The 72,089-nt window shown below is 33.2% G+C and overlaps 1 protein-coding gene and 1 long non-coding RNA gene across 2 annotated transcripts; both read left to right on the forward strand.

Annotated features, from left to right (window-relative positions):
• The first annotated feature begins 17,897 nt into the window (after window positions 1-17,897).
• LOC133200432 (uncharacterized) lies at window positions 17,898-27,529 on the forward strand. Its single transcript, XR_009722937.1, has 3 exons — window positions 17,898-18,120; window positions 22,651-23,212; window positions 27,288-27,529. It is a non-coding gene; the product is annotated as an uncharacterized LOC133200432 (long non-coding RNA).
• Window positions 27,530-27,762: 233 nt separating this feature from the next.
• On the forward strand, window positions 27,763-57,311 carry LOC133200469 (uncharacterized). Its single transcript, XM_061336260.1, has 11 exons — window positions 27,763-27,832; window positions 28,221-28,264; window positions 32,191-32,419; window positions 32,688-32,807; window positions 36,319-36,430; window positions 42,441-42,562; window positions 44,367-44,450; window positions 45,434-45,475; window positions 49,467-49,508; window positions 54,453-54,481; window positions 56,831-57,311. The coding sequence occupies exons 1-11, from the start codon at window positions 27,763-27,765 to the stop codon at window positions 57,092-57,094; spliced, it is 1,158 nt and encodes a 385-aa protein (XP_061192244.1). The 3' UTR covers window positions 57,095-57,311.
• The last annotated feature ends 14,778 nt before the right edge of the window (window positions 57,312-72,089 follow it).

A 72,089-nucleotide genomic window follows, 5' to 3' on the forward strand; every position in this document is an offset into this window, starting at 1 on the left:
CTGGGAGAAAAATGACACAAAGTAAAAGTTCTTAATATAGGTAATGAATAACCCGAATTCACGTCAGAATTTTCTACCAGAGGCTCAATGATGTCAGAATATTTGCCATATGCCTGTTCTTCGACCAGAGTGTTGTGTAAAATGTTTGATTGTCGTTGCATTGTCCAAACCTAGTTGTAATATCAATTATTTTTCAAACGAAGAATCATTAAGTAATGAGAATCAATTTTTAAAAAATTATTTTTGAGTAAAGAAACGATACTAAGAAATATCTCAGATTATTGAAAATAATATATGTATCTCATTTGCAGAATCAATAATGTAATTATTATATTATATTAAAAGCCCCAGATATGTTAGATAAAAAAAAAACATATGGCAGCTCAGGGCGAAGACTGAAGTTTCTGAAATGCAAGTCAGTCTCCAAGGTCATGACTTGACAAACAGACAAACAGAAAAACAGACAAAGAGACGGACGGACAAACCAAAAACTATATGCCCCCAAATCTTCAATTACGGTGGCATAATGAAAATATTAGTATTTGATCTTGGATTTAATTTGGACCAAAATAAAGAGTCTTAATAAATTAGAAATTTATTTGAATGAATTTTTAGAAATCCTAATTATTAGGATTGTAAAATAGAGCTCAGGAAGTTTCAGGTCTTCTCAAGGAAATGGTGTCTTACATAACTTTCCTTTCATCTGACCGATATTTCACAAGATTTTTAAATTTTTCAGACCCTTTAAACAATCCGATTGTAGGCCCTATAGAACAAATCAATGACATATATATCATTCGATTTTTTCCCTAAACTACAGTTTAATAATTATATACATCTTCCTGATCATGTTGGGGGAAAAGAAAGACCTCAGTGTCCAATTTGTGTAAATTTTCACAGTAGCTTCTATAATGTGTTGTCATTTTCCTATTGAGTCCTTAAACCTTTGAGAACACTTAAAATTCGATAAAAGGTCCTAAAATTTGACCTACACATTTTTCTTTTATTTCATAAGAATGTTTGCCATCATCAAAATAAATAAATAAAGAAAATAAAAAAAAAATAATGTTTAGCCATACATGTCGGATATCATACATTTAAAAATTCTCCAACCACACACATTCTTAATTATTTATATTGAAATTAAGATTTAGGTCAAGGAAATTACCAAAAGATGGTATCCTCCCGTGGGTAATTAAAATATGAAATTTAAAACCACTTAATTTAGAGGATTTTTTCTTCAATAATTACTTTTGCTATGTTTTTCTACTTAACAAACTATAAAATTGATTTGAATGTCATTTTTGTATATACTCACGCTTAGAAATATACAAGGAGAGACTGGCTCTAAAGTGAAGTCACAATGAGTCTATACAGTGACCTTGATAAAATATATTGATTTGGGGCAGCGAGAAATTCAAAGTATATTTTTGGTGCTTTTAGATATGTGAAGTATGAATTATTGATGTGTAAGCCACACAGTCTTGCACGTAGGCGTATTTTCATGATGCGCAAGTGCGCTTTATGAAATATGTCTACATAACAAGTTTGTGTTATTTACACACCAATAACTCATATAAAACTAAAAAAAAAAAAACATTCCTTAAATAAAGCATCTTGCTTTACAGAAACTTGTTTACGGATAGATCAGATAACAATGACTTTATTTGTGTTCCAAATGTCATTTAGTTCCATTGTTGCTTGTATTATGTAATGTAATGAATAAAAGATATACCCGATAAATAATAATAATTGTTGATAAATATAAATTCTCTCTTGTCAAAGTGGTACACCATTTGAACATTTCATAACTGCAATGCATTATAGGATAACTATTTTCATTCACATTGAGTCATAATTAATGCGGAACCGCCAACGGCACTTCTTACAGGATAGAGGCGGGGCTAATTGTCAGCAACACTCAAACTCGCAGACAACAGTTATCTATGTATAGTAGTGTTAAGTTACTTGTGAATGGATACAGTATATCTTTATTAATAAGCAGAGACGTGTGTATTCAACTGGACTCAATTAAAAATGGACATGCATAAATTAACAATCTTGTTGTTTTGAGGAAGGAGTGCAGTGTAACATCATGGAAAATCTGGTATGTACTTTTTTAATTTCGTAGTATTTACTTTGCTTAATTTAGACGTTAGTCTATAAATTATACGAATTTCACCTTATTTCTTGGTAAATTGAGGGATTGGTTCGGAACTGGGAAAAGGGTACATAAATGATGCAACAGGTTTTGATAATCTGTGGAAGCACAGAAAGGGAAGAGAAGATAGAAACTAGGAACAGACAGTGAAGAACCATCCACGAAGAAAGGAAATACCGCACACTTTCTCCGTTTAAAATGAACAGAAAGTGCAAAAACTTATTCATGAAGACATGGTGCTCAGGGGCGGATCCAGGAATTGAAGTTAGGGGGAGGCGCAAAAAGTAGGCAGGGGGTCTGGGGGCCGCCTTGAGGCCCCCAGTGGGTCCAGGGCGAAGCCCTGTTGGGGGCTCAGGGGGCGAAGCCCCCGGAAGCTCCTGGATTTTAGAGATCTTGTAAGGTAAAAAAGAGGTTTACCGAGTAGACATTTTTACATTTTCTCGACGAAACTATGATTTATGTTAACTTTGAAAGTTTTAGGGGGGCGTGCGCCGGGTGCGCCCCCCTCCCCTTAAATCCGCCACTGGTGCTGATGCCGTCTATCTGACTAGAAGCGGTTGCTTCTCGAACAATCTGTCTGCTTCTGGCTGAAAGTCGGTCGATAAATTGGATTGCCCAACAAATCTGTCGACTGACCCCCGATTTTCGGCTGTCAATCAGTGTCTGTCAGCCGATCCTCAAAAATCCTACATGTAAAAGTCGTCCGAGAGCTGTCTGTTGTTTGTCATGCGATGATTTATAGTCAGACACTGAGCAATACAACAATTGTCCCAACTGACGAAATCAGATACTGATGGGAGAAAAAATATAACATTGTGACTGACACAAAAAAATTCCATCGACGAAAACACCAGCCAAAATCTGGCAAGACGACTATCTCTAGACAGTCGCCTAAAATGTCCAGTTTTAGCCTCCGAAATCATGGACCGCTAGTCGGTACTGGCAGGAAATGTAACAAAGGCATATTAAGTAGACTGCAGTATATTCACACAATAGTGTTGTGAAAAACTGCAGCTTGATGTAAGTATAGTGTGATGATTTGCTGAATTAAATAGAAAATCAAAATACATATTTAGATCTTTAAATGGATTAAATATGAAGATGTAGAAGTGTGAATAAAAACTTCCTGCTGTAATTTTCTAAATATGTCATTCGCCCTTCCAACGAATTGCATTAACGATTTTTCCCTGTTGGGATTTAAAACAGCATACAGTCCTGATTTATGAACGTACAGCGGAATTTGATACGTGAGATACATGTATATGTATCATCGGAAGTAAAAAATACTTTAATGTTCGTCGCACCTAGTGTAGTCCGATATACAATGTTTTCTGGAACTTAACCCTGAGAAAGTTTATGTAGTATTAAATAATATCTTCTCAATCAAAGTATGTAAATGTATGTGTAATTCGCAGTGTGCAGTGTTCCCCGATGTGGAAAACCTTTTAATTTTCTAAATGTGTGGTTTATCATTGAATTAATTTCATTTTCTTTGTAAGATATACATCTATATTTTTTTTTATTCAAAAGGAAATCAGATCCGCTAATAAAGAAAAATTTCTTATCTCTAGAAATATGTTTTTTTAACGTTTAGCTTTGCCACATATAGCCTTATTGTCTATATGCACTTAGTATGGTGATCGTTAAGTCTTCCTGTATATAAGACTTCCGATAACACCATTTTTTAAAAATAAATTAAAAAATAAAATTAAACACATAAAAGGGTATTTAAACAACTCTCGGAGTTGTAATAAATACACGAAATGCATTACAAAAGAAATGAAGTCATGTAAAGATCGTGAACAGTATTTGTGTCTAAATATTATCACATGTATGTATTAAATTGCAGTGTTCTTCAGTGGAGGATCCAGGAATCTTGAAAAAAAAGGGGGGGGGGCGACCAGTTTGGGGTCGGGGTAGGGACCCACGGCCGGACCAAAATGTATGGGTATGGAGAAAAACAAATAGTAACAATTATAGATTTATGTAATTCCGAGATCGAGGAGCAAGTTTTAGTAATTTTTTTTTAATAAATGTACAGAGTTGTCTTAAAAAGGATTTCTTTTTCATTTATTATTTCTCTATAAATATTATTATTTTTCTAAACTGTCACTGTTTTGAGGATAAACAATTTTTTTCTGTTGCTGTCATGGTTGTGCAATTTAATATGTAGTGGAATTCATCGACTATTTCGTTTTGATATTGTTTTTCATAATATATTTACTCTTGGTCCATTTAGCCAGCGTGAACTTTCAATTAATAAGTGATGATCACAGGTAGGAAATTTACAAATAGTAAATACATCTTTTCTATGCTGAATGTCTAAATAATTTTTGAAATATATTTCATCTTTGTGTAACATTCTATGGTTTATAGTTTTAAAAACTGAGTGATTATCTGATTTAATTGCATGTATAAAAAAGATTGAAAAACATAATTTACAGCAAATGAAAATGAACTCGTGAATAATTCGGCCTTAGTTAATTTGAACAGTACTAGATCACAATCAAATGTAAATCATATATTAATTTTCTGTAAAAGCTTTAAAATTCACTATACTTACATGAAACTGGACATGCTAACGCATACAATAAACTGTTCGATTCGTTCAAGTTTTGGAAAAGAGCTTATGGCTCTATACTGACCTAGTATAAGTGATATTCACAGGTTGTTAATCTGTTATCTATCTACAGTTATCTACCTGTAAAAGTATTATTGTAGGTGAAATTAATAGTTTAACTTTTAAAAATACACAATATGTGTTTTATATCTTATCTTTTTTGACAGTTTGTATTGTATTTCATGGAGAGAGAAAATGTCATCTGATGTAAAAGAAATAGGGTATTGAATTTCCTCAACTTTTATTTAAGATCCCCCCATCAATTGATACTATTTAATTTAGAAAATGTGTCTTGTGCTAAAATGTGTATACATAGATGGGAGTCTTCCTGTTTTAGATGTAAAACTGGGAGCTGGATGTTTAATGTCAAATAATTGTATATTGAAATAAAACATTTGTTAAAAAATCAACATTTTAATCATTGTATTACAATTTGAAGTGGTATAAAGAACAAAGTTTGCTACGTGAATAAAAAAAAACATCGCCATTCGTTCTTACATATAAGATAGACATCATAAGAAATATACAATTTATTTTTTGCATAATGGAAACCTCAACATTTTTCATGGTTCAATATTCGCTGGATAACAAACTGAAACTTTTTTCTGATTTTTCTTATAATTCAAGCTTGATTTTTTTCCCTTCGTATTCTTAATATAAACCCTTTTTTTTTTTTAAACTTTTGCCACTCCCCCCCCCCTCCCGGGCCCCTTCAAATCGACCAGTGTGTTTGATACCTAAAATCCCTATAAACACACAAATACTTAATTATATATATGTATATATTCAAATAAATTTTAGCTCTACTTTGAAGTCTTAAGGTTCATAGTGTAATTTATGAACTGATGTTATATCACTCTATGCCTATAATAACTTTCCACAAATAAGCATGATGCAAGAAAACAGAAAAATGATTCACGTTGAGTTTAGATAGGATAAAAGATTTTTTATCTTCACGCCAGACTTAACTTGACGTTCCTAAATTACAAGTAATAAAGAAAATTATGAGGAAAAAATATGAAAACCGCTTGAAGCATATGTTCGAATTCTGTTCGTGCGTCAACACTTATTTAATTCGTGTTTTACATCTTGTTGATAACCTAGTCTAGGTTCTAAAACTTCGTATTGTACAAGAATTTATTATGATACAATTGTTAAACTTAAAAGCATATATTTCTATTCTTGAAACAAAATCAGGAAAGTAAATAGATATATTGATTCAAGTATATGTGTGATCAAGCTTACTTAGTTGCATTTATCTGAAAATCCTTTCCTAATGTGCAATACACAACAAAATCTTACCTTTTTTAAAAGATGTGCAAAGATATTTTTTTTACTATTATTGAAACAAAATTATCTCAGTCAAAAGATACTATGAATAAATACTTTTAATGGTTATTGTTAATATCTCCCTCTGAATTTAAGCTTATAGAATGTCAAACAGTAGATCATCTGATAAATATTATCCATTAATAAGATATGAAACACCCTATTTACTTCTTTTGAGACAGGGTGTATATCTGTGTGCACGATATTAAATAACTTAGATAATACAGGACAAAGGTAGATAAAGTCAGTATGTAAAAAAAGTGATTTAAACCGCAACGGAATGTGTGAGATGTTTCACTTGCAACGTCTACTTGAAAGCTTCCGTCTCTGATTTCTAGGGGCCCATGCATGATTGTTTGCTGACGTGCTATAATTGATTAGAAATCGTTGGGCTATATCATCATGTGATACGGCTATAAGCTGTGGAAAAAGTATTCCTGGGCACTTAGTAAACAAATGGCTGCAAAAACATATATAAAATATTTGCTGCATTTATTAATGATATGATAATAACATGGTTCTACAAGTGTATTGTCAAGGTGAGTAGACCGATATAATTTACTTTCATTGGAAAAATTATTTAAAGCTCTTATAATTTCTTTATTCAATTCTCATATTAATCGTGATATATCAGATATATCACGGGAGACCTAGATAGAAGTATAATCCGGGTGTTTTCAAATGTGTAGAGAAAGGAAAAAAGACAGCATATTAATGTTGTAAACTCCGTTTATTCAGTATTGATGTTTAGATGTCGTTCAATAATTCACTTGCATGATATGACAATGTATTTTTCTTATTGAGTAGTTGAGCATTGTTAGAAATTGGACATTTCCCTTTAGACACAGACGGATAAACATTCAGTATTGATCACTACAATGTTGTTTACTCCTAAATATCTATTATTCAGTTTACTATATTACTCAAAAAATAATTTACATCTAATTTAATTTTTCTTTATTGTTGTCGTATCTTAGGTTTCTGAAAATGTTAATGCAATCGTTACGCTATCTTAAAGGTGCATAGACACAGATTTGAAGTTTATATTTTCTCAAATTTTCTGTATAATATCACAACTTATATGTTGCTATAGCATTTCACACGAAAATAAAATTAAAAACTTATTTAATCTGGAAATTATTGAAACTACGAAATTCGGGAGGCGTTTGATTAACACATCCTTGCACTTTCACAGTTTATAACTTTATCCTTAATACTTAAGAAAAGTAGCAATTTTGTTGTGTATTAATGAATAATATTACATCTATAATCCAGGAAATTTAGAGTAAAAATGTGCGAAAGCAAAACCCACTCATTTAAGTATTGTCAGCCCGTGGTCAGTGTTGCGCAGTTGTGTACAGAGTTTAGCAAATTGAATACACCCGTGAAACGTAAACTGTTTTTGTAAACAGGGCACGAGCTCTGTTGTTGTTAATGTTTACGTTTCACCGGGTGTGTTCAATTGTTACACTCTGCACACACCACTGAGCACGGACTGACAATACTGGTGAGAGGATTTTGCTTTCTACATTTCTACCCTGAAATTTCTGCATTACAGTTTTAATATTTTTCATTAATAAACAACAAAATTGCTACTTTTCTAAAGTAATAGGGATAAAGTTAAAATTTGTGAAAGTGCAAGGATGTGTCTATTAAATGCGTCCAGAAATTCAAAGTTTCAATAACTTCCAGATAAAATAAGATTTTTATCAAATTTTCGTATGAAATGCTTTAGCAACATATAAGTCATGAAATTATACAGAAGATTTGAGTAAATATTAACTTCAAATCTGTGTCCAAGCACCTTTAAAGAAAGCTCCCAAAACCTTGTAAACACGTAAACATTTAACAAATAAAAGATTCATGATACTCTTTATGAATGTTATATGAAAAAAGCAAGAAGGAAAATAAGTTGAATGACTGAAAAATACAGACTTAAAGAAGTTCACATATGGGGACAATGTACACTGGGAATTATTGACGCAAGAAGAGATACGATTATATAACTTGTGTACCTACACATATATAATGAAACACAGTATAATCATTCCCTTGATCGAGGTATTAAATTACAAATCTACGATCCCTGTCTAGTATCTGTTAGCCACTTTAGAACTCTCTGTTTTTAAAATATATTTTCTTATTCGTGTTTCACACAACTAAAAATATATATGAAGAAAGCTTGTCTTTCTCTTGAAATAAAGGTAATACAAGCTACAAAACATTGAATATCCTACGTATGTTAGCATTTTTAGTATACATGAATATCAAATTACACGTTAACGTGAAACATACGTAACTGTTATCTAACTAGCTCATTTTCCGTGTTAAAAAGAGACTTGATAATTTTTCTATAGATCTATTCTTTAAAAAATCAGTTAATGTTTCAAAGGATAGTCCTACTGTATATTTAGCTTTGATACATATGAGGTGTAACCTAATTAAATAAACAAGAAAACTGAATCTATATTTGAACTCATTATACTGGTCAATAAGTCTTCATGTTTTCATCAGATTTCATAATCAGATAAAAACCATTCAAAATAAAGACTTGGAGACTTAAAAATCGATAAGTATATCAAACAGAATAATTCTAAGAATATGATAGAAAACAAAGGCATCTTTCAAATATATAATCTAATATGCCCTTATACATATTTTTTTAGGTCAACTGAGTCACTCAGGTGACCTATTGCCATCTGTTTCCGTCCGTCGTCGTGCATCGTCCGTCGTGTATTTGAACATTTTCAGCTTCTTCTCTGAAACCGCTGAACCAATTTCAGCCAAATTTAGCATATGGCATCTATGTATGAAGGGGGAACATAATTTTTGAATTTCATGGTCCCTGCCCCCCTGGGGCCCGAGGGGTGGAGCTAAAACCACCAAAATTAATGCAATTTTTAAAAATCTTCTTCTTTACTCCTGGACATCAAGCAGTCAAACTGTTGGTATCATTGTAATAAGGATTGAGCCCTCTACTAAAGTAGTGAAATTCATGGCCCCAGGGTAAGGGGTTCTGGTGCTAGGGCGGGGCTATATAAATCATATAGAGAAAGTGCATTATTTCTAAAATCTTCTTCTCTACTCCTGGGTATTATTGAAACAAATTGAATACATAGTTATGATAAGCAAGGGTGACTCTACCAAAATTGTGAATTTCATGGCCCCTGGATCAGAAGTTCTGGTGTTAGGGCGGGGCTCTATTTATTACATAGTGAAAATGCATTAATGCTTTAAAAAATTCTTCTCTGCTCATGGGTATTATTCAAACAAACTAAGTTCATTGTTATGATAAGCAAGGATGCCTCTTTTAAAATTGTGAAATTCATGGCCCTATATAGGGCGGGGCAATATAGATCTTATAGTGAAGGTGAATTATTTCTTTGAAAATCTTTTTCTCTGCCCCTGGGTATTATTTAAACAAACTAAGCACATTGTTATGATACGCAAGATTTTCTCTTCCAAAATTGTGAATTTCATGGCCCCAGGGTCAAGGGTTCTGGTGAAAAGGGGGGGGGGGCCTCTATTCTATCTATATATAGTGAAAATGCAAAATTTCTTTGAAAATATTCTTTCTGCTTCTGGTCAAAGAGCAATGAAGCTAAGTGTATAGTTATGATGAGCAAGATAGCTTCTTCCAGAGTAGTGAATTGCATGACTCCTGGGTCAGATGTGCTGGTGTAAGGATGGGGCTCTTGATAATATAGTGAAAATGCATTGATTCTGTTAAATAATCCTGTCTGCTCCTTAGTGTTAAGCAGATAAACAAAATGATTACTCACATGTTTGGTGAGCAAACTTCTGGTCCCAGGGTGAGAGGCTCTGGTGTTTCTTGGTGAGGACCAGGTGGGGGGGGGGTGGAGGGGGGCTCTTTTGATAATATAGTGAATCTGTAGTAAAAATGCATTATTTCTTTGAAAATCTTCTCTGCACCTTGGCATTTCAGAGGCAAAAAGAGTAAAAGTTTTGATAAAAATTTTTGAACATCTGGACCATTTGGTCAAGTGTTCTGGTCCTGGCCAGGGCTCTATTAATTTGTATTCTACTGAGAGGAGTTATTCCCCTTTGCCATTTACTTTTGATAATTAATCACCGTAAATAATGTACTTGAAAGGTTAATAGAATAAGAGAATTATGCAAGATTTTTTATTGTATAATACAAAAAGTACTTTCATAGTTTTAATGATCAGGTAGACTTGTAAGTAATAGATAAATAAAAATGAGACAAAAATAACTTGTCTTATTAAATGTTCATCAAAGACAAAGAGAGTCCAATGTAAGCGATTTCAACAAAGAATTAAAATAGTAGAAGCACAAATAGTTTGTTAATATACTGTATGGTGATAGTGATAAATGGGGAACAGATTAGAACCTAATTTATGAACTGTTAATGAACACTAGACTAACTATTTTGTTGATCCTGATCACCCTATTTTTCTTGCTTTTTGGGCAACAAAGCTTCACCTTTCAGTTCATTTTATACTCTATGGATCCTCTAAATTGTTGTATTATACTCAGGTGACCGTTAAGGCCCTTGGGCCTCTTGTTTTTGTTTGTTCTTAAATATTTCCAGTATAAACTCGGTAATGGACCCGTAAACACGAAGAACTAAAACTATGTATATACAGACACTGTGTGGAACGATATTTTTATGACGATGTCTTAAAATAAGTCAAGAAATCTGATGGCAGAATTGCTTTAAAATATATAGGAAATACTAAATGAAAAATATACAAAATATAAAAAAAATTAATTAACTAGATTTTTTCAGATCAAGGCCCTGTTCCTCGTAAGGATAAACCACCTATGATATATAATATTTGATTCAGTCTAATAATCATGCAAGCGTCTTACCGATCAAACAGCAGAAAAGATCAGTAAAGAAACGAACGGTTTTTGTCAATTAGCACTTCGGTCGCCTATTTGTACTGCTATTTACTGTAAATTGTATCTCCCGCAAATAGTTATGCCCTAAGTATAATAAAACAAAACTTGTACGTAAGCCTTAGTTATAAGATTACAGTCCCTGAAACGTTCTACTTTCCCATTTTTCCGTTCGCTCACCGTTCGTTCACCGTTCGCTCAGCGTGCGTTCACCGTTCGTTCACCGTGCGTTCACCGTTCGCTCTCCGTTCACAGTTTTGCGTTTACCGTTCACCGTGCGCTCGCGTTCACCGTTCACAAAGCGTTCAGCGTTCGCTCTTCGTTCCGTTCACTTTGCGTTCACCTTGCGTTCACCTTGCGTTCAGCGTTCACCTATCGTTCAGTTTCCATTGTCATTCGGAACTCCGAAGTGAAAGGACTTATCTTTTTGTAGGTTAGGAGTTACAGGTTTTTTTAATTTAATAACTTACATATCGTGTTTGAAGAATAATTATTTCATGGGGGAAAATATCTACGATATATATTTTTATTATTTTACTTAGCTGTTAGGTTATTTATTAAATTACTCTGGAAAATAAATGTTGTTATAAGCACATTCTGAACCTATGTAGAACGATGCTGAAATATTAAATTTAACTAAGGGCAATGTGCAAATACTTCAGGCACTGCAACATTTTGTTGTTTTGTTAAAGACGACAAATCGTTAATGGAGATATAATTATCCAAGTCAAATAATTACGCAGCAAAATTACGAAAGTATTTATTTATAACACTTTTTTTTCAATTACTACAGAAAATATGATAGAACTAGTTCTGAGAGTTATACACAGTACTGCGGATATCGTATTAATTTATTATCTTTGGAGCGAATTAAATTGATGGTGTGGTTAAAGGAAATATTTATTTAAAATGTAATGCACTACAGAATTTTCTCTACTATAATATGTAAAGTCTTAAAGTCTATAGTTATAGAGAAAAAAAAAATCTTTCTTCACCGTAACTTTATATGTTTGCCATTCGATATTATTAATACCCCCCCCTTTTCCCCCTAAATCGGTTACTTAGTCAGTATTGTATTTCCAGAATATTTTAATTAACATTTAAAAAAAAAAGTTCAGGTCATTTTTAGAACAAAAATTTCAGTCTCAAAACAAACAGGCAACTAAAAAAGTCACAAAACAATAGTAGTTCAAAATGTACACGTGTCGGCAGTGGTACTTGGAATTGGCAGAAAGTATGTTTCAAATTTAAGTGATAATGCCCTATGTATTTTATTCAATTATTATTCAAATGTTGGAATCAAATCTAGAAATGATAAAAATAAATGTTATAACTTGTTGGAAATACTTGCACTTCCTCTTCGATGTGACGAAACTTTCACACCTGCACAGTGTCGAATGATTTTGATTGACAGGACAACCACGTGGACTTTCGTGTGAACTTGAAGCAGGAAAATAAAAAACGAGTATGACTGTCAAACAAATGGATTTGATTTGTTGATTAAAAAAAAGTTACTTTCACTGTCTGATATACTTAGAAAAAAATTTCAGATTTTTGTTTGATATAGGTACAAACATGTATTGAAGCCTGAAATGGGAGGGGGGCTAAAACGGAATATCTCTCTCTCTCTCTCTCTCTCTCATTTGTCTGTTTAATAAAAACTAAAACAGCATATTACTTGAATATAAAGTTCTGAAAATTGAATTTATAACAAATAATATGAATATGTATCTTTGTATTATCTTGTCTGAGTATAATCACGATCATCTACAGAAAAATGTAGAAGTCTGCTCAGTAAACATGGCCGTAGGAACCGGGGGGGGGGCAAGGGGGGGGGGCGTGCCCCCCTCCCCAATAGTTTTGCCGATATATAGATTACTTTAGTAAACATAGATACTATATGCTTGTGCCCCCGCAATAAAAAGTCTGATGACCTTTTCTTTTTTTTTTTTTTTTTTTTTTTTTTTTTGTCAGGAAACTTTTGGTAGTGCCCCCTCAACTATCAACTGAAAATGTATGGCTGTGCCCCCCCCCCCCCCAACCGAATTTGCTTCCTACGGGCCTGATAAATCATCATGTAAAATAGAAATGACACATAATATATTATTGCATTAAAAATTTAAAATACAAGCGTATAAATGCAAAACGTCCACTGACCTTTGTAATTATTTTTTTTTCATTACTCTACACGAAATCGCCTTAACACGGAGATATATGAATGGATGTTACAACCACTTTAATTCATTCTATAAGTCAGAAGTTTTCTCTGCTTTGTTATCAAATAAGAATAAACATTTTTATTTTCCAACTAAAAAAAAAATATCTCTTATACTTCAGCGTTCGGCAACAATTGCAATGTTTAAATGCGATAAAAATCGTGTGATTAAAAACTTAATGTGCATGCATCGTCTTTCTCAGGACTATTTTGGAGAATTTATTTTATTGACTTATTTATTCATTCATTTATTGGTTTACTTCTTTATTATTGATATTTTTTTTTTTTTTTTTTTTTGGCACCTGACATTATAAAACAATAAAATAGTTTCAATGCAAGGAAAAGATCAGAGGCATTCCGAATATATCGTTAATCTTGCGTTCACCGTTCGTTCACCGTTCACTTTGCGTTCGCGTTTGCGCTCCGTTCGCGTTCTGCGTTCGCTCACCGTTCACACATCGTTCACCAAGTTGCGTTCAGCGTTCACACATCGTTCACTCACCGTTCGCTCTGCGTTCGTTCAGCGTTCAAGTGGGAAAGTAGAACGTTTCAGGGACTGTACGTATAAACCCTCCAAAAAACCACATATTTTATCATAGATATGAATGTATCATACTTTCTGTAAATCAAAAAAAAAAAAAAAAAAAAAAAAAAAAAAAATCAAAAACTTTTAATGAACACCTAAACTTCGATTCCGAGTGTTAATGTTTTGTCTGGCAGGTGTTACTGTGATTGGGGTCCTGTATTTTACATTTCCATACAGATTCATTGTTTACATACCTTATGCTAGTTATGTTTGTTTGTTTGTTGCTTAACCCCCCCCCCCCCCTCGATAATTTTTCACTCATATGGAGACGCCAACACTTGCCGGTGGAGAGCTGCAAATTTTGACCTATATTCGTCACTTAGGGCCATTGAGCAATGAGGGATCTTTTTCGTGCACCTACTACAACACGGAACATCAGTTTATTGCTAGCGCTCTCGAGCGCTAGCAACTACGTTAGTCTATATTTCTGGAATACGCATGCTCGACTTCACGGTCGGGCATTCTGGGAAAACTACTTAAGATAGACTGTACGATGATAATTTCGTTTTATCATAAAAAATAGATATGATCCGAATTCTGAATTTCTTAATTGTCTAACCTACGATTAAAAGTACAAGAAAAATTTGGGTCATATAATGCCAAGATTGTAGAGATCAACTGGTAAAACCTAGCTTTCCATACAGCTAACCATGTATACTACCTTAATTCCTAGATAATTTCGGCAAGCTCAGAAACAAACCAAGGAAATCTTTCAGAGTATGTCGGAAAGACACGAGAAGCGATTGATACAATGCAGTAGCACTGATATAATTATAATTCTTTCATTTTTCATTTTTCCTTTTTTGACGGAAAAGCCCAGGTAATTGCTAGCGCTCTCGAGCGCTAGCAACTACGTTAGTCTATATTTCTGAAATACGCATGCTCGACTTCACGGTCGGGGATTCTGGGAAAACTACTGTACATAGACTGTACGATAACAATTTCGTTTTTGTCATACAAAAATAGAAATGATCCGAATTTACACTGGCCTTTCCTGTCTGATATGCGCGATATACATTTCGTAGGTTAGAGACAGTCAATACCAGTCTAGATCCGGATTCTGATTTTTTTTTTTTTAATTTATTGTCTAACCTACACATAAAAGTACAAGAAAAAATTTGGCCATATATATAATGCCAAGATTCTCGACATCTAGCTTCCCTTACAGTTTTACCACCGTAGTGGATAATTCCGACAAGCTCGGAAAAAACAACAACAACAACAACAAAAATCTTTTTCAGAGTATGTCGGAAAGACATGTCAATTTAGTGTTTATCATCTGAAAATACATATGATCTGAAGTTTCGTGTTTTGTTGTCTAACCTGCACGTAAATGAACAAAAACAGTAACTCGGGTCTTATAAAACCAAGACTGTTATTTCTAAAGTTGTAATGAATACATAGCTTTTCTAATCTACCTTCATGGATCTTTCCGGCAAGCTCGGAAAACCGCGGCAACCTCGGATATGTTTTCCGAGCTTGCCGGAAAGGCCCGAAGGTGCTCATTGCTTCTACTGACCTTTTATTTTTCACCTCGAAATTGAAATTACAGTAAAATACAGAATGCTTAAAGCACAGTTAGGAGTTATGCCATTGCCGACCTGAAGCACACTCTTACTCTTAGATTCACCATCCTGAATTGTGACAACCCCCCCCCCCCCAACTCAACCCCCAGTGCATCAATCTGCCTTCCTATTAATAATTAATCGATTCAGCAAATTTAACAAATGGTTCAGATATCTTCTTCTGTATTTTATTATGCTACAGCGCTAGCTCACCAATCTTTTTAAAAGATAAGCTTGTGATCCGATTACGTTAGTCTTTTTTACTGGAATACGTATGCTTGACTTCACGGTAGGGCTGGGAATACTGCTGTAGATAAACTGTACAATGTCAATTTCGTTTTTTAATCTGAAAATACTTATGATCTAAAGTTTCGTGTTTTGTTGTCTAATCTTAAATAAATGTACAAAAGGTAACAGTAAATGCCAAAACTGTACAGATCTGTTATAATTTCTAAAATTATAATTAAAAAACTAGTTATTTTTAACTATCTTCCTGGATCTTTCCGGCAAGCTCGGAAAAACAACCTCGGATATGTTTTCTGAGCTTGCCGGAAAGGTCCGAAAGGATTTGATTGCTACAAAACAGTAAAAACAGTACCACACTGGAATATTTTTAAACTAGGTGTTCATTGGTTCTACTTATCTCTTATTTTTCACTTCAAAATTGAAATAACAGTAAACTACAGAATGCTTAAAGCACAGTTAATGATGCATGCCATTGTCAATGTGAAAACTCTCTCTAGATTCACCATTCTGAATTAAGACACATCCCCCAACACCACCTCCAGTGTACCACTGTGTCTTCCTATTAATAATTAGGGACGACCATTTGATTCTGAAGGGGGGGGGGGGGGCTGGCAGATTTTGGAAATATATAATCTGTGCTCAAAAAAGTTGAAAATAAATAATTGTCTTTCCACGACCGGCAAGGAAATAAATAATCTGTTCTTGACTATTACTACCCCCCCCCCTTCCGTCCCCGTTTGAACTTTTTTTTGTCAAACTTTTTTCAGTGAAGAAGAAAATAAATAATCTGTCATTGACTGGCATGAAAATTAATAATGTGACTCGAAAATTTTTGCCAGACCCCCCACCCGACCCCCGTCCTCAGAATCAAATGGTCGTCCCCTTAATCGATTCAGCAAATTAATCCAATAATTCAGATATCTAATTCTGTGGTTTATGATAGCTACAGCGCTAGCTCACCAATCTTTTTTAAAAGATAAGCTTGTAGGATCTATGCTAGTTATGTTATCTACACGTAACTGCCTTTAAACGTACTAGTATAAGTTATACATGTTTCTCATTCAATATGGATGAGACGGTGTCTGATGTAGATTGGGAAGTTATATTATGTCAGTGGGTGTCATCAGAAACGACTCAGAATTAATTAAAATCTTCAAAGTATAGGGGCATGCTGTGAAAATGTTCGCAAGAAATGTGAATTTTTCCTGCGCTTGCATGCATACAATAAATGAAATGTTCTAAATTTTCAAATCCATAACATTTTATATATTCAAATACGAAGCGTCAACACGTTGAATAAACATGAAACACGAGCATGCATGCAAGATTAAAAATAAATATCGTTATAAACATGTACTACATGTAGTTGTTATGTATCCATATACTAATCATTTCATCCAAGAAAATATAATTTGAAAATATGCACGTGAATTGAAATTTTATTGGCTACTACCTTAACATGTTAAATCGCTACGCTTAATATCTTAATTCTCATTAAAATTCATTGAAAATAACTTAAAAATGTACGTTACATTATTAAGGTATCATTCAACGATGAGTCAGTGATAAAGTTGGCATCACGTAAATGCAAATACAAAATTGATTGGCTAATATTGATTTTTTTATATGCCTTTGAATAATTGTTTTTTAAGCACAAAAAAGTTCTTTGAATCGTAAAGCCATATTGAAATATATTTTGTAAAATTTAATGAAAGTTAATGAAGCCTGTATTGAGTTTTCAAAAAAAAAAAAAAAAAAAAAAAAAAAAAAAAAAAAAAAAAAAAATACCGCTTAAAAAAATCAAGGTTTTTCCTAGTGAAATTTTATCTTGTTTTTAACAGTTCGGAAATGTATTGGTAGTGTTTGGACAAATGTTGTGGTATTTGAATGACGTCTTATTAAAATACTTATACAAAGAAGTAAGCAGCATGTGATACATATCGTACTGTATATCATTTCAGTTTTGTGCTGTCCTAGGTTACTTAGTGATAGCTAGATTGTTAAGTTGGTATATGGACCGACATATGCCTTCATCAATATTGCAGTAGTTAATAAACGCTTAAAAGATTCTATCGATGTTATCAATGTAGAGGATTATATTTTTGGGAAAACAGTGTAATTTTTTCCCAGTGAGTCAAACAAGAAGGATACAGACTTGTACCAAAGTGTGACAGACGTTTGAACATATGTAACTGTAGAAGAATTCTCTGAAATCTGGAATTTTAAGGATGGTGGTACATTGCACGCATATATGTGAATTCTAGTATAACTTTTCTTTTTTAGGATTTATTATATGAAATGATGGTTGGATGTTTGCTTTACGTCCCTTCAAAATCTTCTCACTCATGTTGGGATGTGGAAGGGAACAAATTTAATCTGTAATCGGCACTAATGGCATTGAGCATTAAAGGATCTATTGCGTCATGTGACCTCGATTGATATATTTCATCAGAAGGACCGTCTTGTGAAATGATGATTTATAAAGTAAACTTGTACAAGGTTTCAGCACTGAAAGTAAGTGCTTCATCTATACAGTGTACTTGTTGTATCTCTAGCATTAAATTTATGAACTAATACATTTTAAATAGAAGTCATACATATTTATAAACCTAGACCCATGTACCTTAGATAAAAAAAATATTTAGACTATTTTTTAGCCATACACAGCAACGACATCTTAGAGTGTGAATGTCTTTTCCATGAAAAATTGTACTAAGAATAATGTGAATTTATGATATATAATATAAAGCAAGAACATAATGACAAAAATACTTGCAACGGGCACTTATTCCTTAAATGAAATGAATAATTATATGTATTACCCATTTTGACTTTATGAAAGCTCCATCTTTGTCAGTATGCTATTCTGTAATCACTCTGAGAAAATTTAACTAATATTAATTCCGAAAGATTTGGTCTTTCTTGATTTTTGTTTTGATCCCCCCCCCAAAAAAATGAAATATGGAGAGTATAGCAGTATTCAAGCTCATTGTCCATTTAAACCATACAAATCGGGAGCAGAGAAAACACGGGCCTCCAAAAGCATCAGAGGCGGGATCAGGAGCCATGGAGGAGTAAACATCACCTGTCGACCGGCCACACCCGCAGTGGTTTCCTTGTTATGATCGGGTAAACGGGAAAATCCGTAGAAATTTCAGTGTGTAAATAATGGTCTAACATTTAGTATGAAATACATCAGTAAGCATTTGACCTAATGATAGATAGATCACTGTATCGACCATAAAACTTGCGAAATATTCACTGACAATTCCGACAGTTTTCATTGTATGTGATTGTCAGTTAATTATACTATTTTTACATATTTATAATTGGGAAGAACTAACAAGCAGGACTCAACTTGTATTCATTTTGAGTATTTATGGATAGCCTAGAATGTTTAATCTTATTGCCTGGTTACCTCGTTTCTACATGTCGGTGTCTAGAGCACATCTGGTTTATCTGTTTCAGAGTTAGAAAAGACTTATTTAGTCACTGTCGTCGTCTGCACTAATTATTTCCTTGTAATTATCATCATCTTTTCTTCCGTCTGCATACTTTAAGTTATTTCCTACTCTTAGAATAGTCTACATATTTTGGGTCGGAAAGTATGTTTGTTTATTCAAATGGTAGTGAAATATTATTTGTTCCCGTGTCTCTTGCTTCAAATAGGCTTGGTTTACGGTATCCTAGAACTTTGTCTTTCCCCACCTTATCGCTAAGCACTTGACAAAACCAGTTAATAATTTTAAAATTGCTTTAATACCGAACTCCTAGTTAAGGAGGGAATTCAAGGTAACGATAATAATCTATTGCGATTTATATTTAGATGTAAATGATAGAGTTGGCAACAAACAAGAAATAGTGTGCGAGACGGGTAATTGGACCTAACACATAAGAATGTTATCACCATTGATACTTTATAATGTTTCAATTAAGGATGAATAATTTTGTGTTATTTAATTATTTTTTGAAACATGACTAATTTGTTATTTTAATTGTAGTATTTTGGAAGCAAATGTAATTATGATAACGGTATTTTAAATCAATTACATCTGTTTTATGAAATTTATGAGATTTTTTCAATATTCTGATAATTTAATTTTTTCCTTTTTTCCCTTAGGATTTGATTTTCTTAACATTTGATCAAATTTGAAGATAACGAACAGTAATCATGACTACAGAAGTGGGATCAGGTGCCATGGAGGAGTGAGCATCCTCTATCGACTGATCACACCAGCTGTGTGCTCTTTGTTATGATAGGATGAACGGAACGTTGACTCTGTAAAAATAATGGCCTAACAAGTCGTATGAAAGATGTCTGTGAACATTCGACTTAACGATAGATTGAAGTTGCAAACAAGGTCATTGTATAGAATTTGCGAAATGTTAACTTTAAACGAGATTCCTGATATCCTTGTATCATCAACATATTTGTCAATAGCCTGCCTCTTTTTGGAACTCATCGTATGTAGAACTAGCTTGCTCTTGCGTATTGAATCAATTTAGAGATATAAATCTCATATGCAGGTGAAAATGGTATATTGCTAAATATATAAGGGAAGAAATGCCAAAGTCATCACTTTTATCATAATATTGAGTTGTTAGTTTGCCACCAATCTCTCTTTCTAGTAAAACATCCAAATTTGAAACGGATGTGTCCGACTCTGTGGTGTCTTTTTATTTCAAGTTCGAATGAACATAGAAACGAAAATGAATATTTTTAACTGATAAAACGTCGTCCATATATCTAAATGTTGAATCGGAGGTCTCAACAAGAGAATTCTTCTTTTCATGTTGAAGTTTTACTTGAATAAATTCTGCTTCATAAGAAAATAAAAACAGCTCTGCTAATAACGGGGCATACATGTAATTAGTAGCAAGGCCAATTCCAACAGGTTGTTAATGTGCATTTTATCGTGTGTACTACGAGGGGTTATCAAAAAGTTCGTGGACTGACGCGATAAAATTAATAATATGTAGTCTTTGCTTACAAAATTTATGCGGAACATAAAACAACAGAAGTTTAAGAAATGTTGAAAATTTTAGCTTGATACGTTGATAATTTGCCAAATTATTCTAAAATTAAAAAGACTTTATGTGATCACCCGGCGCTGTCGCCGTTTAGTGTCATGACGTCCGCTTAACGTCATTGTTTCTTAATGTCCGCTCTCTCTACCTCATACACTTATCTTGATGAGATTACATGGAGTTAAGTAAGGACTTAAACCCGTCTTATATATATGAATTTACAATGTCATGAGCAGCTGTTTTCAATGCATATAATATTGTAAATGGATCTTTATATGGGGAAAGTTCCTCACTTGATTATGCCAGAATACTTTGCTTGTTGTAGTTCAATTTCTACCACACATGATCAACGTCACTTTTCGACGTGACTGACTTTAGACACCCTGACTACAAATCGACACTAACTGTGCATATTTCATCTCTCTGAATCTTTTTGGGCATTAAAAAACAAGTACTCTGGATGCATTTTATTTTTCTGTAGCCAGTTTAAACATTCCTTAGGTCAATACCAGTTTTTCCAGGAGCGAAACTCTATAGAGTGTTTGAAAAAGAAACCCCTCACCCTTTTTGACGATATTTTCAAGCCCATAATTGTTTGGACACTCCATATAAAATTTACGATAAAATTTTATAGAAATTACAGAATGGGGTAAAAATTGCAAATTTTACTGAACAAATGTGTCGTACCACATGCCTGAATTAACGAGATTTTTATGATGACAAATACTCATATCTAAAGAGTTTTTCTCAGTTACACTCAGATAGAAATAAACGTCATATTAGAGGTTGCGCCGCCTGGACATACCTTTGCTTACAAAAACACTAACAATTTATTAAAAAATAAAAATTATGATTTATGGTTTATTCTATAGATAGAAAAGATGATGCTAACTAAATGTGTAAAAATTCATTGATGTACCTAAAGCGGTTTTAATTTTATGACGCTAGTCCACGAACTTTTTGATAACCCCTCGTACATGTCAAAATTTAAATGTTTTCAGGACATTTTTTGTTTGGAATCAAATGACATTGCACTTTTACATTGGTTTTAAAGTAATATGGGACTTGAGCGAATACTTACCTGTGATAACATAAATATTTGATAATTTCTGTCCAGCCTGATTTAGCCTTCATTGATAAGATATACACATTGAAGTGCGTTTTAGTGCAGTTGGAGTAGACAAACATACATGTATCTATAAACCACTGAAAGGAAAATTGCGTAGATAATAAACATTGTTCTTGTTTATATTTAAGGTAAGCGACTTCCAAATGTTTCCACTTAAAATATAGGGTTTTTTTTTTTTTTTTTTTTTTTTTTTTTGTTTTGTTTTGTTTTAATTTTTTTTTCTTTGGTGTTTTTTTTTTTTGAATTCGGAATAGAGTTAGTTTTAATGAATTTAAACATACCTGGCATGTGCCAGGGAACGGGTCAAAGTCCGCATGTGCTTTCATCTTTGCTGAATCAGATTAATATTTTGGCTATGTGTAATTTATCATGATGGTATTCATTTGAGACATTTTGTACTTGTGAGATTCACATCCACAGAAAAAAAAATATATATATAATTTACATGTATATGTAGTCCTGCTAATTATAGTCAGAGAATTTATAAAAAGGAAACAAAAACAAACCTCGTTATAATACATATTGTCATGTATACACTGAAAATACTATAAAGATATTGTTCAACGATAATATATTATTGAAAATGTACACAAACATATAAATGTTTGATATTTGAATAATATCTGTCAATATCTGTATATAGTAAAATCAAAAAGAATGATTTAAATTTTAATTAAAAAAGATAAAATTTAAAAATTTAAAACCTTCATTTTCTCTCATTTTTATTTCCATTATCTAGATGTAAATCTCTCGAAAGTATCAGGTTTCAATGTAAACCAGGCACACATATTTTCATTCTGACAGCGTTTGAAAAAATACGATTTTGTGACGACTGCACGGTTAATCGTTATTTATAATATAAAACTAATATTGGTTTTACATTTTAGGATAGAACAACGTTTGGCGCCCTTGGTATATCATCTGTTCATCATTATTAAAAAAAGGCCAACATTTCTTCCTTGGAGAGCTGAGGAACGATTTTAGTCAGGAAAAACATTATGCACGTGCGCATTACATGTACTATCAAGGAAACAAACTTATTTACTTCACGCTTAAGCGCCGATTGACTACTGGCTCTCTTGAGGATGGTTGTGAAAAAATCTTCATTATTCCAAAACGTACCTAGTACGATGCAGTATTCAGTGCTTATTTAGCAACCATGTCATTATATTCAAGGAATAATTGTGGGGCTACTCGACGAATTTTAAGGATTACGTGGGAATTTTTTTTTTTAAAAGACACATGCAGTAATACATGATATATGTAACAGGGATACCCAATGAAAAGGAAGGAAACAAAACAGTTTAGATTCCAGAATAAGAATTGTGGTTTAATCTGGAGTCGATGTGATCGCATTGCCATGATTGTACGTCTCGTCGTCATTGACGAATTTCAAGGTCTACAAAATGTCAGGAGGAGAAACATATCGGTACAGATAACCGAATGAGGGTAAATTTTACATTATTTTATCAAACAATGTCATAGAATCTAATAATAACAAAGATATTGTTAACAGAAATCAAAATGAAAGAACGTTCACTATCCGAGACGAGTATATATAGGCATGTTTATACATGTAGCAGTGACAAGACAGAGCACTTTCTGAAAGTTCGCCAACCATGTCAATCTTTTACTATTTTCAAGAAATTTAAAATGAACACATTATCATTTGTAAAAGTGTGTAAAGTTTCATTACACGTGATTTGATATTAATTATGTTATTTAATTTTGAAATCAACATGTTTTGCATGGCCGTAGTAACCGGGGGGGGGGGGGGGGAGGCGTGCCCCCCAATAATTTTTCCGATATTTAGATTACTATAGAAAACATAGTTACCTGTGCTTGTGCACCCTCAATATAATCGTCTGGTGACCCCCCCCCCTTTTTTTTTTTGCTTGCCAAGGAAAGTTTGGTACTTGATAGTGCTTCCCCAAACTGAAAATGTATGGCTGTGCAGCCCCCCCCCCCGCCCCCCAAAAAAACAAAACAAACAAACTGCTTCCTAAGGGCCTATTTTGTAATCACGGCGCACAACATTGTTACCTCAAGGACATAGCGTCATGAGTTTCTCAAAACATTTCACACAATATAGCCCAATACTTATGAATTATAAAACGTTCCTCTGTCACTTAAAATTTATTTCGCTAACAATTGTTCCAGTAGCATAATTATGTATGACAATATTTTAATTTCTTTAACCGGGTAACATCAGCAACTGTGAAGCAACTATCTCTCTCCTTACTTTACTTTTTATTTATTTTTTTTTTTGTTTGGATAAAAATTTTACAGATATCGTTTTCTCACTGACCATCCACGTCTTATAGAGGGTCTCTACAATTCAAATACCGCCTGTGCCATTAACACACACTGCAGGCAAGACTTGCTTTTTGATATATTTCCTCCTACATGTACCTCTTCCAGCAATTTGAGAGTTTATTCTGAAGTTTTCCCAAGTACAACACAAAGTTGTATCGTTACATGTAATTGCTTCTTCATGACGTTCTATACAACGTCTTTTTTTTTTTTTTAATGAGGACTACCTCTCTTCTGAAATTGATTTCTTTTCAACGAAATAAACTATTAAGTCATATTTTGAAATATGAAAGGATGTAGCAATTTTTAATTTGAAAGTTTTTTTTCCCTTTTTTTTTCTTTTGTGCTGTTTTACAAAGGATATGACTACTGACATTTTAGTATGTTGTTTGTAAATAACTAAATTTTGACCTGCTCTGCGATCCGATTTTCGCTGTTTTTAATTCTGAATAAGTTTGAAAAATATTAAGATAAAAAAAAAAAAAATTATTACACATAATTCAAATCTGTTGTTTAAATGTTTCTTCAGAATTTGGAAATAATATGATTTTAAGAAAAAGAGTTATGACAGAAGTCCGCGAACTTTCCAAACAACCCTCGCATAAGTTCAGTTTATTCTCTCAAACCAATTACTGATACATGATCTCGAGGTTCTTATGTACAATACGCAGCTATGTTAAGGCTTCCCGAAGCTTTAAAATGCGCTCAAAACATTATATGTCATTGCGAGGTATGTTTTGATTTTAATTTATAAGTATTGAACTTTAGTACTTCCAATTTATATGGAGGGTTTCCTTGGCTATATATTAACATATTTGTTATGATATCACATGACTTTGTTGATCACGTGAAGGTCATTTATAATTTTTTGAAGTGTTTCATATAAATCGCATCGGCGCAACTGATTAACACAATAATTATTAACATTTTGTTACATCAATAAACTCATCGTATCCTTGTGTATCCAAAACGTGATTGGGAAAAGTCATAGTATTACTTGGGTACAAAATATTTCGTAAGAAATTCAACTTACCTACAAATTTGAGGGTATTTTCCACACAATATCGTAATCTGTATTAAAACAAAGCCAACACACAATTTTCCCAAGCAAGATTCAGTTAGAGAACAACCTCTTCTTACAGATTTCCACAAAATTTCTCAGATTAATTCTCATTAATCACCTGCGCCAGACTCTTTTATACACACAAAATAAATTCTACCTCCAATCACGGTTATAAAACAGAATACATTTCAAAAGTATATTTTTCATAAGCATTTTGAACATGCCGAATTTCAATCAAGAGTAGGTAAGCGGTGTATTTTTAAAATAGTCGGACAAATAAGACTTAAAAAACCTTTAACGACCCGTGAATTTTGCAATAGCTATCTAGCATTTTACATGCAGTTTGAAATAAAGTGTCAAGTTCATGACACTCTCCCCGTCATAACACCTCAAGTTTGCAGTGACTTGACGTCATTTTCCATTATGACGTCATATTTTGGTAGCTCAGAGATGTGAAGGCACAGAGTGCACTGTGATATTTCAACGGGAAGCCTTAACCTACCTGCGTATATACAAAGACAATATACATGATACACGTGAATTGGCGGAAATATATATTCAAATTTTAAAGAAACAGCAACAATAAATATGGAGGACAGACTTATTCATATACGTTCCGGTGACTCAATATCAATACAGCGTAAGAAAATGTTTAAACTCTTATTTATTTATTCATTTTTTGCTATGCCCTACACAAATATTATAATTATTTTAATTCAGTTTACAGAGAGAGAGAGAGAGAGAGAGAGAGAGAGAGAGAGAGAGAGAGAGAGAGAGAGAGAACTTCATAATCTAAAATTCGATAAAAAAAAATCAAAAATATTTGTGCAAGTGCTTGTTGTTTCTTTTCTAAAAAAAAGAATATATAAAAAATATATACATACATGTTATTTATCCTTTTTTTGGAGGGGAGGGGGCACCGCCAAATTATTTTTTTTTTTTGCTGAAAGCTCAAGTGAGCTTTTCTGATCACCAATTGTCCGTCGTCCGTCCGTCTGTAAACTGTTCACATTTTCAACTTCTCAAGAACCACTGGGCCAATTTTAACCAAACTTGGTACAAAGCATCCTTGGGTGAAGGGGAGTTTAAATTGTTAAAATGAAGGGCCAAGCCCCGTTCAAAGAGGAGATAATCCAGAAAAGACAAAAATTGGATGGGGTCATTAAAAAATCTTCTTCTCAAAAACCACTGGGTCAGAAAAGCTGAAACTTAAGTGGAAGCATCCTGGGGTAAAGTAGATTCTAAATTGTTCAAATCATGACCCCCGGGGGAAGGGCGGAGCCACAATAGGGAATCCAAGTTTTACATTGAAATATGTTGTAAAAATTTTTAAAAATCTTCTTCTCCGAACCACTGGATCAGAAAAGCTGAAACTAATGTGGAAGCATTCTAGGGAAGTGTAGAAACTAAATTCTTCAAATCATGAACCCCTGGGGTAGGGCGGGGCCACAATATGGAATCCAAGTTTAACATTGATATATGCAGGATTTTTTTTTAAAAATCTTCTTCTCAAGAACCACTGGGCCAGAAAGGCTGAAACTTAAGTGAAAGCATCCTGGGGTAGAGTAGATTCTAAATTGTTCAAATCATGACTCCCGGGGGAACGGCGGAGCCACAATAGGGAATCCAAATTTACATTGAAATATGTAGTAAAAATCTTTAAAAATCTTCTTCTCAAGAAACACTGGGCCAGAAAAGCTGAAACTTAAGGACGTGGCAGCATGCTGGGGGTAGTGTAGATGCTAAATTGTTCGAATCATGACCCCTGGAAGTAGGGCGGGGCCACAAAAGGGAATCCAATTTTCACATTAAAATATGTAGGAAAAATCTTTAAATATCTTCTCAAGAACCATTGGGCCAGAAAAGCTGAAACTTAAGTGGAAGCAACCTGGGGTAGAGTAGAATCTAATTGTTCAAATCATGACCCCTGGGGGTAGGACAGGCCCACAATAAGTACAAGGGGGGGGGGGATCAGGTGAAAAACAGCGAGGCCAAAGTGTTACTCAGGTGAGCGTTGTGGCCCATGGGCCTCTTGTTTTCTTTTTAGTTTCTCACGTTAAATACATTAAATAACTTGCAAACTCCGGGTGGAACCCACTTTTAGACTCACACAGTTGATTTTTTTTAAAAACATCTTTTTGATTATAGATGGATTCTGATGATGTAAAGAGAAAAAGTTAAACGGACATCACAAGGAAGCGGTGTAAAACAAGTCCCCGAAGATATGAATGGTGTTGTCGGCTCTACTGCAATACAGAACTTGACAGTTTTGAAAATCATTGTCGAAATCATTTCAGGAACATCAATGATTTTGATGAGACATTTTATTTTTTTTTACTTTCCTTTAATCTGTACAGTGTTTTAATGTTATATTCAACTTCTGGTGTAAAAGCATGTTCATAATTTGGTTGTTTGACTTTCTTGGTTTAAAAAAAATAAATAAAAGAATGATTAGAAATAAATTTAATAATTGAATTTTATGTAGAAAAATAAGAAACATGCTCATTTATATTAAAATGACTGGACTAGACATAATTCTCTAGATCTAATATTTCTTGCACTTGAAATTATCTTCCTTCTATGCTCACTATATTTACCCCCCTCACCAGCTGGCGTGCCCTTAATGAATGCGGAACATGTGAAAGAAAAGAAAAAGAATAGGGAAATGAACTGGTTAATTCAGAGGCCTATTTGTAATAATTTTTAAAATTTAACTGATTTGAAAAATGAAAATGGTTCAGTGATTTTTTTTTTTGGTAATTCTCTGAAGATATTTTCCGGACGAAAGCTGGGTTACGTTTACAAACCCGATGTTCTACTTTCGTTTTGTGTTGGTGCATCCCCAGAAAGCTATCCCCAAATTTTTCCAATGATCGCGATAAAATTTTCACATTTATTTTTCTTGCACTTCCATTTAAATCTTTAATATTTCTGTTTAGCAAAATTGGATCCGAAATATTTTATAACATGAGAAATAAAAATAATTATAATAACAAGTCAGATGCTGAAATGAACACGGTCTGTGATGCATGTAATTAGGCCTATCTACCTAGGTCTACCAAAGTGTATTATTTATTGCAGTGCCTCTGACAGCGGTGATCATTATTTTTCTACAAAACGTACAGGTAACTGAATGTCTTCTTTTAGGACAAAGAAAATGTGTTTGGTACATTTACATATTAATAAAAATAAAACAAGGTCTGAAGGGAGGATTTTATTTCTTTTTCCCCCCTATCCAACTAAAAAAACCAAAGTAATGTTCACAGTACTGCAGAGCTTGTTTATAGAATCATATGTTTAAAATTGCTTGTTTAATATATAGTTTGATATTTATTAGCCCTGTCAACATGGTCTTTCTGTTTCAACATTGTAAATTTATGACATTTAGTTGCACAAATAAGTTTATATGATAAGAGCAGTTGACCAGATCCAATCTGGTATTTTAAAAGCTATCTGAAGCAGAAGTCAATGCAATAACAGGGACAACAAGGACCTGGCAATAATAAGTAAAACTTTACTGCATGTAGCATTTGTTCACAGGCATTTAATAGAGCTCTAGCACTGCTCAATGTTAAAATATAACATTTTGTTGCAATGAAGATTTAATGAAATATTGAGTTTGATGACTACTGATTAGCATGGAAATAGTGTAAAATTTTATAAATATACAGAAAACTTCAAAATAATTATATTCTATTATTGTCTACACATATAATAGATTGAAATATAGAGTTTGAATGCTATTATTATAAGAGAGAGAAAAAAACAATTAAAACATATAATTTGATGAAATCATTACATAATTTTTATGCTTGAAATAAATTAATAAGATAATTAATAAAATAATTAGGTGTAAACACAGGTTCCCATGGTTATTGTAAAATGTTTACTTAGATGATTGTGAAGAGAGAGAGAGAAAAAAAAGAAATGCAATCAATTTGATGAAATCATTGCAAAATTTTTAAACTCGAAATAAATTTATGTGGTAATTAAGGTGTCACTTACACACTCGGGTTCCCATGGTTATTGTAAAATGTACATTCTGGTTCACAGACTTTACCAGTTTACTTTAAAATTATATACCCATTGATTATGACGATTTCTCTCTATACATAAACTGTTAGTCTTTCTTTGAAATCATCTCAAAGTGAAAAAGCTTGTGAATGAATTAAAGGTAAAGTAACAATTAAAAGTCAATGTGGCTAGACATGCAAATGATATTGTTAATCTTGTGTGTCCAAAACTAATGCAACAAACTGTATTAAAAGACTCTACAGCATTGTTACCTGCCAAAATAATTTACAATCTCAAACAAAAGCTGTTTTCAACTTACCAGGCACATACTACATGTATTTCATGAATTTTTAGTCATTATTGTTTTGCCAAGTGTACTTTCAGACTTTGACAACTTCCTGGTGCAGTTAACTTTCACCAAAGTGTAAAGTCCATTTTGACCTGACTATGATTTTGCACTTTAGATTTTTAATATAATTATGAAACTCGATCTCTTTAGTATGAATTTTTGCATGATTTTACCCAGTAGGTATTACTAGCTACAGATTTTTTTAAAATCAGGTATAAACTTACCTATGTATTATTTGGATCTAGTTAGGTCATCCTCACACTGTGAGGGGTCCTGTAAATCCACTGGTGGCAGTGATGTGAGGATGTTGATAAATGCATATAAAATGGTTAGAGGAACTGGAGGGGGGAGGGGGGGGGGGAGGCAATCATTTTGCTGATTTATAAATACATGTAGTGTAATATAGAAATCAAAGCTACTTTATAGATGTTCCCCCTCAAAAATTATATTTTGCTTGATAGCAGAAAGTGGTAGTGCCCACCCTAACTGAAGTTTGGTTGTGCCCCCACCCCATGATATTGCTTTGTACAGCCTTGCATGAGGCAAGATGGTAATGATGGTGAAGGGAATAACCTTACTTTCCATATGTGTGAATAAATGTATAAAATATATCTGTACCTCTTAAAAGTGATTTAAATCCTTAAATATATATCAAATATCAAATGTTGAAACATGGCCAAGTCAGTTAACAATATAACTTGAAGTGATGACACTGCAGATAAGCACCATAAGCAGTTTTAATTATGGATAGGTGTCTTAAGTTCATGTAGCAAGTTCATAGCAATCTGCCCTTGTCTAAATTGTATTCTAGAACATGTAGAAACATTTTTTTTTTTTGGTGAGAGATGTGTCTAGAATCCTTAAACACTGACAAACCATATTATAATAAAGATTTCTTCTACATATCTAACTAGGCAATCATTATTAATTTAGAATTTTATATTGATTCAAAAGTATGTTATGCTCTCACTCTATCTAATCAATATTATAAAGTGGAAAATAAAAATTAAAAAAAAAACATGTTGATAATTTCTTTGGGTCCATAATCCATGTATGTGTCATGCATTACATTTTTGTATCGCTTGCAGAGCAGTGTGATTATACTTAGGGATCACTTTACCTGGCGTCTGTCTTTCTGTAACACATATTATATCTCAAAACCTTTCAGAAGTATTGGTTTGATTTTTTGCACAGATATTGCTTGGCACTGTGGCTTTTGTAAAATACCATGGTTACCATGGTTACCAGCCTCATGACCCTTGAACTTGACCTTTGTCTTACTTTTCAAAACAGTTCATAGTGCTGATATATACAACATATTCTTGACATTTAAAATTTTTTAAGAGGTCAGTCTGTGCTACTTAGCATGTACACCATTTGTCATAAAACATTATAAAAAATACCTGCGTTACGGTCCACTTGACCTCTGACCTACTTTGCAAAAAGTTCTCCGGACAAGAATGGTTCAATTTAACTTGCGTCTTTTGAATTTTGAGAGGTAGGGTTTTGATAATTAGCATTTATATATGTTAGTAGCTCACGACACTGTACTTTGAAACTGTATAATAATTAAAACAGTTACCACACAAACTGATATGTTTTTTAAATACATGTATACGTAGTAAGAAAATACATCAGGATCAGTATTCTACAATGGAACATGTAAATGTACAATTGCAGTAAAGACAGACTGAAATTTCTTTTGGAGGATTGTTGGAAACACGTATAAATTAAATGATAAATAATAATTTCTAGCAATTCTGAACAAAGTTATTTTTAACTGCATCTCTCTATTAGAAGCATGCAAAACTTGCAGTTGCAGTGAAATTTTCCTTATGGTTGGGTGATTATAAATAATACAATCAGTTTTTAGAATATTTAAGGGTTTGCATTTATCATGTTTATTTGATATATATACCACTAGTCTGTCTAGTTCACATAGATTTTACATGACCGGACCACTCAATTACTAGACTGGGTCAACTGTCAGAATGTGTGGTATCTGATCAAAGTTTTGTTTGCCATTATCATGTGTATTGATCTAAATGGGCATGTATGCATGCTTGTAAGCTTTTCAAATTTTTATCTCTTCTTTTGAACCACTGAGCAACTTAGTTTCAACAAAAAACTTGGGTATTAGAATGAATTAGGAAGGTTTAGGGAAATCCATTTCTTGTTTATGTCATCTAGTAACAGAGTAAATTGCACAGTTGAACCCATGCAAAGCTATTGCTGTTTTTTTCCCTGTCTGTTTTGCATTGCTTATAAACTTTTGAACAATTACAGCTTTTTGAAGAACAAATTTCAACAGTTTTTGATGTGTAATATTATGGATAAAGGGAAACAAAATTATTTCTTTCTTCCTCCCCCTCCTCTTTTTCCCTTTCCACTGCTTACAGGCAGAGTAATGACAGAAAAATAATGCAATAGCAATTTAATTCACAAAATACTTATTCTTCATCCACTTTTGAATTTTTATCTGATCATTTCTGTAAAATTAAAATCTGAAAAAAATAGCTCCCCCCCCCCCCCCCCAAAAAAAAAATATACTGTACATGTAACAGTTTTGTGTATAAACACTATCTGATGGCCTGCCATTTTTTAGCTAACTCAGGCCAGCTTTTGAGTCAAAAATTAGATTAACTGCTAGTTAATTCAATTTTTCTTTCATTCAATAATATTTTACAGATAACAAATGCCAACACTGATTCTTGTTCTGCATCTAAAAGCACTGTACAGAGTGTTGAAAACTGTCCAACCAGCAAGAAAGAATGGATTGAAGCTTCTCAAAGAAAAAACTGCTCAGCATTTGCCAGCCAGTGTAGTGATCCTGGAAACTTTGTGTACCATTGTGTGATAAGTTCATCTCTAAATGGAACATTGGAAGTTTGTGCATATAAAAAGATTATTGTATTTGGTATGTACTTATACATATGATCTTAATTTGGGTCTTTTTATCAAATACCATTTTGTATTATCAATAGCCTTGTTATAATTAATAGAGAATGAATGTTTAACTTTTCCCTTAAGTTTGTAAGTTTACATGTTATTTCCTATTATTTCGAAATGTTTGATAAATTAATTGGCAGCTCTTAAGCAAATTGAGCTTAATATCATATGGATGATGATTAAAATCGAGCAATGATTACACATAGGACTAAATACTAGGTACAACAATTTTGCAGGATACTGTACAGAATATAGCTACAGTGCAAACAGAATTCAGCCAAGATTGGGTGCAGCTTGTACCAACTTCATCGAAAACCCATGTCCAACTGGATATCCCTCCAATGAGACATACAAATGTGGGTATTAATAAATTATTTTCTTTTCTTTACATAACTTATCAAAGTTGTCCTTAAAAATATAAGTTATATACTACAGCACTAATTAGTTTGCCCTTTCTGAACTTTGTAATTATGGTCATATATACATGTACCATGAAAAACTCAAGTAGAATAAGATGGAAAGTATTTTATGAATATGGTCATGTATGAAGGCCAAATAAAAAAGTATGTTTAATATATGTGTGTTTCCATTACCCCCCCCCCCCCCCCCCCCCAAAAAAAAAAAAAAAAAAAAATAGGGTAAGTAGGTAGTTGATAACTTTTATTTTAGCTTTTTATAGTGAAAGCTTCAGTTAATCATTCAATACATCGTTTTTCATCAAGTGTGCTCTTTAAAACTCTTGGATAGACACATTTTTATAGTATCTGAGACATGCCTTTTATTGACTACACTATGAGTAAACTGCACAAGTGAACAAAAGCACAGTTCAAAATATGGTTTGGAATAGAGAGTAGTAGGGTAGGAGGGTAAAATTAGAGCTAGTCTGGATATTGGAAACACACTTTTTTTTGTTGCCTGATGATGATATATGAAAAAGAATCAGGAATGATTTTAACATTTTTAATTTTCAGAGGTGTAATTCATTCATACATTGGAACATAAAGGCAATTAAATTTATGTTTGGTATATCTCCTCTTGTTTATATCAGAGAATACTATGAATTAATACATATTGTTCGGTTATTTACAAATTTAACATAAATGTTTCTATCTTTAAAAATTGAATTTGTCAATATCGAATGACAAACACACATTTTATTCTGATTTTTTCTAAGAGACCAATTTTTGTGGTAACGAGGTTCGTTCCTGAGCTTTTGAGCAGATTTTTGTCTTGACCTCTTTTTAAAAAATTCTGCGTAATGTTTTAGTTCTTACATCAAATTTGGATTCTACAATGCTAATTAAACTATATTCATTTAAAACGCCATGATTAAATTCCATACCGAAATCATTAAATGAGGAACTATATTTTGTGGCGGAAGGTTTTTGAGAAGAAAATGCTCAATTTTTCTCTTTCGAAATATTCACAGTATTGTTAAGTTTGGAATCCTATTTTTACATGCAGTCTGCACAAAGAGTTATTTTGTGCACTGAAATGTTTTGTGCTGGTTCTAAATAAAATATTAAGTTAACCGTCATGAATTCTATCATCATATTGGACAAATATAGCAAATATATTGTGAAAGTCCTGGGGAAAAAATAGCCCACTTTAGGCTAAAAATTAACACTATTTAAGATATATCTAAAAATTAACATCACAGACCCCACTTTTAATTTTCTTTTCTGAATATACAAGACAATTTTAACCATTTTGCTTAAATTCAGAAAAATGTCATTACTTTTAAATGATTTTATTGCTTGTTAAATTTTTATTGCTAGAAAAATGACATTTTCTGAGTGCAAAAAAGGTCAAATAATTGACTATGCGAAGTAATTTGAAACTTCTTTTGTTGTCACAAATTTTAAAGAGACTATTCAAGATGAAAAAAGACTGTGTTTGTTCCCATATAAATTTATCTGGATGAAAATTATTAGAGGAAAAACTTTGAAACATTGATTTGTGTTAGATGTAATTGCAGTGTAAAAAGGTCATATTAAATGCTCTGTAGCGCCAAAGGAAGCGCATTGACCCCCATTTTTGGTTTTGATTTTTAATTAAACTATATGTGTAGATTTTAAAAATATACTTCATAAAAAATTCTCAATACTTGTGATAACAGAATCCAACCTCCTTAAGTTTGATGAATCTTAATTTCACCTGTTGACTTGTTTGACATGAGATTCATTTTTGTATGCCTGTCTATGGCAGGATGTATTTTAGTATGGCCATCATGCCCATCTGTCTGTCTGTCTGTCCATCTGTCTGTCTTTTACTTTTTTTGTATCTGGCTCATCACTCAGGTGACCTATTGCTATCTCTCTTCATTCTGTTGTCATGTGATGTGCATCATGTGTTTACATTTGTACATTTTCAGCTTCTTCTCTGAAAGAGCTGATTCGATATCAACCAATTTTGGCATATAGTATCTATGGGTGAAGGGTATAAAAAATTGTGAAATTCATGGTCCTTGTCCCCCTGGGGTCTGCAGGGTGGGGCTAAAACCATCAAAATTAATGCAATCATTAAAAAATTCCTCTTCACTCCTGGACATCAAGCAGTCATACTTTTGGCACATAACTGTAATAAACATTGAGCCCTCTACCAAAATTGTGAAATTCATGGCCCCAGAATCAGGGATTCTGGTGCTAGGGTGGGGCTCTGATTAATATATGGTAACATGCATTATTTCTTAAAAAAATCTTCTTCTCTGCTCCTTGGTATTAAGGAAACAAATTAAATGCATAGTTATGATGAAGAAGGGTGTCTCTTTCAAAATTGTGAATTTCATAGCCCCTGGGTCAGGGGTTCTGGTGTTAGGGGGCTCTATTGCTTATTTATAGTGAAAATGCATTAATTCTTTGAAAATCTTCTCCTCTGCTCCTGGGTATTATGCCGATGATTTAAGTAATAGTTATGATGAGGAAGGGTGTCTCTTCCAAATTTGTGAATTTCATGACCCCTTTGTCAGCGGTTCCAGTGTTACGACGGGGCTCTGAAGTAAATTAATGCTTTGAAAATCTTCTCCTCTACTTCTTGGTATTAAGGAAACAAACTAAATGCATAGTTATGGTGAGGAGAGGGTGCCTCTTCCAAAATTGTGAATTTCATGTGAATTTCATGGCCCCTGGGTCTAAACCAGCAAAAAAAAAACCATAAGGGGGTGCTAAGCCTCAATTTTCAATGCCTCTCCCCCCCCCCCCCCCCCCAAGTTCCATTGTCTATAAAGTTGTTTTATATTTTATTGTAGTGAACAAGTGATCAGACACAGGGTGACTAGGGGATGTATTGTAGTTACTGACAAGTGACAAATAGCCACGTTGTAAAGTCAAGTGGCAGGTGCTAGTAACAAGTATTACCAAGTTGTTGGTATACCCAAGAGACAAGTGTTGGTACCAAGTGTTACATGTACCAAGTGGCAAGCAGCTAATTTGTTTGTGAAGCCAACAGGCCTCACCGATGTAAATGTAGAGCCATTAGGTATTTCTCTTTGTGTACTTAAGCACTAAGCAAGTGACAAAAACATATCCGTATATGTATGATACCTTATAAACTAGGCAAGTGTCCATTGTATTTGTTTATTTTGCATTCATTATCATCCCTGTAAGACTTAGGCAAACCAAGTACAATCCCAAGGAGATTGCTCGGGTCTTACATGTTACAATAGGCAAGGGTATTTTTCCAGAATTGTGAAATTCTTGGGCAACATAGCTTCATCTATCAGTTAATTTTGCTTTATACCTCTATCCTTTACAGTGTTGTATTATACTGAGGTGACCTTTAAGGCCCTTAAGCCTCTTGTCTAAGGAAGTTATCTGTCTTTTCAGAGGGTCATTTCACCTTAAAATTAGAAAGTGAATTTTCTTTCAGACCCTGGTTGTTATAACCTCACAAAGAAATCAACAACAGAAAAACCAACAACAATGATTCCTTTTCCCTCTGACACAACAGTATTAACAACAACAGTGTCTGTACTTAAAGGGTATGCTTACATCCTTTATGACTGTAATTTCTTTTTTTCATTTTTGGTTTTAGCTCATCTGAGCTGAATGCTCAAGTGAGCTTTTCTGATCAAAATTTGTCTGTTATCTATTGGTGGTGTTCACGTTGACATCATCATAAATTTTTTCACATTTTCGACTTCTTTTCATGACACACTGGGACAATTTCAACTAAACTTGTCACAAAGCATCCTTAGGTGAAGGGGATTCAAGATTGTTCAAATGAAGGGCCACCCCCTCTTTTAATGGGAGATACAGAATGAAGAATTGGTGAAAACAAGCAAATGCAAAGAATTGTGGTCTTAGTGGTTAAAATGCACTTATTTATGGAATATTGTAACTGTCTAATTTGTGTGTTCTTCAAACTTCTGGATCAAGGTCATGAAGTCAGAAATGACATACATTTCTGGAAGGTGTTGTCATGGGTAATTTACATGTAAAATATGAAAACCTTATCTGCTCTCATTCAAAAGTTCTAACCAAAAATAAACAATGAAAAATACTGTACGTTAAACTTAGAGGTCAAGGTCAAGAGGTCAAAAACCAGAGTTATTTATACCCCAAGTTGCATGAGGTATAATGTTTTTTGACCTGTCTGTCAGTCAGTCAGTTCGTCAGTCTTTTTTTGTTTGTCAGCGCAATTCCTCATAAACCGCTGCACAGAATTTCGTCAAACTTTGCAGATATTTAGAACACAGTGTGTAGTTATGCATATTGCCAGGAAATTCTGTTTCCATTATTTTTCTGGGAATTTCATCACTTTTCTACTTAGATTTTTGACTATATCTTGAATATAGAGAGGAACAGTTTGTTAGAGCAAGTCCTCTTAAACCACTGCACAGAATTTGGTCAAACTTTGCAGATATTTAGGACACATGGTGTAGATGTGCCAGGAAATTCCAATTCTATTATTTTTCTGGGAATTTCAGCACTTTTTAACTTAGATTTTTGGCCATTTGAATGTCCTTATATGCAAGAAGTTTTGGCTTGATGATTTTTTGCAAGTAATGCCCCTTTTTTATATTATACTGTGTATTTAAAGTGCAACATACCATTCATTATGTGTTGAATTGTCAAGTTTTGGGGAAACATAGGGCATGTGAGCTTGCTCACTTTTTCTTTCATTTGGAAAGGTATTGAAACAGGTAATGCAGATGCCAAAGATATATGCCTTATCTTCTCTCAATGAAAGCTAATCAAGCTAGGACAAAATTCCAGGCCAAGGTCATTGGGTTAAAAATCATAATACATTTGAAAAGGTCTTGTCACAGGTAATGCACAAGTCAAATGTATATGCCATATCTTCTCTCCTTTAAGAGTTAGCAGCAGTGATAAAATTTTAAAAACTAGGACAAACTTGAAGGTCAATGTCATGTGGTCAAATATCATAACTCATTCCAAAACTTCTTGTCACAGATAATGCACTAGTCAAATATGAATACCATTTCTTCTGCCATTCAAATCTTATCGCCAAATTGAAAATTTTTGAAAATTAGGTAAAACTTTTGGTGAAAGTCGTGGGTCAAAAATCATAGCATATTTGGAAACATCTTGTTACAGGCAATGCACATATCAAATTTGAAAGTCTTCTCTCATACAAAAGATATGACCAATATTAAAATTCTAAAAAGTAGGTCAAACAAGGTCACAGGGTAAAAATTCACAGTATATTTTGAAAGATCACATATGAAATATGAAAGCTCTATCTCTTCTCAATCAAAAGTTCTGACCAAGGTAAAAGTAATGTTAATTTTTTTTTTAAAAAGTAGGTCAAACTTCAAGGTCAAGGTCACAGGGTAAAAAATTGTAGTGTATTTGGAAAGGTCACAGGTAATGTACATGTACATGTGAAATAGGAAAGCCTAATCTTTTCTCATTCAAAAGTGTTGTTATGACCAAGATTAAAGTTTTTATTAGTAACAGACAGACAGCTAGACTGACAGATGGACAAACTGACAGAGATTTAATTTTCCTTGGCTTTTGCAAAAGCAGGGGACATTAAATGGCATCTTTTAAAAATCTTCTAAAGAACCAACTGGCCAGATGTAATGAAACCTATATGAGAGCTTTATTACGTAGTGTAGATTCAAGTTTGTTGAAATCTTGACCCCTTGGGGAGGAGTGGGGCCACAATGGGCAATCAAAGTTTAAGATAGAAATATGTAACTAAGAAAAGTCTTTAAAAATCTTCTCAAGAACAGCAAAGCCATGGTTAGTCAGTTTGATAGAAAAGCATCTTCAGGATGTAGATTCAAGTTTGTTCAGATCATTTCCCCTAGGGGTATGATGGGCCACAATAGGTTATCAAAGTTTGGAAAATATTTAAAAATATTCTTCTCAAGAACAGCAAAGCCATGATTGGTTATACAGTTGAACTTTGGTATCTTGAACACTGATATATCGAATACCATAGATATGTCGAAGTGATTTGGAAGTCCCAACCCCTTATTCTTTAAGCATTTTACTCTGGATATCTAGAATCCTCAGATATCTTGAAGTTTTTTCTTGGTCCCATTGAGTTCGAGATAATGAGGTTTGACTGTATGTCCATGGTAATATAGATTCAATTACAGTACCGATCAGACACAATCTAACAGAAAGTGAACCCCAAGCGAACTCTGGGTTCTCTTTCCGTGTTCTTTTTGAGTCCACTAGGGCTGACTCAAAGCAAACCCAGAGCGCACCCAAAGCAAACCCGCAGCAGACCCAAAACGAACGCCGATAGTGAACCCAGATTTCAGAAGGGCACCCAGAAAGTGCACCCGGCATTCAGTATTACATAACAGAGCTGTCAGTCAAGTTAACGCATTGACCAATCAGCACATTGACCAATCAGTATGCCTGTTAGCATCAGAAGTTAATCGTAACATTTGTATACCTACAGTTTACTTTTATTTATGTAAGTGATATTTATAAATTATATATTTTTCAACGTTACATTAATTAATTAGAAATTTCAAAATTACAACTGTATTCTTATGAATTATTTCTCTTAAAATATGTAAATTAATACATGTAATACATTGCGTTAATTTTTCAGACAGGTTGTATGAAAAAGATAAAGACAATTGTGACTAACACAGAAGATAGTCACTATCAAACTTTTCTCCTCTATTTTATTTTTTGAGAAATGTGTTTTCATTATATAATTTGTAAATAATTTCTGTTATTTTTTATATTTTCTATTCATATTTATAATTACAAATAGATTTTTTCTTCAATTAAGGGACATAAAAAAAATGTTTTTATTAATGTATATACTCGTATGTATATTTGGAAAAAAATAGTTAAATGAATTATAATTTGTAATTCATATTTACTTGTTTTATCTTTACAAAAATGGGGGGGGGGGTAGGTGGTTAATCTGTTGTTTTGTTTTTAAATCACTCTTCATCAGGTGAAAAAAACACGTCATTCATTTGCATAACTTTTAAAATGACACTTGAAATTGATGAAAACATATATATAAGGGTTCTCTTCAAGCTTCAGTGAAAGCAAAGGCTGGGTTTGCTCTACTGGGAACTTTCATTAAACTGGAAGATATTTAAAAGTAAATCACATTAAATTTTTTTTATAAAAACTGGCCGATATGAAGACATCTTTCATAAATAGGTAAAACAACACAATAAATGAGATAAAATTGAGAAAATACGAAGACTTTTCTTAAAAGGTAGCTTGCACTTAAGACATTTTTTAATGTTGTCGCTGTGTGCTCCGGGTGCAAATAGCAAAACTTTTTGAAGCTTGATATTAATATTTTCCAATTATTGCATTCTCTTGAAAATTGATAAACAGTACAAGTAAAGTCTGAATTTAATCTTAAACCTTATTTATTTTTATTCACAAAATCCAAGGCTGTGTGATAGAGGTTGTCCACGAAGTTTATGGACAACCCTCGTATACTACTTATGTATTTAAATTTTTCAATACTGATTTTTCCTTAGGCTAGCCAAAGTGCTCAGGTGGGCAACATGGCCTTTGGCCCTTTTGTATTAGCTCACCTGTGCAAAAGGCTAAATTACTTTTTCTGATCAAAGTGTCTTGCTTCCATCCATCTCTCTGGCTGTCATGTGTTGTGTGTTGTCTGTAAAATGTCATCCTATAGGATGTACAGTAAAACACGCTTATAACAAAGTGCCAGAGATGGATGACTTATCTCATTTTCTTAAAAAAGATTCTCAGGTGAGCATTGTGGCCCATGAGCCTCTTGTTTACAGTGTTTTCTTAAGTATCACTTGAAAGAAATTTACAATATAATTATAAATTTATTGAATATGCAGTTATAAGGTACAAATTGATATACATGCAGATTAAAGTCATCCAGTTCTTTGAAAGTGGTGTTATTTAGAACAAGTAATACAAGAGGCCCAGGGGCCACATCGCTCACCTGAGCACTCTGTCTAGGAAAAAGCAGAAATCAGTTCAGTCTTGAAAAGTTTTGATATAAAAGTCATTCGAGGGGGGGGGGGGGTAATTTGAACTTGATTCTATACTTCAAAGGGATGCTTTTGAATTAATATGACAACTAATGCTGTTCTTAGGAAGACAATTCTTATTGATATATCATTTGTATTTCTTTGTATAACTATGATCCCCTGTTATGGCCCCTGTATTCTCCTGGGGGGTTATGATTTGAACAAAATTTGAATCTACATTACCTGAGGATGCTTGCATTTAAATATGACTAATTATTGTTTTGCTGTTCTTCAGAAGAAGATTTTAAAAGGCTTGCTTTTTCCTATGTATTCCTATGTAAAACTTTGATCGCCCTTTGTGGCCCCACCCTACCCCTGGGGGGTCATGATTTAAACAAACTTGAATCTACACTTCCTGAGGATGCACCCATTAAAAAAACCAATCATGGCTTTGCTGTTCTTGAGAAAAAGATTTTTACAAATTTTTCCTATGTATTTTATGTAAAACTTTGATCACCCATTGTGGCTCCACCTTACCCCCAGGGGTCATGATTTGAACAAACTTGAACCTGCACTACTTGAGGATGCTTCCATATAAATATGACCAATCATGGCTTTGTTGTTCTTGTGAAAAAGATTTTTACAGATTTTTCCTATGTATTCTTATTTAAAATTTGGATCGCCCATTGTGGCTCCACCCTACCCCTGGGGGTCATGATTGGAACAAACTTGAATCTACACTACCTGAGGATGTTTCCATATAAATATGACCAATCATGGCTTTGCTGTTCTTGAGAAGAAGATTTTTAAAGAGTTTTCCTATGTATTCCTATGTAAAACTTTGATCGCCCATTGTGGCCCCACCTTACCCCCGGGGGTCATGATTTGAACAAACTTAAATCTACACTACCTGAGGATGCATCCATATAAATATGACCAATCATGGCTTTGCTGTTCTTGAGAAGAAGATTTTTAAAGAATTTTCCTATATATTCCTATGTAAAACTTTGATTGCTCATTGTGGCCCCACCCTACCCCCGGGGGTCATGATTTGAACAAACTTGAATCTACACTACCTGAGGATGCTTCGATATAAGTTTCATATTTTCAAGCACAGTGGTTCTTGAGAAGAAGATTTTTAAATGATGGCATTAATTTTTCATGAATTCATAATTATCTCCCCTTGGAGGAAGGCGTGGCCCTTCATTTGAACAAACTTGAATCCCCTTCACCCAAAAATACTCTGTGCCAAGTTTGGTTGAAATTGGCATAGTAGTTCTGGAGAAGAAGATGAAATTGTGAAAAGTTTACAACGACAACAACGCCAACGCCGCCACCGCTGCCGACGGACAACGGACAGATTTTGATCAGAAAAGCTCACTTGAGCCTTCGGCTCAGGTGAGCTAAAAATACCACAAAGAAAATCAGCCTTCCTGCTTCCTTTGGAATCTGCTCAATTTGCTCTACAATACTTTAAAAGCAACATTATAGACACACGAATGTTTTGCTAATTCTATTTTATGAACCATGCTATACCTAACATCTTTTCAGGACTTTCATTGTGTTGATTTTTTAGGTCAGGAGGACATTCCGAAGATAAAGGATACATTGTTTCTATCATAATAGGAGTAGTTGCAGTCCTTGTGGCAATAGTCCTTGCTATTTTGGTGTACAGACGACGTAGACGAAAAAGAGAAGGTGAATATACCCAGAAACTCTAGCTGCTGAATTTTACAGAATTATAGAACTGCTGAATTGTTACATGTAATCACAGTCACATGTACTATGTACTAATTGGATGTACATGTATAGAAAAAAAACATTTAAGAATTTGTTAATTCTATTTATCCTAGATCCTATTTAATCAATGAATTTCTTCAACATAATTTATCTTAATGGCATACTAAAACATGTTTAGCTCATGTGAGACAGCATTTTTTAGTTGCATACTAAGGCATTTTTAGCTTGTATGAGGCAAAATTTCTTTCCAAAGTAGTTACTACAATATAAAAACAGAATGTATATAAGAACAGGAATATATATAAATATATTACACGTTTATATCATGGTTGTGTACAAGTAACAGGTTTCTCAAGTACTTTTTGAAAGGTCTGAGTATTGAATACTAAAACTGGTATTCATTTTGAATAAAATAGTGCAATATAGGCCATAATAAAAAGAAATCATAGATTCTCATCCCCGTCCACCCTGATTTTTTACCCCCGCCACGAGTTTGTTTTAAATTTCTGTTTTTCTTTGTCTTGATTCTGATCGAGATTGGTATTTAACCACCATTCAGCTTTTGTTTTGAATCCCCCGAATGTCAGCATGATTTTGACAGCTGACAAGATGGTAATTGCTGTAATATGTATTAAACAAAGATCAATAGTTGTGAAAAATTGGTGATGATGTGTAGAAAAAGATATGCATATATGAATGGACCTCTACTATGACTTTTATTTGGGCATAATAGATAAATCTTCAGCAATTGATCAGGTCAACAAAAAACACAATGGAAAAAATAAAATAAAATCTGCTCACCACCCTCTATTTTTATAAAAGAATTGGATGGAAATCTAGGAATATTATGGCCATATCTTCATTTTGTGCATTATTTGTAAAGCACATACAAATTTTCAGGGTTCATCATACTTGTTATCTCAACAACTTAGCTTAGATTTAAGACCTTGTCATGTTTTGACAACAATCAAAGTCAATAGCACCCTGCTCAGTGGCAGTGCATTGAATTATATATGGTCAGGTACACAGCATGACTGGAATTCACAGTTTAAAATGATTGAATAAAATATAGGCAATGCATGGACTCTTTTATTAGTACAGACATGTAAATTAATAGGAAACTGAAATGCTTCCATCCTCAATTTGCATATATTCTAAATGAACCGGCAGTTCTAAATCTATGAAATGTCAAGTTACATGGGAGGGATAAACAATATGGATCCAGCATAGTGGCATAAAGGAAGCACTGGTAAAACGTGTTTTTTGAATTCTCTGCACAGCAAAAATTTGTCAGGTGCACAATCTGATGAAACAACACAAGCTTCATAATTGGCATGCTACCCCTGCGAGAATAAATTATGTGTTGCACACAGTTGGGAATGGTGGGGAACAAGAGTATTGAAGAAATTCATGAAATATGATATATTTACATTTGATTTGATACTGATGATAATTCTAAACTCCATCCAGTGTAATTTCAGGTATGAAGTCATCTTCTGTTCATAAACCTTAATCATGGTTTTTGTAGCTCGTAAAATCAAAACAGAGGGTTTGAATATCCTCTTCATAATCTTAATGTAACTTGCAAAATTTCATATTTCGTGACTAAACTAGATACATGTATGTATAAAGTCAATTGTAGCACATCAGAAGTAACTGTGTTTACAGTAATTTAGCTTGTGGTGGGGTGAATAGTTAACCAGTATTGCAGCTATTATTGTGCTTGTTTAAATATATTTATACAAAGTCTGAATTTTCAAAGGTCAACAACAACTTGCACTTGATAATAAAAGTTTTGATGAGGAAAGCAATCAGAGAAAAGCTACTGAAGAAGGAACTTCTGAAGGTACTGTATACAAAAAACCTTATGTTTTTATGAAATAATCTTTTAATACATTCATATAAATGAAAGTGCAAGAACATGAGTTTTTATTCACAATGTCTGCATCTGTAACCTGTCTGTTCTCCATAAATCTGAACTGCTGAAGATGCACCAACTTTGCAGATGTCTGCACCAATTGCAGGGTATGATTTCCTTCAACATGTACAAATGTGGACATACATGTACATGTATCTTTGGTGTTGAGTACTTTTCAGACTTCTAATGTTTGTTTTACTGTTATAATTAATGTCCAACGTTTCTAAAATAAGACTGAGTGATTGGCATAGGCATTCAGTTTGCAATTAGTTTTTAAATAAACTGATATTTATATTTTGAAAGATTAAATTTTATTTTATTTAAATTCTTAAACAGTAAAATGAGATGGCAAACCAAAACTCGAAAAATAGATGAAAATCCTGTGCAAGTGTAAGGTGAAAAATTTATGTATAAGGATAAAGAAAATTCCAAAATAGCATCTTACAAAGACTGAGTTTAATCATGATCATCACTGCACTAGACTTAGAGATTTAAGTCAATCAAAAATGCTGAAATGCAGGTCAGAAAGTGGTTTTTAATCTGCCTGCACATTTTTAAAAGATGAAAAATGATCAAAATTTTAGGTTCCTTTTTCTAGTTTATGTAAATATTGCTTTTAATTAAGACCTAATTCTCAGCATGGTGTCCCAGTATGTAATTTCATTATTATTTATTAAATCACTTCAAAGTAAAATCAAGATGACTGAGTTGAGTTTCAGCTGTCTGACTTGCATTTACAACTGTTTTGTTTGGTCACTTTATCTCAAATTGATATGTCTTGACCAAATTTCAAAAGAGTACAAGCAGAGGTTGCAAAAAATGACTTGTATAGAGGAATAATGAATAATAATTTAGTTTTTTTAGAGTTGCATTTAAAATATTCTTTTAATAATTGAAGCATTTCTTTTCAGAGAGAAGAAATTTAGTACCATCTGGAAAACCTGCACATGCTGGTGTGTATGAATCTTTTTTCATAAAGCCCAATCTTTACTTAGTACTAAATATATGTGTCACGAATAATAAAGAAAACAAATGCTGGGGTTGAAAATGTAATCTAAATATAGGCTACTGAGTTAAATCTACATTGTAAAAATCATTGAGCAGGATAATATATTAGTTTGCAACATTTATAGTATTTATAAATGATATAAAATATTTATATTTCATTTTGCATTGGTGATGAATTTCTATTTAAAATATTACAATGCTCTTAAAATTTATTTTTAGCCTTGGGCCGGGGCATCTTCCATGCTTGTCCTTACGTCTCTCCTTCCATCACGTGTTGCATTTAACTCAGTTCAAAGCTCAGTTTCAAAGAAAGTATTCAAGATATTTTTATCTAACTTCATATGCTGATACATATTAATGAGAGCTATTCAATTGCATCAATATTTTTTGACATTGACCTTTCCTTTGACCTTGATCTCACTTTTCTTAAATTAGAGTTTAGCTCAGTTTTAAAGAAACCATTCAAGATAGTGTTATCAAACTTCGTATGCTGATACATACTGCTGGGAGCTATTCAACTGCATCAACATTTTTTGACATTGACCTTTCCTTAGACCTTGACCTCATTTTTCTTAAATTTGTGTTAAGCTCAGTTTTAAAGAAACTATTCAAGGTATTGTTATCAATTCATATACTTATACATACTGAAGTAAGCTTTTTAACTGCATCAAGATTTTTTGAACTTTACCTTTCTTTTGACCTTGACCTTTATTAAATTAGTGTTTAGCTCAGTTTTGAATAAACCATTCAAGATAGTGTAGGCTCAAGATAGTGTAGGCCTAATCAAACTTCATATGCTGATTCATACTGATGTAAGCTATTCAACTGCATCAACATTTGTTACCTTGACATTTCTTTTGACATTGACCTCACTTTCTTAAATTTGTGTTTAGCTCAGTTTTAAAAAAAAAAAAAACATTCATGATATTTAATCAAATTACATAAGCTAATAATACATACTGATGTAAACTTTTCAACTGCATTAACATTTTTTGACCTTGACCTTTTCTTTGACCTTAACCTCACTTTTCTTAAATTAGTGTTTAGCTCAGTTATTTTTTAATAAACCATTCAAGATATTTTTATCAAATTTAATATGCTGATACATATTAGTGAGAGCTATTCAACTACATTAAAAACTGTTGATCTTGACCTTTACTGTGACCTTGTCCTCACTTCTCTTAAATTTCCATTTTGCTTAGTTTTAAAGAAAATATTTAAGATATTTTTATGTATGCTTATGCACTTATACATACTTTGGTGAGAATTTATCATCTATATCTATTTTTTAAGATTTCAGTTTTAAAGAAACTGTTCAAGATATTCTCATCAGACTTCATACACTAATACAAATTTTCATGTTGCATTACTAATATACACTCAGCGGGCATTCATGTCCTATGGACATATTTCTAGTTTTTTAAATAATTTGAAAAAATCTAGTTTTATAGATGTGTTAATTTTGTAAATTCAGAAGAGTTATTTAAAGAGGTGTTCTTAATATTCCTGACTAAATTCAACACTCTTAACTTAGAACCTACATCGTATGACGTCATATCGAGTAAATGAATTTAGTCTGTCTGTTTGGTGCTAGATCCATTATGACGTCATAATTAATTTAATGTTACTTTTTCCCGTACTTTATGGCTTCAATCCAAGACTGTCTCATGTAATGAAGCTGCACAACTGTAATAATATGTGAATAGCATGCAACTATTTTGAAGGAATGCAAAAATCCTAATAAATCTAAATAGTACAATATCTTGATGAAATGTATCTGAGTCACAGATCTGTAAAAGATTGTGTGTAAATTTTATATTGTCTATCATGAAATGACGTGCATTCCTTTTCATAATTATTTGTTAATTATTCATAATGGTTGGTGTATAATAACAATGTTTCCCTTAGATATTATCTTTTTAAATAAAAAATTTACATTTTTTGATAAATATTCACATTGTAAATCTGAATGTAACCCAAAACAGTCATTTAATAATTAAATCGTGGGTAAGTACAAAAAGATCAACAAAAGAAGTATTGATAAATAGAGTTTCTCTCATTAGTTTGTGGGGAAAGGTGTATATTTTAATCACTTTTTCTAATTATTTGGGTATGTTCTTCATAATATTAAAGATTAAAAACATTCTGACAGAGACTTTTGAAAAAGTTGTTATGCTGTTATGAAGATATTGTTCTCATGAGGTTCTAAGAACCACTAAGACCAGAAAAGCACAAAGCTGAACTGCCATAGTTCATAGTCCTCTTCTTATCTCTGGTAATTATTCATGATTGCTTTCTGATCTCTGCTACCTGGGAGAGACAACATGCACATGTAGTATATCTTACATTTCATTTGTGTTTACTTAATTTTATTTCATTTTTACATGCAATAGTGTTTTTAATATGCTGGTATGTGTTATTGATCTTATATGTATAGAATATCTATGGTTACTTAGAGAATCACTGTCTAGTTAGTAGAGTTTGCCAGGGCATCAATGATAGTTGGAAACATTGGGTAATTTGCATAACAGGCGAAGCCACGTTTCCAACTATCATTGATGTCCCTGGCATACTCTACTAACTAGACAGTGATTCCTTATATTTCAATTTCATTGTGAAATAAAATTGTAAATTTAGATTTTTAAAATGTAGACTAATAGATTTAAATTACACGAGGCCTCCCATGTCAAATTCAATATTCCCCGCCCACTGACGTCAGACACAAAGAAAGACGCACAAGATTTACATGTACATGCATATTACGCCTCCTTAGCTTCTGAGCTATCGCTTGGCGAAATTTACATTCTGGTAGAATAATCAAGAAATCAACTCAACTAACTTTCAAAGCATTATCACAGAGAAAACAAATAGAAATGGAAATATTTTTGGTACAGATGTGGCAGACACATAGATTTTTTATTTTTAGCTTAACCAAGTATTTCACAATATCTATGTAGGATACAGTAAAACTTTGGTTATTAGAACTGATTAAAAAGGAGTTCTGGGTTATAACAAATTTTTTATGATCCCTATGAATCCCATAAAAGAGTGCACTATATTCTATGAATGTACAGAATATTGGTTACAAAGAAGCATATTTATATTCATATGGGTCAAGAGATCACACTAGTTAGTGCACATTATAGCATTGCCCCCCCCCCCCCCCCCCCCCAGAACTGGGAACTGGGTCACTTACTTTCATTATGTAAATTTGTATTCTTCTTCTGAAAGAAATTATTCCTCTCTGCTTTTCACATATGATAATTATCTCACTGTAATTAATGTCATTGAAAGGTCAACTGAATGAATAGAATGAGAGAGTCATACAAGGACATTTATAATTTATAATACAAAATTTAAAGTACTTCCATTGTTTTTAATGGTCAGATAGACATTTAAATAATAAATAAAGAATGAGTGAAAAATAAATTTTTTACATTTAAAATATTACTCAAAGACCAAGCATAGCCAATGTAAGAGGATATGAGATGGTTTTATTAAAAGTGCTTAAGCACTGTTGTTATGTTCAGTTTGCATGGTGATACACATAGTGACAAATGGGGACAAGTACATTTAATTTAAGATTTATTACCAAGTACTAAACTAATCATTTTGTTGATCCCTAATTATCCTATTTCTCTTGCTCTTCAGCAACATAGCTCTATATAGTTTATTCCATGTATTTTTTTACTTAAGTGTTGAATTATAATCATTTGATCCCTAAGGCCCTTGGGCCTTTAAATGTCTTGTTTTTGAGCAACATGTCTTACTCTATCAGTTCATTTTGTTTTATAACATTCTTGCCATTCTTTGAATATTTTATTGTTCATTTGTTTTATATTCAGATGACAGTTAAGGCCTTTTGGACCTTTTGCTTCTTTTTTGTTGATTTGGAGATGAAGACATTTTATGCTGATGTTTTTACTTATATTTTAGGAAAAGAAAATATAATTGAAAGAGTTGAAGATGAGGAGGCAGGTTTGTAGACTTTAATTAAGCAATTGTTATATGTTTTTACAATAAATTTTAAGATCTTTAAAGTCACTTATTTGACCTTTTTTTTTTTAAAGTTCATTTAAGGCCAAAGTCATGCATGCATAAATTTTCACTATTTCTTTCTCTCTTTCTTTCTGTATTCCCTTTCATCATGATACATCTGTTGAAAACTATTAAGCATTTTCAGTTTCTTCTCTGGAATGACTGAACCACTATCAATCAATTTTAAGATATTGCACTTTATTTCCAATGTAGCTTGTAACATATGCTTTGAATGGTTTCAAAGTCGGGTGCAAATTACCGTAAACTGACTTGAGCCCGGGGTAAAAAAAAACATGATGTCACAATGCATAGGTTCTCTATGATACAAAGCAAATAACATGACGTCATCGATGCATTATAGGATGTAGTAAATCTTATCAATAGCTTTAAACACAGTTGATTGGACTTGTTTACAAAGAATTTATTTTGGTACATAGAAAATAAATTCGTTATCCAGGTCCAATCAAGGGTGTACGGGGATTTAGCCCGGGTTGTATTCCATACACCCTTCGGCCTGGATAACTAATATAATACACCTATAGGTAAAGGGGAGTAAATTTGTATTTTATGGTCTTAAAATTGCCTCATTGGGCCTAAGGGGTGGGAACAAAACCAAAAATTAATTATATCTTTAAAAATTTATTACTCGTTCACAAAAAAGCAGTCAAATTATCAGTATGATTATAAAAAGCAATGTGCTCTTGACAAAAACTGTGAAATTCATGGTCCTTGCATTCAGGTTCCAGGGTGGGGTTAGGTTGGTACATGTATAATATTGAAAATGCATTACTCACTTAACTCCTATTTGTTCAGGCAGCTAGTTGGAAAACTGTTTACATGATTATATTAAGTATTTACAGTACTGACCAGACACAACCTAACAGAAAGCGAACCCAAAGTGCACCCCGGGTTTGCTGCCTGGGTTTGCTTGGGGTTTGCTATAGTGGACCCTGAGCGAACCAGGAGCGGACCCCGAGCAAACCCGCAGCAGACCCAGAGCGAATGCCGAAAGCGAACCCCAAATTCAGTAGCGAACCCAGCAAGCGAACGCGCGTTCGATGTTGCGTAACTGAGCTGTCAATCAGGATTAGCGATAAGACGTGTTAACCAATCAGCACGTCGACCGATCAGCATGCCAGTTTGTCATTTGATGTAAATAAAACATTCCACAAGCAAAGCGTGTTTATGTACAGTGTGAAATTATTATTATCACAATTAAAAAAAATAATTATAATATTTATATTTTAATTATCCAGGTAGCATGTTATTTGTACACATTTATTTTTTTATTTTTTATTTTTAAAATCCATTTATTTATATTGCTTAAATTTATCAGACAAAAAGTTCTTTAATGTTTAAAAGAAAATAATGGTTATTACAATTGTAACTTAAAAAAAAAAAAAGAAAAAAAAAAGCATTTTGACAAGTTATAGCATTTCATTATCTCGAGATACTGTACAAGAGTATGTATAAATACATGCTTTCATTCAATTATTTTATTTTTATAATTCTAATTTACATATTTGTTTAAATCCAGATCAACATCAAAATTATTAATCTTCCTAATTGGAAAAAAAGTAAAAAAGACAAAAAAATAAAAAAATAAAAATAAAGAAATAAAGAACAGCATCAATGTACATGTACAGTATGTCCAATCGTAAACTACTATGGTATTATTTTGATTTATCTTTTACAAAAAAATAATGTAAAGCTTGATTTACCTTGTTGTCGTTGTTTTTTTATTAACTGAAATAAAAAGAAAACAATGCGCGATTTACATGTACATTATTGAACGAACTAATTATCGGTAGTAAATAAGTAATATAATAAGCCGTACAGTATTGTATTCTTTTAAAACAGCGTAACTTTAAATGATAAAGCATATTTAAGATGTTTAACGATTTTTTTCTCTGATGATGGGCCCCGTTAACTGCTTATTGTGGTCATGATATTTTTATATCAATACATTAGAAATGTACATTTTTACAAAAAAAAATTTATTAATTCCCAATACTAACATAAATAATTAGTTGACAAATGTACACTACATGATTGTCTGGGTTACTTTTTATCCCTGATACTTATTATTATTTTAATTTCTGCAGATGAATGAATTAAAAAAAAAATGCTGATTTTTGAAATTCATAAACAGAAAGATGAATATAAGTATTCATTCATTATTTAGGCCACTTTTAAAAATTTTTTTACCCCCATACTGCATATTATAAAATCCAATTGAATCAAAACTCATATTCAACCTATATCATGTGATAAAACATGCTGCATTCGATGATAAATTACATTTTAATTTACATATCAAAAAGTTTTCCAAAGTCGATTAATTGCAGCAGTAAATATTTTTAATCTAAAATATCTATTAATAAGTTGTTTTTTTTTTTTTAAATATCCACTCCTAAATATTTTTAACTATTTTGTGTACAACGTGATCGTTCGTGTATGTAGTGAACAATAACATTGCAGACACTGTACATGCACATGTATCGATCGCCACAAAAACAACAATGATCCTTTTCACTGCTGTATTTGGAATAAACAAGGGGCGGAGCTTACTGGCGGCAAGATTAAAGCGGGGTCTGCTTCGCGCATGAGTGCATAAAGCGAACGCCGGGTTTGCTCTAGCGGACCCAGAGCTGACCCCGAGCGAATGCAGAGCAAACCCAAAGCGAACCCAGAGCGCACCCAAAATTTCTCAAAGCGGACCTGTAGCGGACCCCGAGCGAACCCAGAAAGCGAATCTGAGGTGCGCTTTGGGTTCGCTCTGGTGTTAGGTTGTGTCTGGTCAGTACAGTAGCTCTTCCAAATTATCATAATCATGGTCACTGAATCAAGCTTTCAGGTCTAAGGGTGGGGCAAAATAGGTTATACATATATATTAAAACTCATGCATTTGATCTTTAAAATTTCCTTTCTTAAAGGATATCTTGTAGACAATTCCAAACATTTAGTACTTTGTTGTTTACCAGAATTTTAAAAAATCATATCCTGTGGCTCCAGCATTCAGTCCAAGAGTGTTGCTCTATTGGTATGCTACATCTATTAAGAATTTATTACTTGTAGGGTTCTCCATCATTTCAATTTTTTCTGTGGCATAGGACTTGCATGAAGTGCTTAAATTCATTGGCATTTTGTGACCGAAGTTGCGAAGAAACCACTAAACAAATTGAAAAATACACAATACTCTTCTGAATCATGTGATCGGGAGGCCCAGGTTAGATTCTCATTCGCCGAGCCGCATCAAACCTAAGAGGTAAACATAGGTAGTGACTGTTCCTTTGTCAAATACCTGGCACTAAAAGTGGAAGTCAGGGTCTTTGGGATGAGACCTTAAAAACCAAGGTCCTGTGTCATGGTAAGCATTAGCACGATAAAGAACCCTCAGTGCTCAATATCCTGAGTGCCGAGTATAGGTCTAAATTTGAAGCCCTTCACCGGTATATGATGATGTCTCTACATGAGTAGCCGTCAGGGTAGCTCAGTGGGAAGAGCGCTCACTCCATGATGGGAAGGTTGTGAGTTCAAATCTCAGCCGTGTCTGACCTTAGTTGATAAAAAATGGGTAGCAACTGTTCCTTCGCCTGGCGCTCGGCACTTTGAAGTAAAAGTTGCGAGTCCTTCAGATGAGAACTTAAAAACCGAGGCCCCGTGTCACGGCAGGCATTGGCACGATAAAGATCTCTCACTGCTCAATGACCCTGAGTGCCGAGTAGCATTCTAAATTTGAAGCCCTTCACCAGTATATGGTGACGTCTCTATATGAGTGAAAAATTCGTAAAACAACATATAAATCAATCTTCTGATTCATAAGTTGGATGCACAAATATTTTTAATTATTTGCCAAATTGTAGAATAAATATAATGATAATAAAAATAATTCATAGATATCTATAGCTAATAAACATATGTAAAACCAAAATTAGTATGATTCCAAAATATGTGAGGGGTTATCAAGAAGTTCGTGGACTTACGCGATAAAATTAAGATCATGTATCCTGTACTTACAAAATTTAAAAGTAACATAAAACAACAACAGTTTTAGAAATGTTAAAAATTTTAGCTCGATTTGTTCATAATTCAGCTTGTATTTTTATAATGATTGGCCAATTTTTCTTCATTTTTCATGTGTTTTCTTTATTTTTACTGGGGAAGAAAAATTAAAGAACTGGTCTCTCAAAAGCATCTATGAACTTAAAATACATAGGTCTTTTGTTTCAAAATTAATTTGGTATAAAGGTGTCAAAATTTATTTGATGCTGTATAGTACCTTTTTATTTATAGTGTGAAAATAACGGCTTGCCTCTTTTCATTCATGCATAAAGCCAAGCGAGGTCTAGAACATAATTGACTGTGCAAGCCAAATATTGAGAAACTGAAAAACGGTACATAATTTGGAGTTTTAATTTGGGATTTGTAAATTTATAGATTTATCTTCCTGATCAACCACCGTCTTACCATGGCACTAGTGTTTGACTGTGGCAGAACTATGGCGCTGATATTTTAACATGGCACTCAGGAACTTAACTGTGGTGGGGCCGCCACTTTAAACTGTCCTTGGAGAATCTTTAACAAAAAACCTTTCTTAACTCACGGCTTTATAGCTGATAACTGTTTGCTTGATCAAAATTGTAAAATTAATGGCCCATGGTATGTGGTTTAGGCCCCATGTTTGGGCTAAACTAGCAGCTAGCCCTTTAAAAAAAAAAAAAAGAATTAGAAAAATTGTATGACTTTAGTTCACAGGTTACTCAGCATATTCAGGTGACTTCCAAGGCTCATCTACCTTCTAATTTTCCATTGATGTAAAAGAAGTTCTTGTACGGAAGTGGGAAAAAAAATAAAATAATTGATTTTTTTTTTAAATTACAGTCATTTTGATAAAGCCAGAAAAAGAAGAGGTAAGTTCTTAAAGAAATGTATTACTAGCACTATGATCAAAAGATTGAGTGAAATGTGTTGTCATTTTTTTATTTACCTCTATTTATTCCCATTATGCATGTAATTATAGCACAAATTAACATAAATCGTGTCTAGTTAATTCCCATTTGAAAAACTTAAAAATATGTGCCATCGTATATATAGTAAAAAAATTCTTCATAATTTTTAGCTCACCTGAGCCGAAGGATCAAGTGAGCATTTCTGATCAAAATTTTTCTGTTGTCTGTCGTTGTTGTTGTTGTTGTCATTGTTGTAAACTTTTCACATTTTCATCTTGTTCCCTAGAACTACTAGGTCAATTTCGACCAAACTTGGCACAGAGTATCCTCGGGGTAAGTGGATTCAAGTTTGTTCAAATGAAGGGCCACACCCTCTTTCAAGGGGAGATAATAAAGAATTAGTGAAAAATTAATAGCATCTTTTAAAAATCTTCTCAAGAACCACAGGGCTAGGAAAGATGAAACTCATGTGGAAGCATCCTCAGGTAGTGTAGATTCAAGTTTGTCCAAATCATGACCCCCGGGGGTTGGGCGGAGCCACAATGGAGGGTCAAACTTTTACATAGAAATATATAAGAAAAACCTTTAAAAATCTTTTTCTCAAGGAAAGCAAAGCCATGATGAGTCATATTTATATGGAAGCATCCTCAGGTAGTGTAGATTCAAGTTTGTTCAAATCATGACCCCTGGGGGTAGGGAGGGGCCACAATGGACTATCAAAGCTTAACATTGAAATATATAGGAGGAATCTTTAAAAATCTTCTACTCAGGAACAGCAAATCCCTGATTTGTCATACTTATATGGAAGCAGCCTCAGGTAGTGAAGATTCAAATTTATTCAAATCATGACCGCGGGGGTAGGGTGGGGCCACTATGGAGGATCAAAGTTTTACATAGAAATATATAGGAAAATATCTACTTCTGAAGAACTGCAATAAATAGAAATATATAGGAAAATATCTACTTGTGATGAACTGCAAAGCCATTATTAGTCATTTTGATATGGAAGCATCCTCAGGTAGTTTAGATTCAAGTTTGTTAAAATGATGACCCCCGGGGATAGGGTCAGGCCACAGTGGGGGATCGAAAATTTTACATAGGAACATATAGGAAAATATCTTCTCAAGAACTAAAAATTGTGTTTAGTCATTTTGATATGATAGCATCCTCAGGTAGTGTAAATTCAATTTTGTTCAAAGAATGACCCCCGGGGGTACGGTGGGGCCCAATGGGGGTAGAAAGTTTTACATAAGAACATATAGAAAAAATATTTCTTCTGAAGAACAGAAATTAAAGTTGTGTTTAGTCATATTGATATGGAAGCATCCTCAGATAGTGTAGATTCAAGTTCGTTCAAATCATGACCCCTGGGGTAGGGAGGAGCCACAATGGGGGATCAGATTTTTTCAAAATAATATATGGGAAATTTTTTTAAAAATCTTCTCAAGTACAACAAAGCCATTTGTTATATTGACATGGAAGCATCATCAGGTAGTTAAAAATTCAAGCCCCCCCCCCACCTCCCCCCCCCTCCGGAAATCTTTTCAATACTGAACTGATTTGTGCTTTTGCCTAGCCATTGTGCTCAGGTGAGCAATGTTGCCCATGGGCTTCTTGTTTTTCTTGATTGCAATACTTTTAGGAACATGGTTTAGATATAAATATGTATACAAAAAAGAAAAAAGACATTTCAAGGCCAAAAAATTAATCAATAGTTTCTCAGGCACCGCCGCATCAGGTCAAACACTGCCGCATTGATCAATTTTATTGACATTTTGAAAGGGAAAATAATTCAATTTTCTATTTTTCCAAGTTGAAAAAGAAAATTGAGTTATTCCCCTTTTTCAAAAATGCTAATAGATAGATGTTTTTATTAGATAAACAATACATTTCTTGTAAATACATACATTAAAATATATATTCAACTTTAAATAATGTTATGCCAAACAAAGTTAATTAATAAAATACTGTAAGAGAACAAAAAAAAAAAAAAAAAAAAAAAAAAAAAAAAAAAAAAAAAAACTGCCTGCCGCATTGAATTTTGAAATTTTTGGCCTGAGAAACTATTAATTAATTTTTTTTATGGCCCAATGTAATAATTTGTGCATGTAACACATTTGTTTATGATATACATTTAAGTGCATAGAGGTGATAGAGGAAAACAATTATACATGTAACATTGCATTAGATTGTGAAAATTAAAACCCACATCATCGAAAACCATTTCTAAACAACATTACATGTAAGTGCATATAAGTCTTGCAAACATGGTGAAACATACTATTTCAGGATTTGTTTTCTTTTGTATAGGAAAATGACTGTGAAACACTGGTAAATCTGCTTAGTGATGGGCTAGAAAGGTTGGGAATTCTTCAGTCTGAATGCAGCAGTGAAGACAACAGTGAACATAATAAAAAGTTGACAATGATCGCAAGTAAAATATATGAAGACTCAACAAGCTTTTCGAATGAAACCTCTTCAACAATTCATGAACACATAATAGAGCTGGAGTCCCTTGAGAGGTATTTTCAAAGACCAAAGGTGAAAGAAAATGTGTATTTACCACCAGAATGAAACCTTTTTATCCCCCCAAAATTGTTGGGGCATATAGTGTTATCCCTTTGAGTTTGTCTTTTCATCATTCTGTCATCTTGTCATTCTACCTTCGTAATTTTTTTTTTGACATGTTTTTAAATAATTAGCTGATTTTTGGATTGTCTCTGTACTTTGATGACATACAGATGAAGATTAAGGACAAATGATACAAACAAACATTTTATCAAAAGTTTTAAAAATGACAACTTGAGTCATCTGTGTATGAGTAAAATGAATAAGCTTAATCAAATAAATTTTATTTTTTTTTCTCAAATTTAACAATAATGGGATTTATGGTGACAAAAACATGCGTAGATCTAGAGTAATAAGGATTTTTGCAGAAAGGTAGAATTTTGAACACCATAGAAAGTTTACAGTTTTTTAATAATTGAAAAATTTATTAATCGCATCATTTACAACCAAAATAGGTTAAAAAATATATACCAATCCAAGCATCCATTTTTTTTTGTATCATCTGTTTATAAGTTTCATATTGATTGACCTATTTTTATTGCCCTTACATGTGGACTGAAATTTCTTTAACTATTCACTGTGTCCAGAATTTTTTTTTTTTTTTTTTTTTGCCGTGCATTTAGATAATGAGCTAATTCATGTTATGTCTCTCTGTATCGATGACTTATACAGTGTATATATCGTTGCGATTGACCCATCTTCAGAAAAATTATTGCCCTTAGTGTTTGAAAATTTCTAAATATTCACCGTCATACTCACCATTTTCCGGATTCTTTTGCTGTGCTTTTTCATAATGAGCTGATATTTTTAGATGGACACAGTTATTGCTCTTATACTTTGAAATTGTCTAGTTATTCACTGATTTCCAGTCTTTATCTAATGCATTTGAATATCAAAAGTCGAAAACACGAAAACTGATTTAAGGAAAAGTGCAAGATTGATAATTATATATACATGATTGTACATTTTTTTTACATGTACAGCTATCATTATTTTCTCTTCTTTAGACCAATAGATAGCTGCAGAACTGTAGCGATATGATTTTAAATTTTAGTCTTTGACCATAACGCTATAGATTCCGTAATGTTAATAAAGTGCAATTTATGGTGCAAGATTTTCTGCGATTTTTGGGGATGTATTTCACCACTTTCCAGCATTGGTCAATCAACGACCTTTCATCCCCTAACTCTATATCCCGTTTTTTTGTCCCCTTTTTGAAAGAAGAATATTCAAAATTACACTTGAAATGCTGCTTGTGCTTACCGATGAAGGTCGATCTAAACAATATGATATAATGTAATCTTGTTGAAAGACACTGGTTTGTGGTCCTATACAGTGTATCGTTTATGCCAAAAAATAATTTTAAGCAGGCTAACAATGTGTACCAAGGAATTCATTGTGTCGCCTGCAGAGCAGAACAACACTAAGGGATCAATTTACCCAGTGTCTGTATGTCTGACCGTCCTTCTAGCTGTCAGTCACACCCTGTATCTTAGGAACTGTAAGAGAAACGGATTTAATATTTCAAACATGTATAGCTAGGTACTACTTTATAAATTACCGAGGTTACCCACCTTGTGACCTTTGAAATTGACCTTTGACCCGCTTTTCAAAATAGTTTACAGAGTCGATATACAGCTTATTTTTGACAATAAAGAGTTGAGCTGAGCTATTTACCAAGTGCACTGATTGTCTAAAGATATCATAAAAAAACTTCAGAGTATAAGTCCACATAATCTTTGACCTCCATTGAAAAAAAATACATCGAACAGTTAAATCAAAACGTGTCTTTTGAATTTGAGCAGCAGAGTTTCAATTACTAGCCCATATGTCACATCTTTGTGAGCTCCTGACAATGTACTTTGAAATTTGATAATATGCAGTCACCACACAAATTGAAATTTAAATACCATGAAAATACAACGGGATCGTTTTTCCAAAATGGATCGCACTTCAAAAAAGTTGTAGAATGACAATTGCAGTAAAGATGGACCAAAATCAATCTGGAGGAATAATTTCTAATAATTTCAGTTTCATTATAATAATTCGTTATAGCTTTTAGGAATGGGGAGTCATGTTTTTGTTTAATTGTCATGTTTTATATTTAATTGTTATTCTATCGAAGTCTATTTTCTAGCTCACCTCAAAGAAGTTTGGAGAGAGTTTACATGTATGTAATACCTTCGGCGTCCAATGTTAACGTTTTTGGAGCAGATTTCTTTTCATGTACTTCTATGCCCTATTTTCATCAGAGATGCATGGACGATGCTTCTAGTATGTTTCATTTTACCAGTCAAAGGTTTTAAATTATCTGGTCCTTCGACGTATTTGGCTCCAGTCTTTGGCACCCCCCTTTTTCAGTTTTTTTTAAGAAGATTTTTTAACTATTTCGGATTTCAAACGTTTTGGTATGTTTGTTTGTATGTTGTTTAACGTCCCTCTCGAGAATTTTTCACTCATTTGGAGATGCCACTACTTGCTAGTGGAGAGCTGTAAATTTTGTCCTATACTCGGCAGTTACGCCATTGAGCAGTGAGGGATCTTTTTCGTGACAGCACTTACTGAAACACGGGACCTCGGTTTATACGGTCTCATCCGAAGGACCAGTCTCCACGTCCCACAGTGGGATTCGAACCCGCGACATAAGGATCAACTCCTTACTCAGTGACTCTAGATCAGATGCTCTAACCACTGCGCCACGCGGGCTATTTCGGTATGAGCATCACTGAAGAGAAATAATTTGTCGAAGTGCACAACTGGTGCATCAATATTTATTTATATTAACAAGATTAACATTATGACCCCTGGTTGGGTCGAGGCCTCTGCTGGTGGACTGTTAGTCTCCGAGGGTCTCTACAGTCCAGTAGATAAGTACTTTGGTACTAGCTTGAAAGTACGGATAAACATGTATATGTTATTGTTGTGGTTGAATTAAGAAATTTATTTCAAAATTCAGGATTATGTCCCTCATGCATACAGTACCAACCAGACCCAACCTGACACCCAAGCAGTTCCAGAAAGCTGTCTCCGGGACTGCTTTGGGACTGCTCTGGGACTGCTGTGGGACTGCTATGGGATTGCTCTGGGACTGCTCTAGAAAGCAGACCCAGCAGTCCCTGGGACTGCTTTCTGGGGCTGCTTTGTTCACTCATGAGTGAAAAAGGTTTTGAGTGACATGATAGCTCTGCCCCTTGTGTATTCTGAATTTGCAACTCCCTGTATTGTTTTGTTTACTTTCTGAAGAGAGGTGTTTAAGATAAAACAAATTTTAAAAACAAGTATTTCTTACAAAAATTAAATAAGTAGAGATAGTTAAACATGTAATTACTCAATGTCTTCAGGGGCTGTAAATTTACACAATTGTGGTCAAGAATTAATTTTTAATTTTTTTTTTTAAAAAAGTAGTTAAAAGGGAAGTCAAAAGATGATTTTTATCCCTTAAAATTTAATTTCAATACAGGTGTTTGAAAAAAAAAAATATTCAAGGTCTATTTTTAATAAATTAATGCTGTCAAATTATGTACTCAAAGTTTGCATTAGCACTATTTTAAAATCAAACTTGTCATTTCAGTCAGATATTCAGAGGGACGTACTGTGTTGGATTTTTTTCTTAATTGAAAAAGCTAATACCATGCTTAAAAAAGAGCATTCCATGCTATTTTTTACCGCCCTCAAAAAAACCTAATAATTTATCAAATGACCATAAAATAAAATTATTCTACCATTCTTCTGTCACGTAAACAATGTGAACAATTACTGGGGGATTTATTTATGAATTGGGTTTCAATTTATAACAAGTTATTAAAAGAGAACATTTATTAAAAAAATAAACATTTGAAAATATCGGGAATTGTGACTTATTTCTTATTTGTTTTGTTTGTGTTTACCTGGCCGATTAATAAAAAAGCAATACAATTGTATAAAATGGTGTCAACATCTGATGTTTTAATCGCCTTTGGGCATAATTAGTAGAAAGTCAATGCATGTTATTTGGGTATCTGTGTAACACATCACTGAACACGCTGGTCAACAATGACACTAAATTCAATCTACTAGTATGTTCTGCAAAAAAATCTTTGTTTCAATAATTGTGTATAAAAAAATTTTCAGGATTAATTAATTTTGAACATAATCTGAGGGTTCCATTTGCGCGATTTACAGATGTACACTCGAACATTTATATAATAAAACACTTAAAACTGAGAATCTATCGCTAATTAGATTGGCAAGTCATTGAAAATAATCATGACTGAAATATAATACTCGGCAATATTTAGCAAAGAATTTTTCAAAAGCTCCAATACTTAAGAAAAATGCATTCAGAGTATACATATAGTATGGGAATCGGCCTTACTCTATAAATGTAAGATCTATTTAAAGCTAATTCTGGTAGAATATAAACAATTCAAGTTTAATTTTCTATATAAAAAAAATATAAAAACCAATATCAATCACAGAAAATAAAGAAATTGATTTATTTTGTGGAAAAATTAATATACCAAATAATTGTGTTTAAATATTCATGTTTTTAATAGGTGTGAACATCTTCTGCGTTCATAATTATTATTTGTTTCTATACGCGTACTGTGATTTTCTTAACAGTTCAGAAATGACTGTCATGTAAGAATTGTAAATATTTGTTGATACTACTCAGAAATAAATGGATCATCAATTTCAACTGCCTATTTAATTACATTGTTTATTGGTAATCTCATTCTGAGTAAGTTCCGCCCATTAAATTAATTAACCCCGCCCACTGGGACTGATGGCACTGCTTTCTGGGACCACTGGGACTGCTGTGGGACCGCTGTGGGATTGCTTTGTGTCAGGTTGGGTCTGGTTAGTACTGTAGCGCTGATCCTTTGACGTATTTGGCTCCAGTTTTTGGCAACCCCCCCCCCCCCCCCTTTTTCACCTTTTCAAAAAAATTTTTTTGACTATTTTGGATTTCCAACGTTTCGGTGTGAGCGTCACTAAAGAGACATACTTTGTCGAAATGCGCATCTGGTGCATCAAAATTGGTACCGTAGAAGATTAACATTATGACCACTGGATACACACTACCAGGCTTGCTTCGATTGCTGGATCTGACCTACATTTTCCGGCATGTGACTGGGTTAAGTTTTTAGAGCAGGTTCATTTTAAAGTAACTATAAGCCCTATCTTAACCAAACTTGAATGGATGATAATCTAAGGACGCACACTACTGAAGTTGCTTCGGATGCTAGATCTGGCCTACATTTTCTGGATGAGTGACCAAGTAAAAGTTTTTTTTTAGAGCTGGTTCATTTTATGTGACTATAAGCCCATGCTATGCATCTTTGCATTGAAAATACATTTTTTTTTTTATTGATGCACACTACCAGAGTTGCTTTGGATATTGGATTTTCCAGAGTGACCAAATTAAAGTTTTTGGTGCAGGTCCATTACCAAGAAACTACATGCCCTAAATGAGCCGATCATGCAGCAAGGGATGCACACTATCTGAGTTGCTTCAAATGCTGGATTTTACCTACATTTTCCAGATGAGTGACCAGCTTTTTTTGGAGCAGACTTATTACAATTTAACTTCAAGCCCTATAAGACCAAAATTGCATAATTGTTACATGTTAGATAAACATTACTAGATTATTAGTTTAGTGTGGTGTGGGACTATGCCTTACTTCAAGATTACATTCGTTGAGATGAGCTATGGAATCTCTGATAACTTATGTTTTTTTTTAATGTAGACTTGAAGAACTATGATACTTGTGGCAAATAAATAGCTGACCACTCTAAGATTTATTTACATCTTTAATGATGCTATAAAGCAGGCGACACAAGCTTTACTTGGGACGCTCAAGTTTTTTGTTTTTTTTTTTTAAGTAAAGGTAGATAAATTAAATCTTATCTCAGTTAGATTTTGCATCAGTTTTGACAGTGTTGGCTTCTTAGTTTTATGTACCTTTTATCAGTCAGTGCTGCATGCACATGTATGTGCAGACTATACATAGTTTGTGCATTGTCACTTATAGATTGCAAGTATATTTTTGTTTTTTATTAGATCAATGAACTGCATTTTCCAAATACTGTTAATATGTTTTGAATTTTTCTTTTTGCATGTACTTTTTATGTAAAAGACTTCAAAGAAGGGTGGAAAACTTAGGGTTTGAAACAGTTTTAACGACATTATTTTTTTCCTATGTGCTATTTACTTGCTCTAAAGTAGCCGATATTGTCAGTATTACAACATTGTATTATAATCATTATTTATTTTAACTATCATTTTAATTACTCATAAAAGCTATTGGTGTCTGATTTTGTCCGTGCCATCGTCTTTGGTAACTATTGAACATCTATAGCTTCTTCGCTGAAATAGACAAATGCAATAAGTTTCAATCGAATTAACCCGACGTTACTTATTTATTTTTTTTTTAAATATACCCCTACCTAATAATTCACAAGGTACGCATCGCGGCCATCTTGAATTTTTCTAGGTCGGTCACATAAACTTGCACAGTACAGTGCAAACAGAAGGGCACATCACACTTGCAAATATTGAAAATCTCTCGTCGAACTCGAATCTACAGCTCAATAATCCGGGAAATCGCTAAAGGGGGCCGGAAGTTTACATCAATATGCTAATGAGGGTAGGGTGGTAATTTATTTTTTTTATATATATATATATATATATATATATATATATATATATATATATATATATATATATATATATATATATATATCATATTTAAGTTTGATGAGATAATGGCCTCAGGGGGATGCAGCAGCAATAGGGGACCTTTCTTTCTTTGGAATATACGAAAAAAGTCTCTTAAAACCTCGATTTCCAGAACAGCAGAGCTACGATTAGTCATGAATGTGCAGTCATCCTCAAGTTCGTATTCAATGTTGTTAAAATATGGACCATTCGTTTAAGATGTTTTTTGTCACAAACTATGGCCTTAGGGTCTCTGTAAGGGACCAAAATTTTCACTGTAATGAATAAATGTAAACACAAATATAAGAGGAAAAAATCTTAAGTTCGGATTCAAGTTTGTAAACTTCAGGGTCCCTGGTACTCGACAGAGGCTTAGTAGGAGTCAAAAATTTACATTTTAACATGTGTATAGGTATTTTTTTATAAAATGATTGTAGCAGGGTGACACTAAATGATATAAATATGAATTATCCATTCATTCCTAACTCATGATTCCTAAATCTGATAGATTTAAGCTTGTGTGAATTAAGGACACCGGGTGTTTTGGAGGGACTAATGTCATGGATAAGATTCAATATTTTTATGAAAGGGAATGTCTTTAAAAATTTCTTTAAAAGGTCATTTAGTCAAATATTCTTCAAAATCCCCATGTGCTCTGGATTCACAGATGGTTTAGCCATGACGTCTTGATGCTAGGATTGAGCCATAGAATTGGTAATATTTTTCATGGGTATTTAAAATAATCAAATCTGACAAATATCTGATGAAGAACAACAGGGCTAAGGAGACTCGGGCATTATGGCCAATGGGTTTCTCATAGGGGGATGTGACTAAATTTTCTCTTTATAAATTATTGTTTGTGCTTGGAGGTTGATTAATAAAATTGATAAAAGTAATAAACATTTCATGCATACAAAGATTCTTTTTAGCTCATCTCTACTTTACCCCAATCGTCGGCGTCCATGTTAAAGGTTTTACGAAAAAGTCCATTCCAATGTAACTATAAGCCCTATCTGGATCAAACTTCCATGGATTATGTATCTAGGGATGGACACTTCAAGATTTGCTTTGTTGTTGGATGTGACTAATATTTTAAAGAAGAGTGACCAGGTTAAAGTTTTTGTAGCAAGTCTGTTCTCTAGTAACTAGCTGGCCTTACAAGGATCTAACTTTCATGGATGATGCATCTTGGGATGAACGCTACCGGTCTTGCTCTGATCCAAATTTTCTGAATGAGTGATCAAATATAAGTTTTTGGAGTAGGTCCACAAGAAAAAAAAATGATGTGAGATTTGCCAATCTGTACTTTTAGATAACATTCGTCGTTGTGAGCTTCGTAATTTTTGATTACCTTTTTTTTTGTTTTGTCATATTTTTTAAATGATAGATGTGCGTGTAGTACTTTTCACATAAAAATCAAACTATTTTATCGGGTACAAATCTAAGTGCACATACATAAAAACTTTAGAAAGGAATCTAGATCATTCACATTGCAGGTTAAATAAAAAACAATATTTTTTTTTTTTCTGTCAAATTTATCATCACTTATTTCTCATAGTTATAACACGTTGAATTCCTAGGTACATGAATGTTATATATCTTGGTGTTCTTTGCAATATATATATATATATATATATATATATATATATATATATATATATATATATATATATATATATATATATATATATATATATATATATAAGGGATATCAATTTTATTCGGACAGATTAGTCGAATAGTCGGAGGCTTTAGACGAACGATAGTCGAATATTCGTTGAAATTTAAATTAATTTTTCATGTCATTTTTACTATTTGTCTTTTACAGACTAGTTGAACAATATTTAACCTACGCTATCACCATTATACAACGAATTTCTGAATCGTAAACATTTATATAGTACAATAAATACTGTACATTTACATTTATCCAATGCATTTGATTTCAAAATTAATATTATATTTACTGCACATTTTACCTAAATGCAGGATATCAGATGCTTGCATTTGTCCTTTCTTTTCATAAAGATAGTACATGTACATGTATCCGTTAACTGAAGCCATTTCTACGTGTCGTGTTAGTGACTTCTGACTGGTAAACAATTAAATCGTGACTCTTATAAAAACAGAGAGAGCTTGCGATAAATTTTAATTATGAGATCTTGTGCAAATAATCAATACAATCTTAAGACTGCATGATATTAATGTCAGAAAGAAAGATCATTTAATTACGCTCATAACTGTCCCCCAATTTACATGTATTTACAATTTTGTAACCGCTAGCTGTTTAATTATTCTTTATAAATAGTTGCATTACGTCAGATCTTATGGAATTGCAGGTTGAAACTTTATAATTTGAATCTACAAAACCAAGGAATTCTTGAACGTTCTCTCCATTTAGGACGATAAGTGGTAGACAATCCTTGATAATCATGTTTTTGATAACGACATTTTTCTTTCCGGCTCTGCATTTTTTGGCTTTTTTGTAGAGAACTTACTTAAGAAAAGTTCCACTTGAAGACTGTGTTTACTACATGTATGTTTGACGGATTCGGCATATGATACATCATATTTAATGTTCCACTGCAGAATACAAGTACAAGTTGTTTTTCATCCTGAAATCTTTTAGAGTATTCCAAATCTGTAGATTTTGCAGGCATATTTGCCGAGCATAAATCAACATGCAAATAATTTCCTTTGAAAAGTTAAACCATACCCAAAGTTTTACTTACGAGAACATTTATCTGTATATAAATGAAATGGGCGAATCCAAGTTTATTACCTTGAATTTAAAATTACTTTCAGGTAACACATTTTTAACGAATAACCGACTAAAGAAATTTTAGTCGATAGTCGGTATGATCGAACGATAGTCGAGTACTCGAATATTCTTTGACATCCACAATATATATATATATATATATATATATATATATATAGAGAGAGAGAGAGAGAGAGAGAGAGAGAGAGAGAGAGAGAGAAATGTTAACACTACATATATTGTAAAATACACAATGATTGCAAGTACTTGTTTTTGCTGTTGTACATGTACAATCAATGTATTACTTTGCTTTAGCAAAATACAGTAAACCTGTTCTAATTGTTTGTCTCTTTTTGTTTTCTTTTTTTGTAAAAGACACCAGAGAACGGTAAAAAAGTGCACGTTTAAAACAGTTTTACCAGGGCAGTTTGTCTCATTCCTTATGTTTCATGTATGTATTGATACAGCAGTAGTGACGATAGAGTCATTATTACAATCAGTGTATTATCATCTAGGCCGCTTTTTTTAAATCAGTTTTTTTTTCAAGGTAGAAAAACCAAAACTTTCAAGACTTTGAAAAATAAAATTTTGGAATTTTTCTTAAATACTGAACCACGAAAATTTGTTTGATAATTCCTATTGTTTATGATGCGTGTTCAGTGTGCCACATGATAAAATCCAGCTACCAAAATATAATTGGTATGTGATTTTTAATACCTAGAAAACTAAAATTAAATAATGAAACCATAATTAATACTTATATGCACACATTGAATCTCATCCACAGTAGTTACACTCCATCGTACATAACACATTAAGTTGATATCAAAGACGCTTCTTCGGTTATCCTTGACTATATTTGGAATGTAAAAACGGTTATGAAATCAGGTCAAGTAATGCACCAAACTATGATATTTACTGGGAAAATCGGGATAAATTTAAATTAGATTCGAAAGTTGATTTTTTATGTGTGGGGATAATTCTGAGTGCGTGTCTTGAGTTAATTGTTTTTTTCTACCTCCTGACCCAATTTATGGGGGGAAAACAATGAAAAACAATTAGTAAAAGAGTGACCTTATTTATCATTTGAGTCACTCATGAGGCTTAACCATTTCCGTCCATCTCCATGCGTTGTTTGTACACTTTAGAACATCCCAAGCATTTTCTCTGAAATGTACAACTATGATAAGTTTTGATACAAAACATATATAGATGACATCATAACCGTATAATAAGGCCTGTGACATATTTTTGTCAGAAGCCGGCTTTTGTTCAGAAATTGGTTTTACATAAAACATGTTTTTGTTTGTTGGTTGGTTGTTTAACGTCCCTCTCGAGAATTTTTCACTCATGTGGAGACGCCACCACTTGCCGGTGGAGGGCTGCAAATTTTTTACCTATACTCGGCACTCAGGGCCATTGAGCAGCGAGGGATCTTTTTCGTGCCAGCACCTACTGTGACACGGGAACTCGAATAATACGGTCCCATCCGAAGGACCGGTCTCCACGTCCCACAGTGGGATTCGAACCCGCGACGTAAAGATCAACTCCTTACTCTGCGACTCTAGAGCAGACGCTCTAACTACTGCGCCACGCGGGCAATAACATGTTTTGGAGTATGAGTCAATAAGAAATATTAGGACCATATGCAAGTATTTATTGCTACTCATATAAAGAGAAGAATATGTCTTCCAGTGTGTTATGAAGTTAGTTATTTTACAATATCCATATACGAAACTACTGAGTCAGACTCTGCGCTTTCTTTTATTCGAGTTCAGTAGTCTGTAGTGCTGCTACATGTATTACTTAAAGTTGACAATTCTATCATATCCTATTGTGAATCCTATATCCTGAATCCTATCATATCTATCATAATGATAGGGCTTTCGCTTCATGATCGGGAAACCCAGACTCTATTCTCGTTCCCCTCGCTGCGCCAAACATAGGTAGTGCTATTTCTTCGCCAAGCACCCGTCATTTAAAGTGAAAGTCAAAGGACTTATGAGACTTTAAAAACCGAGACCCCATGTCATGGTAGGCGTTGGCACGATATAGAGAACAGTCAAGGTTCAATGGTCAGAGTAATAATCATCTGTACTTAATATTCGGGACCAATTCTTCCCTATCCTATCCCATCCTATCGGGTATATAAAAATTTGGAATCGGTTTATATTTAACGAAATTGTACAATGTAATCTCAATCTAAATGTAAAAATTCTTTATTAGAAATACAGCAAATTTACAATTATTAAAAAATTTAAGGTTATACTTCGATATAATTAAGTTTACTTTCTATTTAAAATCTAGAAATGACTTACAGATTGCAATATACTCTTTATTATTATGAGAATTAAAATAATGTGTGAGGATAAAAAATTAAGAAAGCCTTAACTGACTTTTTGGGTCTTGTTAGAATTCATCAAATCCATGAATCAATGTTATTTTCATTCTTACGTAGTTCTTTAAAATTACAAATGTATATGTACTCATGTTTCTCTCTGTTATGACTGACTACCAAAACGCATTCCATCCAAAATCATACACAAGGAAACGTTTTCCTCTTTTTCTTTAACATTTTTAATTTAAAAAGAAAACTTTGATACTAATGATACTCTCAAAAACATGTTGGAAATAACGCATTTCTGATTTACGCAAAATATTTAAATCTTGCGTAAAGTATACATGTTAATTCTCAATTTTTAAACATGGTTTGCATATAATACGAAGCACGAACATCTACTGAAATCGTTATATAGTCACAATTCTTGTCCTAATAAGTAATTAAAATAATTATGACTTGTATTTATTTTGTTTTGTGAGGATAATTCTGAAAAAAGTCATTTTTGAATTTGATTACGTGGATGATATAGGATAGGATAGGGTAGGATTGGTCTTCTCATTGCTCTATCGTAAGTCATCATTTCTCAATTTTATATCCAGAATCTTTTAATCTATTCAATGTCATCCCATGTCAATTTTAAGGACAGTAGCACTGTATATCGAGTCTTAAAATGAATATTGCTATATTGATAGCGAAGTCGTTAAATCAGCAATGTAACAAGAACGATACAGTTATAAATCCCTGTGTTTAAAATAGGGTCTTCTGTTGGGACTTGTATACATCATTGAAAATCATTTTCCTCATAACGGTGTAGCAGACATACTGTTAACAGCCAATGTTTTGTCTACCAATCTTGGAAAATTCATGTCCCCCTTGGTTCAGGCCTCGGAGTGGGGCGGAATAAGTGATGTTGAAAATTGTCAATGTGCCTTTGTAAAGTTTCATTTTTTAAGCCTTGCCATGAATACTAGTATAGCAGGGGCATGTAGTATTTGTCATGTCCATCTTCAGTCTTTTTGTCGTTCCATCGTTCTGTCTTTCCATCTGCAAGTCCGTCACACAAAGTGTTTTTCTCAGATTAAATTGTGTTTTTCCCCAAAATTCATACACCGATACATACTGACGAAGGCTATTCAACTTTGGCATAATTCTGACCGTCAGCTTATTTTGTGCTTAGCTCAGTTTTAAGAAGCTATTCAAGATAATCTTATCAAAACTCATACACATTTTTTCATGTTGCATTTATCTTACAAAAAGAAGCCGTACAAGATTATTTTGAACAAACTCGAAAAAAAAATACAAATTCATTAGAAGAAAAGATACAGTGTCTGACGTTTTTCATACTTCTTGTTAGGCCATTATTTACAAAATGAAATTTCCACGGATATTTTCCGTATGCCCAATTGAACAATGAACAATGAACATGCACACGGCGGGTGTGACCGGTCGACAGGGGATGCTTACTCTTCCATTACACCTGACCCCACCTCTGAGCGATATTTTTTAGAGGTCCATGTTTGCGTTGCTCCCGATTTGTATTGTTTCAATGGACTTTTGAGCTTGACTGCTGTTTGTTATTTTTATATTTCATTACATAAATTCACCATAAAAACCAAGTCTTAATCATGTAAACGTCTTGACATATGTGTTCTAGACCGACTATTAGCAAAACAATGACCATTCTTGCTCTTTCAATAATTATAACATTAAATATAAAAATAAGAACAGTAACCATGGTCGAAGTCTAATCAAACAATGTTTTATCCTAGCAAAGACTTCTGTAAACAAAGGCGAGATAAGGTGCCGCGGAGGAGTGTTCATCCTCTGTCGACCTGTCATACCAGCTGTGTGCTCTTTGTCATTTGGGTAAAGGGAAAATCTGTAGACAATTCAGTGTGAAAATAATGTCTAATCAATTCATATGAAGGACTTCAGTCAACATTTGACGATAGACTGTAAATGCAAACTTAGTCATTGTCCTGTCGAAATCATTTGCGAATGTTGACTATAAACGGGATTCTTGATATCCTTGTATTATCAACTTTTCAATAGCTTTCCTCTATTTAGAACTTTATCGTACTTGGAACATGCTATTGCTAATCGATTCAAATGAGACATAAGGCTCAAAGAGATGATGCTATGGCCGTTTGTGCGGTGTGCGTAAACTTTTTAGAATATGGGCCATATCTCAAGAACCTCTTGGCAAATTTTTTTCAAATTTGTCACAACGTATCTTGGACCAAGGACTCTCGTTTACACTAAAACAAGGGGTGTGACCCTTAAACAAGGGGAGATAAATATGAAAAGCATAAGTACTGGTTGCTAAAAAATCTTCTTCTCAAGAACTACTGGGCAGATTATCACCAAACTTACATACAAGGGTGAGGACATGTTGTAGATTACAATTTGTGCAAGGCATTACCCTGGGGCAAAGGGTGTGGTCCCAAGGTAACTACGAAGTTGACCAAAAATTACATTTTTGTTAAATCTTTGATATTTTGCTTACTATAGGGAAGAAGATCATCAAATCTTGTCAGTTGATGCATCTTAGGAACTCATATCATGTTCGATTTCAGGAAAGCAACAGCACTTTTCAAGTTAAGGAATATTTCCTTTATGTATATCCAAGAATATTTCCTTTATGTATATCTAAGAAATATTCAAGATCTTCAAGTGTATGCCCTTGCGAAAAGACGATCTAATGAGGCACAACGATATCGATTTTAAAAATGCCAACCCTGTACCTAAAAACACGATAGAATTAATTAAATACATTCTCTCGATAACTATTGAATAATCTCACTAAACAAAAGTTTCACTTTGGTATACATGGTTAATCTTACATTTGTAAGTAATACTCTGTTTAATAATAAAATGCGATTTCACTGTGAAAAAAAAAAAAATTCTTCGTTAAACAATGATAAAGCTACATACTGTAGATTCCTTTTTTTACGCGAGTACTTAATATCGCGAAATGACCCAAGGACGTCAAATGTCGAGAACAATAATTCGCGAATCGGTGATTTATCTAGAGATTTTACATACATAAAAGCACCATAAAATGAAAGCGAATAATTTTTTTTCGCGAGTGGTGCTTCTCGCATAATTACACGATAATTTTTTCCTCGCGTATATTTAGGAATCTACCGTATATAAGAAGTAAAAACCTGCGCGTGTTATTCTCGATGTTATTGCCGAA

This window comes from Saccostrea echinata, unplaced genomic scaffold, assembly GCF_033153115.1.
Source record: "Saccostrea echinata isolate AGI-Se365-2 ecotype Australia unplaced genomic scaffold, CSIRO_AGI_Sech_v1 ptg000040l, whole genome shotgun sequence".
NCBI lineage: Eukaryota > Metazoa > Mollusca > Bivalvia > Ostreida > Ostreidae > Saccostrea > Saccostrea echinata.

What these genes read in the sequence shown, in the direction of transcription:
- LOC133200469 (XM_061336260.1), top strand. Translation starts at nt 27,763, where the DNA reads ATGAATGCGGAACATGTGAAAGAAAAGAAAAAGAATAGGGAAATGAAC. An exon ending in ACGTAGACGAAAAAGAGAAG is followed by an intron (nt 42,563 to 44,366) that starts GTGAATATACCC and finishes GAATTTTCAAAG; the next exon opens with GTCAACAACAACTTGCACTT. An exon ending in TAAAGCCAGAAAAAGAAGAG is followed by an intron (nt 54,482 to 56,830) that starts GTAAGTTCTTAA and finishes TCTTTTGTATAG; the next exon opens with GAAAATGACTGTGAAACACT.